The sequence below is a fragment of the Rhagoletis zephyria genome, unplaced genomic scaffold (genome assembly GCF_001687245.7).
Source record: "Rhagoletis zephyria isolate East Lansing unplaced genomic scaffold, Rhagoletis_zephyria_1.1 Rzeph_scaffold_03837, whole genome shotgun sequence".
Lineage (NCBI taxonomy): Eukaryota > Metazoa > Arthropoda > Insecta > Diptera > Tephritidae > Rhagoletis > Rhagoletis zephyria.
In genome coordinates this window covers 1-57577 of record NW_016160920.1, presented here as the reverse complement: position 1 = coordinate 57577, position 57577 = coordinate 1, and the positions used below count along the sequence as shown (strand labels likewise).

Sequence of the window (57577 nt, the reverse complement as noted above, 5' to 3'; positions counted from 1 at the left end):
TGCTTTTGTATGGCGTGTAGCGATGTGCACCGAACAACCGACCGACCAGCCAGCCAACCCACCAACCAACCAACCAACTAACTAATCAAGCAGCCAGTCGTTGCACGGTGCTTCGGCGAATTGAGGAACTAAAACGCGTTGGCGCTGCCACTGCTGCAACGCATATTCTCCACACTGATTGCAAGCCCCCCATTGAATGCGCCTACCGGCTGCTACCGCCTGCTCACTTAGCCGACTGACTGGGGTGGTTGCACAAGCTTGTCTGTAGCGCATTTGCGCACTGCCGCCACCAGCGTCGACTTGGCTCGATTAAACTTATTCCACCAGCAAGCAACAAATGCTCCCACGTTTTTCAGTGCCATTACAGACGTGGATGTACGTACCTATGTACGTATGTATGTATGGATGTGCCTTTGCCGCATACTTATGTACATATATATTTATGTACAACTTGCACATTCGACACTTGCAACAATCGACTTCCGCGCCATGGCAAATTTATTTTTCACTACTTTTTCAGTTTTATACACATTTCAGTTATGGTTTCAATTTGAAAAAGGATATTTTGCGGAACCAATCGCTGTGCTATTTAGTCTAGTATATTGTGGGGAACTACGTAGGTAAAATACGACACTTTGTTGGTTGGGAAAGCTAGATGAGCTTTCTTTTGCTGAATATACATACATACATACACATACACAACATTGCAAAATTACAATTTTTTGTTTATTTAATTTAAATTACTTGTTATAAAAGTATAAGAAAAACGTATATATTTAAGTTTACAGCTTTTTTGCAGTATTTAAAAAAATTCAACAGACTTACGTAAAAATTTCAACTTTTTATTAAAATTTTGGTATTTTTTATTAAATTTTTGTAGCTAAAAAAATGTTTGATTTTTAATAATTTTTTTGCTGACAATGTTGTGCATTTCTTCCATATAAAAATTCGTTGCTACATACAATTCTGTTTAACAAACTTTTTTGTAATTTGCCCTAGTCGTATCTGTGCAAATTTGCCAAACGAACAGCCAGTCCTTAATTATTTTCATACTCCCTGTAAATTTCTACGTAGCACGAGATCCAGCCGCTTTGTTATGCAGGGGAGTGTATTTGGTTTGCGGCAGGCGTAACGCCCTCAGCTTTGATGTTAAATACATTTATTTTTATATGCATAGATATGTATGTACATTAGGGTACATCATTTTATCATGTTCATAAGTACCTAATCTTAGTTGCGATCCCGTACGAGTCGGGACTAGTCAGAAATAGTCAGATTTTACTGGAAATCGATCCCGTACTCGGTTCTCCGAATATTCAGAGGACAAAAAATAGAGTAAAAGAGGTCCTCTCTCTGTCAGAAGTTACCAGTTTCAGTCCGAAGATTTTTTGCTGGCAAGTTCTGGTAAATGTGTCAAACGATCAGCTGTAGTGTGTTTGGCAACCAAATTGTAAAGTGCACTCTGCTAATGCATGTTGAAAATTATTTAATTACTTGCTTAAGTGGTTTCTAATCAATTTGAAAGTATTTTTGGTTATTTATATGTGTGAGCTGAGTGTGTTTACACGTATAAAATAAGGAAAAATTTACGACCAAAATTTGGAGGTTATGTTGAAGTTGACAGAAGTTAAAATTTTTTACTAGAAAGTGATCCCGTACTTTCCAATGTTACTTTCTCGCTCTGAGCGAATTTCTATTTTTTGACAATTTCACTAGTTTTAGTCCGAGGAATACGGGATTGCAACTCTTAATGAACCATATTGTGACGAATGCTGCGAAAGCGCGAGTGAGGAGTTTGAATGCGAAGTGATGTTAGTTAGTTGCATCGTAATCGAAGTTTCGATGTGTAGAGATTTCTATAAAAAACCCTCTAGTATCGCACACTAGTGAGACACTATTGAATTTACTCGCTATCGGTAACCACAACCAGCTACCCGCCAGATTAGCAGCAATGCAATTCACCAATAAATTTAACTTGGTGATGCCATTAGCTGTAACCATTCACCAGTTATTGCACTAGCTGCCATTAGCTTCCATTCAGAAGTTGTAATAAAACGGCTGTTACCTACATAGGTAAAGCCGCGAACGTTCAATACGACGCATCAGTGAAGAACTAGTGAATGAACTAGACTAACCAGAGAGCGCGTAATGCAGTTCATTACCTTTCATGAGTGTCTAGAATACGTCCGGCTAGTGCATTCACCAGTTGCCTTTCTCGAGTTCAAAGAGTGTGCCCTAAATTCCAGGACGAAACAGTTATACATATATAAAATACTATAATAATAATAGTAGAACAGTAATAACTCAGTTATGCATACTTTGCACTGCTATGCCATTTTTACGTAGAAACCAAAAACCAACAGACGTCTACATACTAGGCTTGGGAAGCTTTTGGACTAAAGAGCGAAAGAGGCAGCTCTTTTTATTGAACTAGTTCATTATATCGTTAATTAAAGTGAACTTAAATTTTCTGTGGCAATACTCCAATAAATATGGAAATGTAATTTTAACACATATGCCATCTCGTTTTTCCTTGTAAGGGCATAAAGAAATAACTGATCGGAATTCGCGCTAAATAGTAATTTTATTTTATTGAATTTCCAATATTTTACATCGTTCAGTGCAATTTGTGTAAAAAAGTAAATCTTTGAGTTAAGTTTTTGGGATTTGTTGTTTACCAAAACACTTTCGTTTTAGGATGCCAAAACATAGAGCAATTTGGTCACATTTGGAAAGCAATATTGAAGAAAGGTGTTTAAGCCTGTAGATTAAAGTAAAATGCAGGCACTGTCGAATTTCCATAAGCATTGTTGGTGGCTCTCTTTGGAAATTTAAATCGCCATATGAAAGCCAAATATACTGTCGTGATTACGAAGAAAGACGAATGAGCGAATGAAGGCGACAGAACTGTAATTGAAGAATTAAGGAAATTGTCGAGTAGACAAAAAAAAACAACGTAAAAATATTCTCCACTAAAAGTTTAATTTTTATTGGTTTAATTTTTATTTTTTTATCGAATTTTATTTTTTTGATCAAAACTTTTTTTGGAAATTATCTGTTATTATAGACTATTCATAATAAATACTTGCGTTCTTATAAACAAAAAATACGAGAAAAATTATAAAATAAGAAAAAACAATAATACTTGATCGAAAAAATAAAAATCATACAATAACAATAAAAAGTAATGAAAATATACGACTTCAGTTAAAGATTTTTATTAGAAGTATTATAATCATTTGCAGTCATGCATTTTCCAACATCGAGTTGTGATCAAAAATTTATTTACGCTTCTACCGATGTTCTCGTTAATGACAGATCTTTAGAAATTGAATTCCCGTGCAAATATGTATCACCCTAGTTTAAATACATGCGCACATACATATTCAAGCAACATGGGCTTGGGCGTGCTTTTGATGCAGACAGCAGCGAACTACCAAAGGTAATCGATTTTCGTTTTGCTGCAATTGCAACAGGAACGGACGGCAAACAAGCAAAAAAATTTTAAAACAAAACCAAAATAAAGAAACAAAAAACTGCATGAAACTTATTGTTGAACACAATGCTAATGGTGGCGGTGGAGGTGGACGATCTACCCATAAAGCAGCAGTGAGACACACTTTTGATTGTACCCCTTGTATTCCGTTGTTGTTAATTTGGTATTCTATGTTTATGTACATGGCTCAACCCTCAGCATTTATGTATGCACATAAACCAAATGCTATTACAAAAAAAAAGAAAGTTCGTGACGTGAAATTTTGGTATTTGTTGTATGTTGTCGATAAGGAAAATTATGAAATCTTTAAATATTCAACAACATTCGAAATTTTTCATTTGTAGTACATATCGCTCGTTTGTTGGCAGAACGTCGTATTAAAAAAAAAGAAAAAGCGAACAAATCTATTAAAACAAGATTTTTTCCTCAAAAAAAAAATAGCTATAAGTAAAAAACCATACTCCGCAAATGCATTTTTTTCAAAACATTTTTAGTGCCATTTCTGCGAACTTCAGAAAAAAAACTTCTTTCCAAGCTTTCTAATTGACTGTTCGGTAAGCCACAATTTATATCTAATAATAATTCTAAATTTATTTAAAATTTACTTAAAATTTATTTAAATTTCAATTCCCAAAAGTACTCCAATCATAGCAGCCTCTATTTTGTCTAATGTTGGATTTTCACTGGACATTGAATATCAAAAATTTTAATGATACAGTGAACATTAATAATATTCGTACCATTGCGTTCATAAAAATAGTCAATAAGATTTTTTCCACATACATAGCGTTTTTTAAATGGCAATTTATTTTTATAGTTTTATTACCTAGTGGAAACTCGATATGAGGTTTTAACGCTTTGACTACTTTGCTAAACTCGATGCTGTCTGGGGTGGTGAAGTATCGTAAAGAAATACTCGAGGCCTACTGGTGCGGTTGTTGCAAATCGTCCAGCTAACACATCAGCAGCATCTCCAATATATCCACCAATGCCTTTGTAGCTCAAATATTGCCTTACTAATTTAATAAATCTGTCATGCCTGATTTGATTGAAAATGTAACCTAAAAATAAATAATGTCAAAACACACAATTGTAAGTAGCTTCGAGCAAATTACTGTAATTACGAAAATGCACATAAATACAATCAGCAGAGGCTTGTACTAGTGTACAACAAAGTTATAAATGACATCTATCGTAATGATAGCACCATAACCGGCAAGTATGTATGTATATACATACATTCCCCTACAAGACATTGCTGAGCACTTTAGGCAAAAATTCTCACACATTTACACTTTTGTTTTTGTAGTACGGCATAAATGAGTAGTTTGACTATTAGTACTGAGGACTTTCTGATGACAACATTGAGGGGAAAGTACTCAATTTTTTCCCATGGCCTGAACGAAAATGAGGACTTTGATAAGCACTTTTGAGATTAGGGGTAATGATAATATGAGTACTCATATGATACTCAGCTGTCTTGTAGGGTCATAATGCATTTATACAAACTACATTGGAGCATACATACATATGTACATACATACATACGTGTACACATAAAGGCACAATGACATGATTTTCAAATAATAAATTGATTATTTATGCACTGTCGATTTCACCTAAGATGCTTACACACTGCAAGTTGATAGAGACATTTGTATGTACATACATACTCTATTCTCTACGGATTGAGAGCAGAAGTTTAAGTCGGTCGTCGACTTCCTGCTACAAACAAAAAATAATAACTTCACAGATGTTGTTGATTTTTAATGATCATATTTTATTGCTGCTCGTTACACTGCACATTTTTGTAGTTTCACATAAATGTTCATAACGTGTTTACACTAAATATAATACACTAAATATAGAAGTTTAGGAGAAATTGGTTAAGCAATTTCTGAGATATGCCTAGCCGCGCCCATTTTTTAAAATTTAAACAAAATCAAATTTTTGGACAAAACCATATAAAACCTAAATATAAAGTTTAGGTGATTTTGCCTCGTGATTTACGGAGTCATCGAAATTTTTGTATTTTTCAAAAATAACCCTATATGGGAGGTGGGCGTAGTTATTTTCCGATTTTACCCATTTTCAATACCACCCTACCTTGTGGAAAGAATGATCCTCAAACCAAATTTCATTGAGCTTTCCCAGTTTTTTATGATATACTATGCCATTTGTTGAAATTGTCTCCGCTCCAAATAGCAAAATAACTTAAAATAACGAAAAATTCACAAACAAAAAATATGAAGATCATTTTCTCTTAGATTTTATGCGGATTGACTGATTTCGATGATTTTTTTTTTTTGAAGTTAAACCCTTTTAGTGGCGGTTGTGAATTGAAAAATCAACATGGCGAATGCGATGGAAATGATGAATGGTTGTAGGCGGAAATGTCTCGTATGTGTATGCTTTAATTTTGATACTGAGGCAATGATTTAAGAATAATATTTAAATTGAGAATTAAAGTTCTGGTAAACGATGAGAATAATTCTCATGAGAATAGGAATTCACGTTCATGAGAATGGATTTACTCAAGTGTTGTCGTTTTCACTTCAATCGCAGTGTTTCGCTTTGTTTATTTTAGGATTATTTTCATCGTTTACCAGGACCCTAATACATATAAAGATGATGGTAAAAGTGAATACGTAGATTAAGAAAAGGATAAAAATAAAGAAACGTAAAGATATAGACGAAGATGAAGATGAAGGTAAATGTAAATAGATACTTCACATAAGGACAAAGTCGATGATGACTATGTAGAAGGAGAAAATAATGAAGATAAAAAAATGGCCCCAGCGCACCTCACTTCAACCCACCTCACTCCAACTGAACTCACCTAAAATCACCTAGAATACTGCTACGACATTTATGCCGCTAAAAAAAGTACTTAAAGTTGTGTGCATTTTCTTAGCACTTAAAATCAAGTTTTGTGGCATATTTTCAAGATTATTAAAAATCACAATAGTGATATGCTGAGTTTTGTGACTTTGTGGTTAACTTATATATGTATCTATATACTTAAACTTACCTTAACTAACCTCACTGCAGCTCCCTGATAACTGATGGTGAGAAAACGTATGACTTTATTTCGCACACCTTCTCAAAAAAATTTAGGTCGATTTTTTTTGATAAATCAGTTTGTAGGATTTATGTGCAATTAATGCAAATCCTTTTTTCTTTATGATTTTGTTCTCTAACGGTATTAATTGCTATATGCAGCTTAAAATTAATGCGTAACCGATAATATTTTCTCCGAGATTCCGTATTTGTTGCAATAATGTTTTTTATTAACTAGAACCAGTCACCGATGCCTTAAAATATTTCCCATTCGCAATTTTTTTGAACCTCTATTAAAAATCATATCATTAAATTTCTTTTCATTTTCAGGTAAAATGTATAAGTGAATCTTCTGCTTTGCCTTAGCGCAACGCCCACCAGCCATAAACAGAACAAAATGTCCGCCATATTATATACTCAGGACTCTGAACAGGAACATCATAAGACACATGAGCTCCAACTGGATAAAGACACAGTTGAGGGTGATTCCTGTAACGGCATTAGCGATGAGCAATTAAGTGGCCGCAATGATGGATCTGCAATCAGCCTAGAACTGGCGTCAAGTATACCAAGCACACCTAGCACTGAGAGACATCTTAATGATTCCTTAAAAATAACTCATCCCATGTCTACACAATTTGAGAGTGATTGCGATGCGCTGTTGGAAAGCAAAATGGCAGCGTTAGACTTGCATGAAGAAGGTGGCAGCAGCCATTGTGATGGCGGAAGTGATAGTGGCCTGGACACAGCGACCACAAAGTCTGCAATGACTGGCGTTGTAGGCGGCGACAGCAACAGCAACAGCAACAGCAACAGCAACAGCAACGACAGCAGCAGTGCCACTAAGAACATTTCACTGCAACGTGCGTTGAGCAGCAATAGCGGTGGTTATGCGAGCAGCTCGGGCGGGCTGGATGAAGTCATCCATCAGACGACAGCGTTGACAATGACAAGCACTGCTGTCGTTCAAGGACTAAATCTATCTGGCAACTCTAGCTTGCTCAGTTGCGGCTCGGACGCGGTAAGCGCTGAGTTGGCCACAAGTATTGCCACTTATGGCGCTGTGTCTTCTGCCACGCAGAGCTTTGAGTGTTATAGTGAAAATGGCAGTGAGAGTTCGTCGATGTTGGGTGGGGCCACTGTTGCAACAACGCCTGTGCGACGCTCGAACAGTGTTAAGACCAAAGTGCGTGTATTTGAATCCAGCCGCGGTGGTTTTGCCACGCCAATGTCGCGAAGCATGCGCGAGCGTGGTAAATATTTTGAAAGCTACATAATTTTATTAATGAACTGTTAATAAATAATTTTATTTGTTATTTTTGCAGATTGCAGCAGCACGCCGATATCCACAAACTCGACTTCTAGCAGCGCTTATTTACACACTGGCAGTGCGACCACACCGCGTGCCCGCCCGGTGGGTGTAAAACGCACATCATCTTTGTCGCGCCACGTACCTGCAACAGCTGCGACATCAGCACAACGTCAAACAGACAAGCAACAGTTGACCACTAGTGGAACCAGCAACTACAACAGTAAGACTTTAATGGCAGCGCCGACTTCTACGTTGCGCTCCAGTACGGCGCGCACCACAAAACCGCAAAAGCCGGATTCCTTGCCGAACACACTCAGCCGTACACAATCCATGAGCATGCAGCGGTTGGTGCAGCGTACACCATCGTTAAGTCGAGCGCGCACACCATGTACGCCTTCAGAGGATGGCCGTTGGCCTGGCAATACTACGCGCACCTCCAGTGTTGGCGTAGGTGCAGCCAAGCGCGGTGTATCTGTGACGCCTGATTTGATGTCACTAAAAATGCGTTCCTCAAATATGATGGCATCGATGGAGGTGAAGTCGTCGACCAGCTCGAACGCCAACTCAAATCCTTATAGCACGCTACCGCGTCGACGCAAACAAAAATCTGTGGAAGACTTAACAGCGCCACATGAGTCGCGCAGTAGTTCAATAACACGCGATGCGCGCATGACTACGTCCTTAATGGCAGGCACGCGCAGGAATCTAGTCAGCGCGTTTGGCGCATCGACACCACAAAGCAACCAAGCGCGATCACTTATACACACGCGCAAAACACCTGCGCAACCGCCTAAAACGCGCATATACCATGAGACCAGTGTACAAACAGCGCTCACCGGCGAAGATTTGGAAAATGTGTTTGCGGGACGCGAGGCAGCAACGCGCGCCATAGATGCTGTCGATCAACAGGAGCAGACCACACAGACTGATATGCGCGACGCTGAATTGGAGCGATTGCGAGATGAAGTGCGACAATTAGCGCAGCGTGAACACGAACTCAGCGTGAAGCTGCAACATGAACGTGAAGAGAAACTAGCAACACAGCGTGAGCTGCACTTGAATACGGAACGTGTGATGAGCATGCTGGAAATGGCGCGAATTGCGGGCCGTAGATGTGGTCGCCCTGGCGGTAGCGTCAGCGGCATAAGTCTGGATGGTGACGCTACTACGCCAACGTCGGATGAAGGTAGTGGAAGTGGACACGATAGTTTGCTTATGCTGGAGTCACAGATACAAATTAGTGGCCATGAGTTGATCGAGCGTCAACACGAGATCGGACAGTTGCGTCAGCTATGCCGGACGCTACAATTAGAAATGGAACGCTCGTTGGCGGCACAAGAATGTCTATTGCAAGAGAAGGCTGCTATCGAGCAGGAGTCGAGCGAATTGCAAGACTTTCTACAACACGAAAAAACAACATTGCATGATGCACTAAAAGAACTCGAGCATGAGCATCAAGCCTGTAAGCAACAGCTGGCGGGGCGCGAAGAAGAGGTGAAAGTTTTGCGCGATGAATGTCGGCATCTAGTGCGGCTTAATGAGCAGCGAAGGTGAGAGCAACGCGCAAATTATGTTGAACTTGGTTAATTAAATAAAATGGTTATTTTTTTTGTCTCCTAATTCAGACAAGAGAATCGCATGCTACAATCCAAATATGCAGCGCTAGAAAATAAATCCAAGGAAATGATGATGCAGCAAAATTATTCGGTTTCAGGCGCCTCTGCTGCGCTGTCGGGCTTGCATTCGCGTTTGGACAGTTTAGTTGAACAATTGGTCTCTACCTACAACATAACTGAGCATGACCTAGAGGTAAGCATTCGTGCATCGTGTGCAATGTGAGTATGTATTCAAATTGAATGTTTATAAATAGAATTATATTTAATAACATTTTGGGTTTTTGGTGGTTAAACTTAGTCGAAACTCTCAAATGTGGAATGGATAAGCTAAATATATTTAGTATGGTTTTTTGCAAAGAAAAATTAGTTCTGCATAGGCGGCCTTGAAATTTCATATGTATATCTTCTTCTTTTATCTGGAACTATACCCACCATATGCCTGCAGCATGAAGCCTTTGCTATATATAATACCGCTGCGACTCAGATGTGCAGCTCCGATTACGCTTTCCAACATCAAACATAAGAAGTCCCAATTTCACAAATTTGAAGATTTCACTCTACATAGCTGTAGAGGGTCCCAAATTTAAGCATGGCATCGTAGAGCAGTATCTCTTTGCGCTGTCAAACGCGACTTTAAAATCGACAAAACAGTAGTCGGCCGATTAACTTAATTATAATAACAGATTGCCGTTTACGAAATAGGTTACTGTTTGGCCAAGCTACTCCAACTATTGGTGTCATGTTGTCACACAAATGGGATGGAACGACAGTTTTACGCCGATTCCCTTGCACCGCCTGAGAATCTATTTTTCGTGGCAGAAATACAGTCGGAGGTTTGCCATTGCCTGGCGAGGGGCAACCGCTATTAGAAAATCTTTTCTATGATGTGTCGAACTCCCGCCATGCCTTGACAAATTTCCTTCCAACCCGACGACCCGAGACCGTGAGAATTATGCACTTTACCCAATGTGTCGCCCGCTTCATCGGCTTCATGTTACCATATCAGAGAATGAAGAGAACACAACATGACTAGATAAATGCAAGGTTAAGCACTTCTTCTGCAACAACAACAATATTTCTGAATTTGTTCGATGATACACATTTTGATGTGATCCTTTCATCTGCGTATTGCAGAAATATTTATTAAAACTGGCTCCATGCAGTTTACTTATACACTATTGTATATGTATATCGGAGCTCATTAAAAAAGTGGGATCGGGGACAAAGCTCTTTAAATTACCGGCCATTACAGTAAGCATTTAGCTTTAGTACAACTTAAGATTTAAGTTATAAATCAGCGTACACTGTTCTCCGAGCTCTAATGCATATTTTTAACTTATTGATCACTTACGTAAGATAGCATTCTCAACAAAAGTGTTTTATAGAAAGAAATGTTTTTCTTTAATAACTGGTTGGACATAACATGTTGCTCTAAAAGCCAAAAATAAATCTCCCCAGGGTTGGAGAATTTTTTGTTGATGCTTGCGAACTTTCTATATATTCTCTATATTTTTCTATAACTGCTGAAGATATTTTTGTTGTTGTTGTTGTAGCGACTAATTAGCCTAGATAAGATAGTCGACTGGAAAGTCATTGTCGTCACAGGAAGCGTGCTGTTTCGACGAGGTCGGACCAAATTATTGAGAGATAGATGTTAGTTGAGTAGGTTTAAGCTGACAGGTGCAGAGGTCGTTCTTCCTGGTGGGGGCTCCTTCACATACGGGACATAGTACGTTAGGTATGTGGGGCTTGAAACTGAGTAAGTAGGAGTTTAGCCGGTTACAGTATTCAGACCGTAAATGGACCAGAACAACGCGAGCTGTACCTCTTGGTAGAAAGCCAATGACGGCTTTCACAGAGCGAGAATTTGGTAAAGATGCTGATGGTCGGTCCGACAGTGTCGCTTAACATTTTTGTTTGCCCTTTTTGTTATATAAATTTTGCAAACGAATATCCATAATAAAAGTGAATTTTAACCATCGTGCACGAGAATTATTTTCTTCCTAAAAACAAAAGTGGGTTCCCTCATATTTATTGCTCATCCGCACTTAAAATGAACTCTTCGTGTATAAGGATTCACATGTTTTCGCACTAATAGTATTTGAGCTTTGCTATTCTTCACTGAGTAGTTTTCTAGACTTCTTGCTCTTTGAAATACTCATAGATAGTATGTATGTATAAGAATTCCTAAAAATGTAATGTTCAGCTTATGTACTCGTATTTCTGTTTGTTTTTAAATGCTTACTTCTTGAAAAAGGAGAAGATGGTCAGCGATGTTCCAAGCGATGACAAATGACAATTAATTGACGGGGTGGGTGGTGCTTGACATGCCAATATTGCTTTAGCTGTAGATTGTTTAAGGGTGGCATTACCACTTGCGAAGCGAATGAATTTGGCGAAGCGAACTTTTTGGCGGAGCGAATGAATTTGGCGAAGCTAACGGTTTAACGGACGCGAATTAAGAGGAAGAGAAGGCACTAAGTGTTCGCAATACAAAGCACTTGTACAAGCGAACACTCTTAATTCATATTTTAGTTGCGTTCGCCAAACCATTCGCTTCGCCAAATTCATTCGCTTCACAAGTGATAATGCCACCCTAACGCCGTCGAGGTAGCATTAGTTGCAGTTAAAGTATGTACATATGAACATCATCCATAGGAATTTGGCTGCATGTTCATTTTTTAGAAGTTCTGCTTACTTAAATACATACATATATATGTATGTAACTGGAATAGAATAGTTGCGCAGCATTTAAATATGTATATTCTAGAAAAGTATATAAGTTCGTTCATACCTACATAAACACTTACACGCAGAAGGACATAATGTATACATGAGCAAATCTTACGAGTTGTTTTTTTAGTGTCACTTCCTTCTCTCACCAGACAAAAAAACGCTAAAGCATTCTTATTGCATTTATTTATTTCAATCAATCAAGTATTTGAAAAATTTTAACCTTAAAACATTTATTTAGACGAAAAGAGTACAGAAATTACTAATTTTTTCATTGTAATTCGAAAAAATCATAATTGTTTTTTTTTTTTTTTTGTAAATAACTTTGGGAAGTTTTCAAATAGAATGTTCATATTAGAGGCAATGAACGTTGGCATCAAATAAAATATATCAGTGAAGTTTCATGAGTGTGCCACCAAATTAAAAAAAGAAAATGGCAGCGTGCAGAATATCTGTCGCAGCTATTTGGTAATTTTTAAAACTTTACGTTTTTTTTATTATTAAATACGTTACAACTACGAGTATATGAGCATGAGTTGTTGTTTTACTTTTTTAGCATATCTTTTTTAAGTTTTAATTTAAATTAAATTTCGCGATGGAATCTTGCTCTTTACGCAAAACAGAAGATAATGCATTATCCAAGATAAGTGTGCCACTATTTTCGACCAAAAACATGTTTTTGAGGAAAAATGTAAATACTCGTGTGATTTGCTCACATATGCCTGCTGAAGTGGGAGCATAAACTCATAAAACTCAGGGGCTTTGTTTCGTGTTCGGCTTGTTTTTATCAAAAAATCTACCCTTATTAATATGTATACGAGTCGATTTTGATTCCACTTCACTTGCTCGCAGTTAAACTTCGATTCAGATTAATAATTCTTAATATACATATTTTCGTACCTTCAACAGGATATCGGCTTCCAGCCTGAGATACAACAAAATCAAAGCAACGCATTGGAAATGCGCTCATCACAAAATATAGACGAATGTCATGGCCGTTTACAATCGCACGCCAATACAAATGGTTTGGAGTTATGTACGCATTCCCAACAATTCCTGCCACAGTCGAGTGATGGCTCTTTGTCGCCACAAAGAAATCAATCATTCATTGCTGCCGTCATTAGTGCCATACGTAATGCAACAACACCCTCTAGTAAAAAATTGTTGACGCGGAATGGAAAACGTATTAGTAGTATTGATAACGCTGTTGGTGGTGGTGGTGGTGGTGGTGGCGGTGGTGGTGGAGATCCGCATCCACAGGGTACAAACAAAAGTAACAACAATGCCAATTACAACAACTATAATGGCGATACGCAAAATGGAGCCGGTGGTGAGTGTACAACAACGATTGAAAATAAATAAAATAAATAAAATACAATTATTTTTTTTAATAAAATTAAATAACTCATTCGACCTCTTAGATGACTCAGATTCCACTGAAATGCTCGATTCGGAAACAGAACCCTGTCTAATGATGGATAATGTGCTCGAAGATGTGACAATGCCCGACTCTCATTCACATAATATGGTCTCATCGTGTAATGGCATTATTTCCCAATTGGAAATACCAACGGAGCTTGTTAATCCTGCTTCTGGCGATGAGTCCTTACATAACTTATCGCAGGCTATAGTTAATCGACAACAGATGGAATTACAGATCAGCGCTATGCAAAGTGTACAAAAGGCCGCATTGCAGTTGAAGTGAGTTAGATTATAGATACATATAAGCAAAGGGCTATGCGGATTTAATCACGCTACATTCCGCACTTTTACGTTTTACTTTCCAGTCAATGTGAGCTTGAAAATTCTGATGAAGCGAGCTGTCACGATTCAGTGGCTGAAATGCCTTCGCTAATGGAGTACTGCACAGCACAAGCCGTTGTTGATCAGGTGATAGAAGTCGATAGTTTGGTGACTAAGTTGCTGAAAGTCCTGCGGCTCATTCAAATGGATAACGACAGTTGCATACAGCAACTTATTGTTGATAAGTGAGTACATACATATATTGCACAGTGGTCTAAAACGGGAATTTGCTGTTCTGAATAGTGCGGAGCCTTAATTTTTCAATAGATTTGATAAACCCTTTTTAAATGAAAGCTAATAAAATTTTGAAGAGGCCTGTTGAGCCCGATTTAAAATTATTTGTTTGTTTATATCAGTTTATATAAAATTTTTGAGTGAAAAGTGCAGAGAAATTTTGAAGAAAATCGAATCGAAAACAATTGTAGCGTTGCCCACAAGTTCAAAGAAATTTCACACGAAAATCTTAAAACTAATATTTCTTCTTGTTTAATTTTTATAAACAAATTAAATTTTACGATCATAATGTGTACGTTTCCAGTGGCTAAGAATTCGCGTTGAATTTTTTGCCGAAATTACCAGCATACTTTATTCATATGGAAGAAAATGCTGTCAGCAAAACTTCAGCAAGAACTGCATACCTAAATTTTTTTGAAAAAATTTAAAATTTTGTTGATTTTTTTTTTTAATTTATACTTTTACATTTGAAATTTTTTTTTTAGCTTTTATTTAAAAAACAAGTAATTTTTAAGCAAAAAACAAAACCGAATTCAATCGCCCCATAAAAATTTAAGATATATTGTTAATATCTTCAAGATCCAATGATCGGATCTAAACCAAATTAGTATGGGACCATCTTTGAGGTAACACCTTTCCATTAGATTCCAGTTTTGGCCTACTGTGCATTGTGGGACACGAGTATTAAAAAAATCGTATTTTTTTTAACGGTTATTTATTTTGTTTCTCTAGGAATAAGTTACAAGAAAATAAAGAGGATATGTTGGAGAAACTAAAAGATCTGCAGGATGTCAACATCAAGCTGCAGGACGAGCTTATGGATGCCACACAGGAATTACTGTTGAAAAATAACGATTTGTCGAACACTAAAGCAGAAATGCAGCGACATCGCAACGAAATCGATGTAAGATTTTAAAGAAAAGTTAAAGTTCACTATCATCGATTGATAAATAATGATTTTTTTTGTTTTTGCATTAGAATTGAGTTACTTTTGCACAAGCATTTATTTATTTGGTTGTAGAACTCACCGAAACTTGGAGACTTCTTTCTAATAACACATTCATACACATATACATACATACATGCATAGGAAATTAGTTGCATGTGAGCAACTACATAGTTTACGCACTGTTTTTTTATTTTCTATATATGTATGTATAGTACATACTTACATACTTTGGTCTCAATATAAATTTTATGATATGAGTATTATTTTTTCTAAACGATAACCGCTAATGAAACGACGACGAAATTCAAAACGAATCCGACAAAATTATTACAGTATAGTACAGCGAGTTACCTTTTTGCATATATATTTTCGTAATTAATGGTAGCAGAAACATTTTCATCTGACTACTCTACGCATTGGCATTAAAAAAGTATATTTAGTTATTATGTGTATTTTTATATGTATGTCAGACCGTTTTAGATTTTAAGTAAATGCGAAAAGAGAATTTGTGCATTTCCTTATTGTTTAAACTACATAATCGAAGTTGTACCTTCACCTTTTGGATTTATGTATTACTGTATCTAATATTTAATATTATTTTTGTTTCAAATTTGTTTTTTTTTTTAAATTTATGTATTCAAATTTTTCGTACAATTATGTATATTTTATTTAAAATGTAAAACCGTAATAAAACCATTGTTAGTAGACACAACTTAAAGTTACGTTAATTTTTTCGTTTAGTTTTACAAAATATTCAAATTTGCACATACTATATCTTTTTCATCACTACAACTATCGCTTAAGGACATCCCAAAAGATAATTTCTAGAGCTAAAGGCCTTCTCTCGTTTTCCAATATCGATGCTATACATATCCTGGGTATATCACTGACTTTTTGAACACGCCCGTATGTTGCAAAATGCTGTGCGACATTTTCATATTTTTTTTTCTGGGGAATTGATGAAACCAAGTTTTTCTGAAAGTCTGGATTATATGTAGTATATAGAAAAGTTCCAGTTCAGTTTTCCCTTATTTGTATAGCATTTGAAACAATTAAAAGTAATTTAAATGCAAATATTTATACCATCAAAAGGCCTTTCCAGGGGTTTTGGAGTCCGAGGAATCTGAATTTGTAATTTATTTTTGCCAAAAACGGTCGTTGGGTGCGCTCTGATGCAAAAAAACATGAAGGAAAAGTGTCAGCAATGTTTCTCAACAATATTTCTCAACAAAGTTTCTAAACAATGTTTCTCAAAAACGACCGCTGGGTGCGCTTTGATGCAAAAAAAAAACATGAGTAAAAATAAATTGCAGATTCAGATTCCTCGTACACAAAAACCACCAGAAAGACCTTTTGATGGTATAAATATTTGCATTCAAATAAATTTAAATTGTTTTAAAAGCTGCTCTGCGACCACAGACTTCGATAAAAAAAAACGTTTAAAATCGCCAACCTGGGCTTTCAGAATTTCAGAAAAACTTAGTTTGCTCAATACCCCATCCGACTGCCGAACAGTGTAATTATATGTAGTGAAACCATATCTATTCCCTCCGTAAACGACCGACCTTAGCTGAATAAAAAAAGCTCATTCCAGCGGAGTTAAAATGCTTTTGTATCATTTCTAATATCAGAGTATCCAGTCAATCCGGTGTGATGAAATATGTTTAAGTTAGATTAGAGTGGGTGGCGGTGATAATACCGGTATAAACTCCAGCAGATCCTCCTTCTCGACAGTGCGAAATATTCACAGTTGTAAAAATCGGTATTGAGAATCTTTTGACGTATCTTCCTATACTGTAATTAATTCTTAATTTTCGTTTTTAGAGTGTTCTAGCTTAGCTCCTCCTGAAATTTTTTTTTTTTGCCAAACTCACTTATGTAAAACAATTTCCTTCAAGTTCAAGTGGTTGTTTCCAAAAGTAAAACTGCCTACAAAAGGCGAGAATATTCCTGTAGTTCTTAACTCAATTTCAGAAGAACTTCACAGATTAAATAGTAAATTCAAGGCCGTTTTAGCAGCTATAGAGGGTTTTAAAAAAAATATAAACTTTAATATTTTCTAAAACACATTCGGGTTTTGCTCATATTTTATTTTAATTTGGAGTTACATAATTTGTTCCACTACGTAGAGCTTGATTTCCCTTTATTTAAATAAGATAAGCTTCAAATCACACACCTCATATTTTGCCACATTCTATTAGATTCGCAAATCATTTCATAAAGATCTTTAATGTGATTTTATTTTTTTCAATTATTCCATGACATGATGTCACATCTCACACCCCATCAACAAACGCCAATGTGAATACATATTTTACGTTTCCCACCTTAATAACGGTTTTCGAATTTATCTTGTAAATGCTAAAAGCGAAAAATGTCGAAATTTTTTTAATATCACACATACTACATAACATACACACATACATACATACATAAATACATTCATAAATATATATTTGAAAACCAACCGCACTTTTGAATTGGCTAATTGCAAATTCGAATTGAATTCCCTCAAAACATTTAATGATGGCCAACCGACAGCGTCTAACGCAGGACATTTGTAATTTGAGTACACTATGCAGCAATTATAAGAAACTCTCACCGACAGTTGAGTTTTCACCTTTGCAACAGCAACTACTCTGCCCCAACACCGCACCAAGCCCAACACCAATGAATAACGGCACCACAGCTGAAGAAGGAAATGTAGCCGAAAACGATGCGGATGACATTTTGAGTTTGCTAAAAATGTGGCAAACTGAAGGACAATTCAAGCAACTCAAAATACGAAACTTTCTTCTAAGTGCAGTTATTAAAAATCCCGAGGTAAGAAATTGAAATTTGAAATATGCAAATTTATATGTTACACAAATGCCGTTCACTTACATACACACACACACATACAGTACATGACGACGGAGCAAAGACAGGAGGACAACAGCAACAATGAGCGTTTGCGTGTGTACGCCAACCAATTGGAGAATGTATTATCCGTGCTACAGGCATGCGAGGCAACTACGCTTAACTATGGGGATTTGCAAAAGTTACGCTGCGACATTGAGATAGTCAAAGCGAATGCTAACTGGACTAATATAATTGTTGATCGAACGGAAGTGAATAGTAATAGTGTTCAGCTATTAGCAACTGACAACAGCAGTGGTGAGGCGGCGGATGTGAATGCCAATGCAGCAGTGGCAGAGATGGGAGTCAATTAATTTAGTATATCGTAATTTAGTGTCCATGAATGTTTAACTAAAACACGGTTAATCAAGTTGTCAACCAGTTGCGTCAACAGACATAAAAGAACTCGCGCACGCCATCCAAAGTAAATTGTCCATTTACCTTTATTAACTACAGATACATATTTACTTAGTAGCATTACATTAATAATTGCAAATTACAATAGAAATTAAGTTGAAGAGTCCAGAAGATTTAGCTGTGTAAGCCAATAGTTTTGCTATTTAGCTTAAATTGATATTGCCGTCGATAATTGTTTTGTTTGGCTTTATTGTGAAGATCCTAATGCGTTGTATACAAGCGAATATGTATACAGGCACATACATATGTATATCTGTGGGCATTTGAAAACACAACTCGCGTGATTTTAGCTGTATTGATTCTGTAGTGAGAAATAGTTATGTAGCTTGTTAGTTATAGTTGCGATCCCGTACGAGTCCGGACTAGTCAGAAATAGTCAGAATCAGTCAGATTTTACTGGAAATCGATCCCGTACTCGGTTCTCTGACTATTGAGAGGACAAAAAAGAGAGTAAATACGGTTCTCTCTCTGTCAGAAGTTACCAGTTTTAGTCCGAGAATTTTTTGCTGGTAAATTCTGGTAAATGTGTCAAACGATCAGCTGTAGTGTGTTTGGCAACCAAATTGTAAACAAAAGAAAAGTGCACTCTGCTAATTCATGTTGAAAAGTATTTAATTACTTGTTTAAGTGGATTCTAATCAATTTCAAAGTATTTTTGGTTATTTATATGTGTGAGCTGAGTGTGTTTACGTATAAAATAAGCAAAAATTTACAACCAAAATTTGGACGTTATGTTGAAGTTGACAGAAGTTAAAATTTTTTACTAGAAAGTGATCCCGTACTTTCCAATGTTACTCTCTCGCTCTGAGCGAATTTTTATTTTTTGACAATTTTACTAGTTTTAGGCCGAGGAATACGGGAATTGCACCTTATGTAATTTATTGGGTACAAGAGAAATAATTGAAACTGTGGCCTAGGAGATCTTTGTAGAGCTTCGATAAGTTCCTAACACTGGCGGCCCAAGATACTATCAGCCTCCCTAATAAATGCTTGCAATAAATTGGTAGACGAACTCCTGATACTAAGGGATTCGACTGCGGAAAAACTAAAGTATTACAATGTTGGTCCGGCCAATACCGGACAACCAGACATAATATGCTCTGACGTTTCCTCTTCTTCAAGACAAAGGCAAAGGAAGAGTGTCAAAGCGCCCCTTGACGATCCCGGAGATGATTATCTTTTTTGATAAAGCCATCAGGTCGACTCTAGTAGAGGTTGAGAGTGCTAAGACCTCGATCAGAAAGATTGTGGGCCAAATGCTCATTACAGCGGAGAGTTTGGTGCCAGTACCATAGACAGCCGCACCTATTCTGCCCTCCATTTTCGATTTGTCTGTATACTAGCCTGCATTTCTGAGATCGATTTGAGGTGATCCAATTGACCAGGCCTCACGGTCTGAAATGGCATTCTAAAGCACATTTCTTTTAGCATCTAGTCTGAAGTCATCTTTACACATATACGTATCTCCAATGCGTGTGGAACTATTGCTCAAGCACGACGTTATATTACGCTCACGAAGCATGGCGTCGATCCACCCGACAATAGAGATCTATACCTCTTTGGACCAAAGCCCTGAGATAAATCCGTAGCCAGTATATATTATCAAAAGTATCCTCGATGTCTACGAAGGGACATAGAGCAACCTCCTTGAAATCGAGGACTTTTTCGATCTTATCTACTAATAAGACTCTATAGAGCGGAATGCGTTAATTTCCGTTTGACGGAGTGTATTGTGTAAAAAAAAACTGCCCTAAGGTTGGGTTCGATCTCAACAATAGCTGTTCGGCCTTTCTATAGTAGGAAGCACCGATTTAATGGTTTAAGCGGGAAGTGGCATAACTTGACTTGAGTTGTTCTTCCAAGTGTCCATAGATACGTAATATATTCTATGTGTATTTACTCGTATATGCGAATTTTCAGTGAACTGAAAGATAGTGAGTGACTCAAACAAAAGACCATCCAGATTTTTGGCCATTTAAAAAAACCAATAATTTTTAAGCAAACAAAAAAAAAACAACAACCGATTTCAATGCTCATATGTATAAAATTTTGGATTACCATTACTTTCTTCATGATCTAATGTTTAAATAAAAAAAAACAGTTATTAAAAACGGTTCATGGAGTCCGGCATAAAAAATTATTCCGACGAATTGATAACTCCTTTTTTGTAGCCAGTTAAAAATTGTATTATTTATAAAGTATTATACATACATAGTAAGGATATATTTTGGTGATTCTCAAAGAGTCATAATAGTCTAATGTATATAATTTTTAGCACCTAAAAATATGTATTTATTTTTCAAAATTTTTGACATTAGGCAATCTGCATCACTATGACGCCTTGTGAGTCTCCTCAAAATGCAGGCTATACGAGAAGTGTTGTAAAATTACTCCCATATTTTCCAGATTTATGCTTTAAAATGTTTTAAGAATAAATTCTTTAGGTTCGTGTTAGTTTTAATTCAGCAAAGGTAGAGCAAACTCTCACAAGTATGTTGTACAAATGTAGTGTAATGTAATATATTTAGGTATACCACGAACAAGGTAAAAAAAATTCCAAAATTGCCTAAGCTCAGTTCCCCAATGTGATCATTTATGATCACTAACTAATGAGCATTCTAAAAATTCCTTATAGCGCTTATGAGAAAAATATATATTTTTCCAAGTTATATTTTTATGTATGTATGTATGTATGCATTTGAAGGGATATAAGTTTTATGTTCTAGAAATCGTTAGGCTGATTTAGGTTAGGTAAAGTAGCCTGGCATAATTCCGTTTGTATAAGTACTACTTACGTACTTAAACTATGCTAGTATTTTTGCAATGGGACGGTATCTAGCTTAGCGTGCATTTTTTGAGAGAAGGGTTTCTTAGAATACGAAACTGAGAAGCCTGAAGAAATCGTATTTGAAGCCTCATCGACTTCTAGGTTGTGAGTGGATTAAATTATTGAAAAAATGCTACAATGGTCAGATACTCTATAAAATTCCTGCAGCGCGAATTTCTGGTAGTCGCCGCTACCTCTGAAACTAATGTCCTATACATGTATCTGATCTTCAGTCGCTGCTGTCCGATATCGGTAATTTATAGGTACTCACAATATTTTTATTAAATCTTTATTTCGTTCAAAATAATGCCATGTCCTTTGCCCGCGAAGCGCATTCTTTCAGAGGAATTGAATTTAATCACAAATAAGAACGTTTTTCCTTTTAAACTCAAATTATAAATTCATTGCTAGCGTAAGTATAGAATGATTTGGATTCAATTAAAAAAAAAAAAAAACTCCATTAGTATACATATTTTAACGGATCAGATTTACGTTACGCTATACAAAGTATGTATTCCTGTAGTTTTAAAATAAAATCTTGAAAAAATGTGCCAATTTTAAGTTTGCGCATAAATTAGCGTTGTTTTTAATTTTATCTATAACATTTTTAAATTATTTAAGCTACGGCTGATGTATGTATGTGGAAGAATTTATTCTCAATTATTTTAAGGTGCAAGACGTAACGGCTTAGTATTACTCTGCCAATTTACTTTGTTTTAAAATTAAATATGCTTAGCTCTAAAAGTGTATTCATAATAATATTATATTTAATAAATTGCCAAACATTTCCTAATTGCAAAATTGTTGATATTGAATTATTATTCGAAAAAAAATAATAATAATAATTAAGATACGTAGTTGTATATGTTACAGTGTTAAATGTTGATCAAATTCGAATTTAGTAAAAAAAAAATAAATAAATAATAAATAAATAATCGAAAATTTGTATTTTCATATAGGATTATAATGNCTGCTTTCATAACTTTTACTTGTTGATTTATTTTATTTTACTGTTTACACGGTTCACCCAAATTTGGACGAGTTTGATTTCGAAAGCCGGACCAACACTTCTTATATTTTTTAATGCTATTTTTTTAGAGATAACTGTTGAGGTGTCGAAAAATACCAAATATTGCCAATTTCAAATATTAAAAAAAAAATTATCTTGGACCTAGTTTTTCCGGAAAACTGCGTTTTAATGGAAATGCAATTCGTCTAATACAATCTATATCACGTTGATGAGTTCAGCAGAAATTTGCGAAAAAAAATCCCGCGAAATTCAATTCTTCATAGCAGGTTTTTTTTACCGATGTGAAAAATATCCTACTTCGATTTTTCATTTCATTCCCATTCCTTCTGATACTAGGCAGGCAAGTTTAATTGAAATTTCACATTGTCAGCATTTTGATTAGAGAAAATTTTTGTTTCTAAGTTTTGAAATTGAAAATGTTTGCTCTTTTTCGAAATTCAACAGTTCTTTTATCTAAAACAAGAAGCACCAACAAGTATTTAAGATGGGGTCTTTAAGAAGGGGAGATGCCGTTTTCTAGATCAAGCTCGCCCAAATTGTGGAGAACCTTGTTAAAAATAGGAACTAAAATCTTTTTTTTCTATTTAATTCTCCTTTCTGAATTTTTTAATGAAAATAGAACTTCCTAAAGCTGATTTTGGAGAAACAACTACTATTTCGTCTTACTTAAAAAATCTTATATTAACTTAATTTTACTATATACAGGGTGTCCCTTGAATGGAGGGAAATGTTTTTCCTTTTTGGTTATGTTTTTCATTGAAAACGAAAAAATATGGCTTACCATATCGAGCAAGCTCTACATTTCGGTGGTATTATCGACTTGCGGTTTGGACCGAAAGTGGATTAAACTGACCGGAAGTTGATTATTTTTTTTCAATAGATATGCATGCTTTTACTACAGATTCGGTTATTGAGGATTAAAATTCGTAACATTTGTCATTTGTTTGAAATTTTTTTTCGGAAGTGCCTTTTTCAACCTCTAAATGACCTTCGAACTTCAACTCGTTCTGGACTTCTTAAATGAGTGAAAATGTGTTTTAGTGTTTGAGTGTTTTATTGGAAAACGAAAAAATATGTTTTACCAAGTCGAGGGTACTCTATCTTTTGGTCGTATAACCGACTTCCGTTTTCGACCGTAAATTGGTTAAACTGGCCAGAACTCTATTTTTTAAATACATATGTACATGTTTTTACCATAGATCATAGATTCGGATTCTGCGGACCATGATTCATAACTTTTTTTGGCAACCGTTTTCTGGAATGGTCTTCCAGTTACGAGAATGGAATTCCGGTCTGTTTAACCTTATTCCGGCCGAAACCGGAGGTCGGTAATGGTACCAAACGATAGAGTTATCCCCGATTTGGAGATTAATATTTTTTTGGTTTTCATTAAAAACTTTTTCTCCGTTTTGGAAGTCCAGGACTAGTTGAAGTTCGAAGGTCATTTAGTGGTTGAAGAAGGCACTTCCGAGTTTCAAACAAAAGTTACGTATTTTTATCCTCAGAATCCGAATCTGTCGTAAAAACATGTATATCTGATTTAAAAAAAATTTACTTCTGGTCAGTTTAAACAACTTCCGGGTGAAACCGGTTGAAACCGGTCGATAATTCCTCCGAAAGATAGAGCATTCTCGATTCCGTAGGGGTTTCAATAAAAAACATTTCCCTCCATTTTAGAGGGGGTGAAGGGGTGCTATATGCAAATATACATATAAGTACTATGCATTTATCAGTATTCATGCCCATTCAAGAATGCTGTGAGCCATAAGGGTGAATGAATTCATAAAAACTTTCTTTGAAAAACATTGTTAATATCAAGGCACATTAAACAGGTAGTATCAGTAGAGCAAAAACAACATNGTATATTGAGTTTTATTGAAATAAATTACACCCAAATTAGCATGCAGAAATTTCATATCACTCAGCGAAGCGGGCGAGGGCAATCTAGTTTTGTATAAAATTAAAAACTTTCAGTTTGAAAAACATTGTGAATATTAAAAAAAATCACCGTGTGAACGCTTGTTCGAGCCACTATATGTATGTAAGTATGTAACATGCAAGAGGTTTTTTCTAAAATTTCTTACCTTATAATATTTGGAAGGCGCTGTAGTTTCTGTGCTAATTAGAAGCGATGTAGCAGCTACAAGTCCAATTCCAAAGAATAGCAAAACAATTATGAGCTTAGCATATCCAAATAGCAGAGTCGGCAGCAATAATAAATTCAAGCACAACAAGTANGTTAATATTAAAAAATCACACGGTTGTTCGAGCCACTATATGTATGTAAGTATGTAACATGCAAGAGGTTTTTTCTAAAATTTCTTACCTTATAATATTTGGAAGGCGCTGTAGTTTCTGTGCTAATTAGAAGCGATGTAGCAGCTACAAGTCCAATTCCAAAGAATAGCAAAACAATTATGAGCTTAGCATATCCAAATAGCAGAGTCGGCAGCAATAATAAATTCAAGCACAACAAGTATTTTTGCCAACCATTAAAGGGACGCTCTTCGCCTACAACTGGAAGTAGAAGTGTTGAGGTAATCCAAATAGGTGCCTGTAATTGCAAATAGATATGCAGTTTAAAGGAGCATTGTGCTAAATTCTTGTTTTGCTTAAGAAAATAACGTTCAAACCAATGCAATACCTGCCGAAAATTTCTCCATAGAAGGCGCGCAAATGCGCTTTGCATACGGACGCATCTTCAATAATCGCCGATTGAGTATTCACCTCTTTCAAGACACCCTCCAGCACATTTGTGTTCCGTTTAGATTCCGGCTGATTTGCGACAAATGAATCTGATGGACTGTACACTGATTGACGTGACGTTAAACCTTGCTTGAGCGTAGCCGCCTTAAACGGGTCGTACAGATGAGCGAAAAGGTAAATTAAATAGACGACAATACGGAATTTCGCATGCCATCCGAACTTGAAATCAACTTGTTCCTCATTCGGTAGCAAATCATTCTTAATTTTAAAATGTATCAAAGTAGTCACGTAAATATGTCCTGACAAGATCATTATCAAATTTGCAATAAACGGACAAGGTGGCATAGGAAAATTATTATTGATTCCGATCAGCGCCAAGCCAAAGCCATACATCGTAAAAGTCTTACGGGCCAAGTCAGTAAAGTAAAGCGAAAAGCTCTATTTCGGTTTGTTGCAAGCTATTGAACTTTTAAATAAATTCGGTAGGACAATCAGTGTGGATATATAGTGATTAACCCATATTGATAACCGTTGATTGAGCACCAGTTGTATAGGGTTAGCAGATTTGGCAAAATACTATAAAACGAAATTGCCCATTACACAACTTCATTCGCAAAATTTAGCCCGCAAAAGTAGCGATAAATACTCACAACCACCTGGTCATTACGAAAAATGTGAACACAACAAATAGTAGTAAACACATTATGCACAAACTCAAACTGAAAGAAAATAATTATTTAGAAAAGTAAAAAACCAAAAAAACAGCAAACCGAAAACTCCCTTAAGAAGGTTGCCAGCATGTATTGGTAGGCTCGAGAACCCTGCAAACCAAAGTTCCCGAAATCTTAACGAAATCTTTAGGAGTATGTATCTCATTTCTGTAACGATTTTTCTACGAAAAATAAAGAAAATTCTGCAAGAAATTCTTCACATAGCAGCATTATTTTCATTACTTTACCGATTTTCTTCCGAAGTTTTGTAAAAGAACCGAAGTGTGCACAGTTTATTTCATTTTAGAACATGCAGCACTAAATCGGATGAGATCTTTACGAATTCCTTCGAATTTCTTTCTCTACCATTCAGAATATGGTTTGCAGGGAAGGCACTTTTAGAAAAGTTGAGGCGTTACTCGGGAAGTTTATCCGTAGAGGCTTGTGCTAACATCCCAAAATTAAATAGTTCTGGCTTATCCTCCAATTTCAAGTGAGCGGTTTGATCTTGGTAACAGCACTGTTACTAGCGGCTCTGAGAATCCTAAAAACCTCCGACATGAAAATCGGAAACATTAAGGGTCTCGTGAAGCTTCTAATGAAATTCGCTAATGGCTATATCGCAAATGCGCGATGCACTGGGTACCACATCGGACACTGTTCCCTTCGCTATCAACTCAGTAAAATTCATATTTCAGAAACAAACGTCTGTCGCTTTTGCGAGCTGCATAAATAAATGCCAGGACACATTCTCTGCGAATGTGACTGTCTTGCTAGACGCAGACCTAGCTCACTTGGGTGGTGCTACACTTAAGCCATTTGAAATTTGGAAGAAAACGCTCTTGGAACTGCTAGGCTGCACTAACACTAAAATACTGAACTTAAAAACATACTATTTTTAGTACTACCTGATTCCGCTGCAGGTGTAACTAGCGGCCACAGGTTTCATGTAAACTAAAATTGGTCAATTCTGTAACAGATTTTTCCACGTTCATGCCACTCTTACACAACGTCTTCAGCTACGACACACAGTGGAATAGCCCCATATAAAATATGGCAAAAAGTACCAATTGTGTTCCAAATTTATTGTCATTTGTTATCTGTGGTATTTTTGTTTAGGAATAAAGATATATATGTGAAAAAAAAGATATATGTATATGTGTTATGTTATGTACAGTTATGAAACCCCTTTCGGTAGCAACTCTTGAATTTTATTAAACTTGTCAGTAAAGATGAAAACAAATCCATCAAAACCCCATCATTCAATTACCAGTGTTGAGTTTGTGAAATGCCTGTTTTAACTTTTAAAAATACGATTCATACAACACCGAAATCAAGTGTTCTCTCATTACTTATCTTCTTCTTTATTGGCGGTGTAACCGACTAAGCGATTTTGCCGAGTCCAAAATAGCACGCCAGTCGTATCTCTTCTGTGCCACCTGACGAAAATTGGGAATTTCAAGTGAAGCCAAGTCCTTCTCCACCTGGTCTTTCCAGCGCAGAGGAGGCCTTCCTCTTCCACTGCTACCAGCATCGCGACCCGCGTTGAATACTTTCAAAGCTGGAGCCGATGAATTTTAATTCGCTGCACTATGTCTATATCGTTGTAAAGCTCATACAGCTCATTGTTAAATCGTCTGCGGTATTCGCCGTCGCCATCGCGTATATCTTTCGCAGAACCACTTAGTTGACTATTTCGAGACATTTGGAAACTTGGACTTTCTACCACTCACAGACCACTGTGCCAAGCTTACTAAGAAAATAGTAAAATTTGCTCATGGTCAGTATTGCAGGGTTAAAAGACATCCTATATAGTGTGGAGAGGTACAATAGATCACTTTAGGAGTTGCGGTGCTTATGGAGAGATGAACAGCAAATTTGCGCAAAATTCATTTCCTGAACGAGTTTGAACAAATTAGTTTTATGTAGATGTCCACCGCTGTATATGCATTCATGTTTACTATGCTTCTATAGGCCAAGATGAAAGTAATGCAAACTCAATGGTTACCAAACTACATGGCTGGTGCATGCTTTGTTGGTGTTTTCCCAATTCTATAATCAAACTGATTTGCTTTCACGCTTCTACCAAAAAAAAATGAAATAAAATAAAATAAAAAGGTATTGCAGTTAGACATAAAATTGCTCATTCATACCTGCATACGTCAGACTCATTCCAGCAGCCTCTTTCATTGACCAGGTACCTGCGTGTGCCCGCTAAAGGCAGACGAAGAAATCAGAAATCACGGCACTGGCAATAGGCAGAGAGAAACGAAGACATGCCTGAAGAGTTAGCCAAACAGTGGGTTACTTCATATTTAGCCATAGAGAGAAGTCAAAGAAGAGCGAGAGTAAGAGTTGTACATGAAATTAATGGAAACAAATGGTATTTCTCTGGCTTCTTACTATCTGGCCAATGTGCCCCATTTGTATGTGTGCACAGATCCACTGAGCAGGCAGTCTGCTTTAAGTCGTCGTTGAGCTGTGCTCTGATCGCGCGTACGGACAGCGAATGTGTGGGGAAAGAATTATTTAAAATTGAATTTAATTAAGTAGAAGATATGCAATTCTTTGTTATAAGCTTACTTGTAATATGAATACAATTTCATAAGTTTATTTACACAATTTCTTGCAATTGAGGAATTTTTGCGTGTTTGCGCCATTGCACCTGGTCGATTTGTGTGGAAATTATTTTGCAAAAAGACCAGCGATCGTAATATTGCTACTACATACTGGTGCGTGCCTATTTCGTCACGCAGCCTTTGTTGCGTGCTGGGAACACGTTCAACTGCCAGTTAAATAAATTGTTGTTCAGTTTTAATGAAAGGGTCAAACCGGTTTAATGCCACAGTGGAAGCGAGCAAACAGCCGTGTGGGAGCGTGCTAGCAGCAAAGCGATGTAAGATCAACAAACGTCTTAGAATTGGTTCATTTAGTGCAGGATTCTTTTGAAAGTGTCCACATATACATAGTACTCACATACATATGTACATAAGTATGTAATAGTATGTTTGTATGTGTATGTAAAAAGTGTATAATTTAACATTTGCAACTAAGACCTCTGCCTAGTTAAAATAAGTAAATATTTATTGTGCAACGTCCCTTTTAGTTTCAACAATGGATTCAACACAGCAGCCTCCATCGCTTGCAGGCTACGATAACCAAAGGCAGGCGCGTTGCGACGACAACATGTCCGTTTCGAATAACTTTAACATGAATACAGCGCTCCAGCAGCAACGGGCTGTCGATGAATTTGATTTGGAGTTGCGGCAGCATACCGCCGCCACGCATCCTTACCACTCGAACTTTGCCTCAGCGTCCAATTTGCACATGTCCACANGTAGTATGTATGTATGTGTATGTAAAAAGTGTATAATTTAACATTTGCAACTAAGAGCTCTGCCTAGTTAAAATAAGTAAATATTGTGCAACGTCCCTTTTAGTTTCAACAATGGATTCAACACAGCAGCCTCCACCGCTTGCAGGCTACGATAACCAAAGGCAGGCGCGCTGCGACGACAACATATCCGTTTCGAATAACTTTAATATGAATAAAGCGATCCAGCAGCAACGGCCTGTCGATGAATTTGATTTGGAGTTGCGGCAGCATACCGCCGCCACGCATCCTTACCACTCGAACTTTGCCTCAGCGTCCAATTTGCACATGTCCACAGCCAGTTTGGCAGAGCATAGCGCATCCTCGTTGGGTACGCAACAGCATCAGTATCATTACATACAATATCCGCCATACTACTACCATATTGGCCTGCATGCGCAAAGGCAACAACAGCAGCAACAGCAGGGATCGCTTTTGGGAATACCGGAAGTCGCTTGCCATTGTCATTGCTCGTGTGGTGCACAACAACAACAACAGCAGCAGCAACAACAACTGCTGAATCAACGTTATTACCAGCAAAGAAACTTTTCCGCCTCCAGCACAGCCATTGGACAAACGCCGCGCATTGAGGGGGGGGACTCGAGCAAAATTGTGGTGCAAGTACATTGTCAATCGAATAGTGAAACAGATTGCGAGCGTGAACGCGAACCAGCGCCCACTAAAGCGCAATCAGAACAATCACTACTGAATCACTCCTACCAAACGCTGCAGCTGCAATCGGCAACGGAGGAGAAACCATTAAATGTCTTATGCAATTCCAAGTTGAATATCAGCTGCGATTGTGACTTGGAATGCACTTGTGGGGGGGCCGAAAGATTGCGCAGTGCTGCCGTCGAGTCAGCAGCTATGCATACTACGAGCAGTAAGGCAGCTGCCAGCAGCGATGTTGATTTGAATGCAGATATTTTGGACACACCATCACCGTTGAAAAATCAGAAGCAATGCCAAATTGAAGCCATGTTGGGTGCTGATGAGATCACAGTCAGCGAATCGGACAATAATAGTACGATGATTAAGAAGAAGAAGAAAACTAGTGGTAGTGGTAGTAGTTGTACGCATACCAACAATGAAATGTAAGTTCAGAGTTGTGCTTTCTTTTATACGTATGTGTGTGTATGTGTGACTTTCAGGAATTCGTGGTGTCATCTGCAAGACCGAAATTCGCCATTGGCAGCCGACAAAAACTGCGATTGTCATTATAATTCCAGCCATATTGAAATCTACAGCGATGGCGATAGTAAAGGAGGTCACGATTCCATTGATGATCAGCGGCCACCCTTGCCGCCGCGTCCACCACCGCCACCCAGGTTGCGAAATGCCACTATAACGGGAAATGGTAAGTGTAAGAAGTAGTTGGTGATAGACGTGCGTACGTAATGTGTTTAAGGGATCAGAAAATTCGGTAAAGTGTGGAATTAGAGTTGAAAAAAGGGTGTGCCAGTAGTAGTCTTAACATCCTTATAAATCGAGTTCATTAATTCATTGCTCGCTACTACATTTGTATGCACATTTTTCTAACACTTTACTTCACTACTTTGGATCGCATCGCTTTCTTCCTCCAACCCAGACTTTTCAACATTTATACCCGCTCCTTAGAACAAGTGTAGGTCGGTAATGCTTCTCTAATGCAATTCCTGTAGACAACGTGCATTACTCTGTATATTTACTTAAGCACATACTTCCATACATATGTATGTATGTACGTAAGTAAAATACAATTGTATAGCCTACACGATTATAATTAGCGCATGCGCTTATCAATTCAAACTTGTCTATACGCGCCATGTAGGAAAAACTAACTAAAATATAAGANAAAGAAAACAAGTGGTAGTGGTTGTGTGCATACCAACAATGAAATGTAAGTCCTGAGTTGTACTTTCTTTTATACGTATGTGTGTGTATGTGTGACTTTCAGGAATTCGTGGTGTCATCTGCAAGATCAAAATTCGCCATTGGCAGCCGACAAAAACTGCGATTGTCATTATAATTCCAGCCATATTGAAATCTACAGCGATGGCGATAGCAAAGGAGGTCACGATTCCATTGATGATCAGCGACCACCCTTGCCGCCGCGTCCACCACCGCCACCCAGGTTGCGAAATGCCACTATAACGGGAAATGGTAAGTGTAAGAAGTAGGTGGTGATAGATGTGCATACGTAATGTGTTTAAGGGATCAGAAAATTCGGTAAAGTGTGAGATTACAGTTGAAAAATGTGTGTGCCAGTAGGAGGCATAGCATCCTTATAAATCGAGTTCATTAATTCATTGCTCGCTACTACATTTGTATGTACATTTGTCTAACCCTCTACCTCACTACTTTGGATCACATCGCTTTCTTCGTCCAACCCAGACTTTTCAACATTTATACCTGCTCCTTAGAACAAGTGTAGGTCGGTAATGCTTCTCTAATGCAATTCCTATAGACAACGTGCATTACTCTGCATATTTACTTAAGCACATACTTGCATACATATGTATATATGTACGTAAATAAAATACAAATGTATAGCCTACACGATTATTATTAGCGCATGCGCTTATCAACTCAAACTTGTCTATACGCGCCATGTAGGAAAAACTAACTAAAATATAAGAGTAGTGTTTTTCTCACACGTCACACGAATAGAAACCGAATATTTTACTAAACTCATTTGTGTAAAAGTCGACTAATCGTAAGACTGTAAGATGTTAAAATACCTTAAATTAGCTTGGCTGATCTATGAGATCGAACATAGACTATTAGTAAGTTTTTAGAGTTGTTAAGAGAATAGAGACCTAGGCTTAAACCTTTGTCATCATGCAGTTTTTATCGAATTTTAAACATTCGCTGGCTGTTTGGTGTGTAATTTCTTTCAGTAAGAAGAATAAGTAGAGCCAAGTTAGCTGATCCGCGACAGTGTCATATGGAAGATGTGCTGCTGTGTACAGTAAGTGTTACTTTGGGCACATGGCATCTCCTTTTCACGCTGTTTTAGCTCTAACTTGAAAGCATGAGAGGATATAAGACACTGTACCCTTGGAGGTGCACCAATAAATTTTTTGGAAACCAACCTTGGAAGTGTTAGAATATCGTTAGTGCAATTGGCGGTCCTGCAAAATGTTAACGTTTCCCACAGGGAATTGCTTTCGATGTCATTGCCATGTCTACTTACTTACAGTGACATTTGAGAGAGTGTTAGATGTCTGACGTGTTTTCCAATNTTGAAGGCATGAGATGATGTGAGACACTGTCCCTTTGTAGGTGCACCAATAAGTATCTTGGAATCCAACCTTGGAAGTGTTAGAATATCGTTAGTGCAATTGGCGGTCCTGCAAAATGTTAACTTTTCCCACAGGTAATTGCTTTCAATGTCATTGCCATGTCTACTCACTTACAGTGACATTTGAGAGAGTGTTAGATGTCTGACGTGTTTTCCAATAGTACGTTTACCCGGTTTTGGCTAGCAAATCAGTTCGCTCATTCCCTCCAATTGAGTCCCAGACTCAGTAAATAAAAACCATTCGATTAACCTAGAGCTCGTCTATCCAACTCCAGAATTGTCAAAACACAGTGAGTTTGTCATTATAGCCATTACTACTCGTACCTTAATGGCTCCCTAGTTGTTAATGAAAATATACCCCAGTTTGTTTTGAAAAACGGGGGAGCTTATATGGCGGTTCTAGCCCAAAGCTCCGACCAAAATACAGCAGCTCTCACGGCCTTTTTCATTTTAAGTCAGTGTGGGACTTTAACTCGAACTACTGTCGTAAGTATCAATACCTCCGGTACTGCGGTCAGTTATCTCCCGTATTTACAGCAGTCAAAGTCGAGCAACCTGTTTATATTGTCTGGCTGCAGTAGGTCATCAGTAAACGATGATAATATCTTGCGAGCCTCTGTAGCCACGTTTTTATTTTTTTATTTCTTGATGCACAGGTTCCAAGTGACCTGGAGCTACAGTTTGGCGCATAAAGGGAGGCCAGCCAATTTCGGACTTTTGCGAGAATTAGTGAGTTAATCTATATCTGAGTCTAATTGAGTACTGTATGACCATGCTCACTAAAACTCGGAGAACCTCTAATACGATAGAAAAAATTATTACTCGTGACTGTACTTCCTCGCGAGGCAAAGACAAACCTATGGACGGATATTTTACATTGACCATTGGAAATCTAAGGCGACTTGAATTGAACGACGAACAAGCTTACCATAAAAAGCCTCATCTAATTGACAACATTTCAAGAATCACACTAGAAATTTAAAGAGAAACTTTATCAAACACTAGAAAAAGGTTAGATTGCATCTGATTCATTGCTGCGAACTAACTTTCCTATAGGGCAACTGCCAAAAGGCAAATACGAGTGCTTTACACATACATACACACGCACTAAGTACTTGTTTGCGGACATTATCGAAGGCGTTAAAAGAAAATTCCTCAAGTGTAAATATGTAAGAAGGAAGGATATAACGCGCAGCGTTTAAAGCACAGGACACAACGAACAAGTGTTTGACGGAGGAAAGCTTTTTTTCGCATAGAAGAAAGCTTTGGCTTTGTTAGCACCAATGCGCCTACAATCCTGCTAGGCATTCAGTATGTGGGTAGAACGTTAAAAGCAAAGAATGGCAGCGGAAAGTTGAAAGTGCGAAAGGATTTTCGCCTCGTCACTCATTATAATTGTGTATAGATACTGAAATTTGGAGCCAAAGAAAATTTACATAAAAACACCTTACTCTGCTGTTAAAAATGCTCAAAATAACTATTTTAGTTAATTTAACTAAACAAAATTTGTCGAAAACATTTTAAAATGTGCCAAAAAAGTTGAAGTTTCGCCACTGTCCAATCCGAAATGTAATTCATATGCCACAGTAAAAAATAAGGAAATAAAAGAAATCTGAATAGTCATAGGCGCTTCCTGCTGCATACACACTCCTTTTCTCATGGTCGCGATATTCACAGCACAAATGTGATTTTAGTTTGAAGTCGACTAAAGAGAATTTGTAGAAAGGCGAAAGTTCCATAAGTTTCAACGTGTACTGCTAACATTCCACAACATTAGACAATTGCAAAATGCATGGTTATCCTGTAATGCAATTCGTGCAGTATAGTGTGCCGCCACCGCATTGTGGCTGGATTCCACAAGCCGATCCACTTCGCAATGTCGGCCCTCCTCCAACGCTGGGTTAGACGAATTTTTTTTTAAATTTTTATTCTTCCGTCTGATTTTATTTTTGAATTTGCGTACTAACTTTTTGGAATTCTTATTTTTTTTTTGTGTTTCAGGTGTTCATCGTCATGGTGCTGGCATAAAAAAGTACGTTGTGTGGTGCCTCATCTGCGGTGGCTTCTCCTGTCTGCTGGGTATACTTTTTCTGGGTGTTTACTTTCTTTTGCATTCATATACGATTACTGTTGGAAATTTTGAAACGGTGCCCACATTTGTGCCTGCTACATTGGTGAGTACTTTTTAATGGCGAACATTTTTCTTCTTTTATATCCTGTAACTCATATTTATTAATATATCCTTTTCTACTTGTTTTAGTTGATACTGACTGGAATATGCATAATTAGTTTGGCGCGGCGACGAAATCGTTACAGCTATCTGGTAAGACGTTAATAATCTCATCGCTTGTTAAAGTTTTGAAATATCTAAGTTAAATGAAAGTTCCGATTTCGGAGCAAAATGTGTTACTATTTCTAATCAATTGAGGTCAACACCAAGAGTTTTGAAATATAGTGGAGGCAACTACCTAAATAATACTAGTCACTTCTCGTAGTTTATGGATCACTGAATTTCAATCCGAACTCTGAATTGCTCTATCAGATTATTGGTTTTTTTAATATTCTAACCTAAAAGTAAGAAACACCCGATTTTGGCCTGTTTCTTCACAAATTTATTTATTTTACATAATGTTCTGTTACGAGATATAAGGATTTACAGTGGCGGTCGAAAATGGATGAATGGTGTCTCGTTTTTAATATTTACAATTTTTCAAGCTAAAATTTTTTTGATATCTTTTTATAAAAACATGACTCATACTTAAAAAAAAAAAACTTCAAAGTTTATACAGAACTTAGGAAAATTTGTATTTAAATTTCGAGTTTTTTAACCCGAATTTTTAGAAATATTTTGGGTATGCAGTTAACAAGCTTATAAAATTTTAGTAAGATAAGTGCCAGCTTTGAGCGGCTAAATAATCGCATTGATTTTTAATAATTTTTTATAGTTGACAGCTTGCTGCACTTTTTTCCATATAAACATGAATTTCAGATGGAAGAATATGCGCAAAACCGTTTGCAAAAAAAGTTAACGCCAGTTTTCCTAAATTTCGCTATTTGTATGAAAAATCCGTAAACTTGTTTTACTAGAATTTTATAAACTTGTTAACTGCATAACTAAAAAATTTCTAAAAATTCTTGTTTAAAAGCTCGAAATTTCGATAAAAAGTTATGGAATTTTTCTAAATTCTGTATAAAGCTTGAAAGTGTGATTTGTATAGTTTTTTGTTAAAGCATGAACCATATTTTTATAAAAAATATCAAAAGAATTTTAGCTTGAAAAATATTGTAAATACTAAAAACGAAACACCATTCATCCATTTTTGACCGCCACTGTATATGGAAGGGCCACGAGAAAATTTCTCAAATTCAGATACATATCTGTTTCAAATCAAGCCATATACATACGGTGACCATATTTATGATTTATAATTGTTCAAATTTGTTCCACAACAGCTACAGATCTTTTTCAATGATCCTAGATGTATTAGCCCTGAATTGGTATCCTTATAGTAACATAACAAATCTGTAGGATAATTTTCTCGAGATTTTTGCCCCGTAAAATTTGTTACATTTTAGTATAATAAAGTGCAATTTTAAGTCGCTAAGGCTTACCATTAATTTTTGGAATTTTTTTTTCGTTCGACCATTTTTTAAAACAGAAGCAAATGAGCAGCACTTTCCACTCGCACTTGCACTTTATAATACGCAATTTTAATAAATTACAAAAGTGCAAACCGAATTTTTTTCTAAAGATTCTAAATATAAAGATTGAAATTTTAGTGAAACCTTGCAGAACTAATTTTTATAGTTTTTGCACAAAGTTGAAAATTTGTATTATATGGTAAAATAAATAATAAACATTTAATAAACCAAGGAAATATAGCCAAAACTTACTAAAATGTCGGGTCCTAATTCCTGTTTTGGTCACTGTATGTATGCCTGAATTCGAATCACAGGCATTCAAATTAGAAAATAATAACTTAAAACTGGTTCAAGGCATGGAAATACTGAAAACGGGACAAGTACAGGGCATTAAAAGAAATACAGAACATTTGGCGTCCCGTATAAAATAAGTAAACTAACAGGACAATGGGTCAAAAAAGAGGACTGTCCCGTATAATACAGGACGGATTGTCACCGTACATATACAGTACCCTTCGGTAATCGCGACAACCATTGATTTTAATCTGTCGCGAGTTTTTTTTATCATAAAATTAAAGAGAAAAATAATAAAATTGTAGTCATAAATTTTATACTCATGCCTTTATTTCATATGTGTACATACATATGTATGTATGTATAAAAGTTAATTTTTGACATTCATTGTAATATATCGAGCCCTAACCGCCAAAATAACATAAGCGACATTTTTTTCAAAATTTTCTTTTTGATGCAGAAATATTCCTAGAGCATCTAGATGCATTTCTGCATCAAAAAGAACATTTTGAAAAAAATGTCGCTTACGTTATTTCGGCGGTTAGGGCTCGATATACTTTGTTATAACGTGACAAAGAAGTAGCAGTGATTGAGTGAGGGTATTATTGGGTATTTATGAGCGCAAATAAAAATTGATTAGCTCTACTTTCAAATAGCGCCTGGCCGTTTTTTTGGAAAAAAATTACATGTACATGTAAATATGTTTTTCAAACATTCAGGGGTAGGCAAACTTGTATAGTTATTTCTCTTTTTTGCCCTTTTTATTTTATGTGCCGAAAATTGAAATGGATGACCTCTAACCGCATATGAAATTTATATTTTACAGATAAAACTGTCTGGCGTGTGTGGTCTTATCTCAGCACTGACATGCGCGCTCGTCACTGTTACCACAACCGTTCTCCATATGAGCCGCTTGCAGGCGTTACGCGAGTGCGAATATGCGCAAAAGACACGAACATGCACTTGTTACTCGGACATGATCGAATCCCAAGTAGATCGAGTGGACAAAGGTAAAGTCCCAAAGGTAATAGTCACCTACCAGTATTTTGCTAATAAAATTTTTTATTAGAAGGTGTTCGCCTCGTCTTCGACTCATTATCCGACTGTGGTGTTGTGCATGGCTCACTCTACTCCTGTCTACGCGCAATATTTGGACTTTCCGTGGCAGGTGTCTTGGTCGCAGTTTTCAGTTGTATGCTGGTTTATCAGTTACTCAGGTGAGAAGAAACTTCATTGGTTTTATTAACCACTGGTTAAATAACCCTTCTCATTATATGTATGTATGTGTGCAGTCACGAACGCAAGAAAATGTACTGGGAGCAGCTGGAGTTGCGTTGTCGTTCACTGTACACCAGTCAACAGGGTCCACCACCAAATATGGCCGCTATGGCTGGCGGTCGTGGTCCGATTTGTCGCTGCTGTGAACAGTGCCACCTGCATCGTCAAGTGCCTCTTCAGGCTACCGCCTACCCATGGGATGATAGCGGCGAGCCACGTTTCTGGACCGGCCAACCACCGGGGAACTTCTATTCCCCCAATCCAGGTGGCGATGATCTGCATATGGCTAATGCAGGCACGGCTTGCCGTGGGCATGGCGGCGCATCCGGTGCGCGAAGTCGCATGACAGGCTGGAGCTGGCCGCGTATGCCCTGGCAACGGAATTCGCCCGTGCCGAACGCACGGCAATTTCGTCAAACACCCTCAAGTCCAGACTCACAGTATGGTTTCACAAATAATGCACCGGCTGCGGTGGATAATATGATGACTGCTGACTCGGAGACCGCACCGACTGTTGGGCATGGCTCAGCGGCGCCTCCTTTTAATGTCGTTGGCGGCGCGCTGCCCTACGGTGTTTGGGGACCACCGCCGCCCTACAGCGATCCCAACAGTCCAGCACGACGTGGCTACTATCAATATATACAACCAAATCCATGCGGTAATATTAATGCTGCTAACAACAACATCAATCACAGCGCTGGCAACATGCCGAATGAAAGTAATATTAGCGTAGCGGCTGAGCAGCGTATGCCTTGCCTTAATCATCGTTCGGTTTTCTTAGAACAACAGCCGCATCAACTCAATGGCAATGGTGGAAATTGTTGTCCAACCGCAAGTATGCGGCGCAACTTGGCAAAGCGTCGCACGACCGGCGGTAACGGAGGCGGTGGTAGCGGCGGCGAAGATGCCATGAAGTCGAAGACTGGTGGTGGCGACTATGAGAACACACCCTCGGAGAGTGATGGCTGTAACATGCGAGACCGTTTTTCCAACACTTTACCTACACGAAAAGTGAAGAAACGCAACGAGACAAATGTACAGGCCAATATTATAGGGAGCACAAATCCTCAACCAGCTCCACGCCTTTCCATGCAACAGGTGAATGCCAATACCGATGCGAGTTGCACAAACGAACACGACGCTGATGCCACGCTTAATGATGACGATTGTATGGATCAGTGCACTGAAGGTATGTGCGATGAAGATAAAAACTTGGGAGGCAGCGCTTCCTCACGTATTGCCGCCAGGGCAACATTGCGTCGTAAGCGCGGCAATGAGAATAGTGGTTTCCCGGCGAATTGCGAAGTTGGTGTCGCTAACAAAACCATGACGGAAGGTGAGTCTGATGCTGTGGTGATAGCAGCAGACATGCACAGCGCTGGCGATCCCGCCGAGTCAGAAGTCTACTTTGCCGATGTCAGCAGTTGTTGTAATATGTCGCTCAAAAACGATAACTACTACGATGAGGCCCATCAGATTCAGCACCATGTGCCGGCCCATCACCATCACCAGCATCAGAATAGCAATTGCAGCCAGAATAGCAGCAGCAATAATGAGGATTACTTAGCGCAGCGTTTCGGTCCGCGCGAGAATTCAATACGTAGTCGTCTTCCATTTCCACAGGCACGCACCAACGACTACGAGGAAAACTTGAATACGTCGCATCAGAAAGAAATCGGCGGCAGTATTACACCAGTCAACCAAATGCAGAAGGAAATTTCACGCCAAAGTATGTGCTCTGTGGAATCAGAAGCACAAACTGATTGCACCGATTTGTCGCCGGCTACTCCGTGCAGCAATAAATTTGCGCAGACTAATTTTGAGGGAAAAATAACAACAACAACAACCAACGATGGTAATGACGTTTCAGTGCCGCAACGTGTCACTGGAGCGCCGCTACCAAATTTCATCGCCAAGTTTCCATATTCATCAGAGTCACAAAGCTTGGAAGCACACCGGCGCTCAACGAAGGATATTCACGATCTAATACTCTCATCGGAAGCACACTACGAAGTGATCAACGATAATCCACAACCAACACCGCCGCCTTGCCAATTTACGGCACAACAACCAACAACAACGCGTATCAACAAACCTCAACCACAGCGTCCGACAAATCTTTCGACCAGCAAATCCAAAGCGAAACAGGGCGTGAAAACGCGAGATCGCATAGAGGCTAATGTACTGCAGAGCGAACGAGATTGGCCGATCCCAAGTGGAGTTGGTAATGTTAATAAGGGAGTAGTAGTAGGTGTGGGCGGCGGTGGTCTATGCAACAACAACGAACGGAAATGCTTGTGAGAAGAAGTTTTCGTATAAAATTCGAAATTGATCCAGTGAAATGAGAGTGAAGCTTTGGGATGGCTTTAGTAAAAAATAAGCAAAAGTAAGATTGATAATGAACGGTACGAGAACTTAGGGTGCTTAAGGTGCAAGTTTGAAAAATTTTTGTTTTTGATTTGAAAGCGTAGAAGGGTTGTGGTCAGTATGTGTTGCCAGTGTTGTCTCCTTTAGTCTCAACAAATGTAATTTACATACTTCCAAAAACCATAATTTTTTTAATACATGCATAGACGAAAAATTAAAATTCTAATATGTATGTATATATATATTAGGGTGGTATTTAAAAATATAAACATCATAGGCCACCCCTTAATTCTTTTCTACATAAAAAATAAAGACATCTACAAAAATTCCAAATTTTAAAAAATAGAGGTCGCTACCAGGCTTTGAAAAAATGTATTTTTTTTTAATAACAATAAATTAAAAACTTTTGGCGCTTACAATTTTGCTATTTAAGTGCCTGGCCAAGTTGATGTTGGATACATTTTTTTTTGTAAATCGATAAATCGCTAATTTGACAAATTTTGACTTTGAACAGTTATAACTCAACGAATTTATGCTTTTATATGAATAATATGTATTTAAAGTTTATCAGATTTCAAGTCAAATTTTTTTTCAGATTTTACGATTTATTTAATTAAGCTTTTTCTAACCGTGCTAATTTGCATAAAATTTAGAAAATTTCGTGTATGTCTTTATTTTGATATTTTTAATTGAGCCTTAAAGCTCAGCTGTCAGATTGAGTACAAATCAGGGACAAAAAGTAACTATTATCCCAAATTAACAAATATAAAACGTAGCCCGGATTCTGAAATTTATCGAAAACGTTGCTTCATAACGGTTATTAGTTGAAAAATATTTTTTATTTCGCCAGTAAGAGTTATAACCCAAGGTTTATTTTTTACGTTGTCTTATAAATGTTGTAAGATAAGAATATTGACGAAAACGGAGATGTAGAAGAAGATAAAGATGATGAAAGTAAAAGAGGAGGAGTGAAATAACTGTTAGCAGACAACGTAAAAATAAACGTTGGGAAATAACTGCTATCAAGCGACGTAAAAAATAAACGTCGGGAAATAACTGTTATCAAACAACGTAAAAAATAACCTCTTATTGGCGACAGAAAACATATTTCTCCTGCATAACAGTAAAAAGTAAACGTTGAGATATAACTCTTACTGGCGAAATAAATATTTCTCATCTAATAAATGTTATGGAACAACATTTTTTCCGCTAAAACTTATAACTGTTATGTCCCTGGTATAAATTGTTTTCAGACTTCCAGATCCTGTGCTTATGCATACATAAAGTTTAACCAAAAGTTAGTGTGACTGATGAATAATGATCTCACATACACATACATACCACTTACCAATCCCTAGAGTTTGAAATGTGTAGAGTTATAGATTTCAAAACTGCCCTTACCAGACGCGACTACCCGAAACTCCAATATATTGAATGCATTTTTCTCGAAACCTACACATGTTCACCTACATACATACATACATATATACTACGTATACAAGATTCATATATTTCATTATAGAAACGATTTCCTTTGTTGTTGGCGTCCATTTCATATTTAATCACTTCAGCCGTCCATCAGCTCCCAACGTTTCGAAACATAGTAAACTTGCCATATACATAAATACATATAATTCTTTAAAGGTCTCAAATGCTCATATCTACCGTTATAAACATGCATAAACTTATATAATTACATACATACATATAAGTAAGTGTATAAATAATTAGAACTAAAAAAGTGTGTGCAGACTTTATTTTTAATTTTAATAGCATACTGTTTTACTTCTATTTTAAAAGTAAACATTTTTTTTTTGTATTTATAATTACTTAAAGCTTCTTAACTTAAAATTTCTACACATAGATACTTATATGCGTGCTTATGTGCGTTACTATGCTAGTAAGATGGCATCTATGCTCATATTTACCATAAAAATAAGTTGTGTATATTTATCAATGCTAAACTATGTATTAGGGTGTTCCTTAAAAATAGCAACATCTAATTTTTGTACGTGCAAAATAAATACATCCGCGCGCGCAAATTTTAAAATTAAAAAAAAAATGTTTAGGAGTCACTACCAGAGTTTGAAAAAATTAGTTTTTCTTAATTGCAAGATTTCTAAGAAATTTTTACTTCGATTTTTTTTAACAATGAACTACTTAGAACTTAGCAATTGCTGCTTCTTAAAATTTCAGACCTATACTTAAATTTATTTTTATAAATCGAGTAAAAGGTTTGACATTTGAAGAAAGAGCAGATATGTCAAACACTTGCCCAAAGAAAAAATTAAAAAAAAAAAATACGTTTTGAGCACAGGAAGTCCATAATAACTCTTCCATATATATATAAGTACATGAGTTTCTTGATATTTTTTTTAAAATAGTTATTTGCAAACCAGTATACAAACCTAAAAAAAAAAATGGAAAAATACTGCACTTATTCCAAAAAAAATGTTAACAAAAGACAGTCTTTGGCAGTGACTATGAATTGTTTTCATATATTTCAAACCCTGGTAGCGTTCCCTAAATTTAATTGAAAATTTTGAAATTTTAGTGGGTGCATTTTTGCTCGTACAAGATTTATAGTTATGTTGATATTTTAAGAATCAGCCTACTATGCATATGTTCCAAAATCTATCTTTGGTGTCTATAAAAACATATATGTATTTAAAATTACAGAACTGATTTTATGCATATACCTAGCATACATACATATACTCACAAAACATATACATACAAACATACATAAGTATGCGTTTATGCATTAGTTAATTAGCATTAAATGTACGTATATCGAAATTGTTCGGTAAATAGTTATTTGCATAGTATTATTCATAGACAATACATAAAGAAAATTATACGCATTCGTTGTGTAAACCAAAAGTTTTAATGATGGGCCATTCCATTGTGACTGGTGGGATATATATTTTGACATAGAACTATAACTAAATAATGTTATAAAATTGCTTTAAAAAAAAAATACCAAACGATTTACCAGTTTTATTCTCATTTTCGTTGTTGTCTTAGTTCTATTTAACTATCATTTGAGTGAATCTGACTGGTGGGACACTGAAAAGAACTCTATTTTACCTTAGTTTCCATAGACAAAAATTATAACTGCTTTTTATTTTTTTATTTTTTTAAAAAGAGGTTACTACCGAAATATAGATAATTAGGACATTTAAAATTTTTTTTCGTTTTCCCCTTTTACATGGAATGACCCTGATTTAGAAAATCTACATACATACATACATACTTACATATATGCATACGTAAATAATATTTTAAAATTTTATTAGTAAAATGCCAATCAAAGTATTTAGCATAACTTAAGGGCAGACATTTTAAATTTATAAGGGTGTTGGGTTTGGTTTTCTGTAATGGCATATAAATACACAGATACATAAATATGTATGTACATATGCGCTTCCTTAAAAAATTGTAAAATTTTAGGTTTATTTTTAAAGTTTATAGAATCATTTTTTGTGGTGCTCTATAAGTTTTACTTAAAAAATGATAGTTATAATGAATAATAAAAGTAATAACTATGTTCCATACACAACTGATGTATGTATGTGTATATATGTATATACATACATAACTATTGTATAATTATTTCACATATTCATACATAAATGTATGAAAACGTGCTTTTAATTTTTTATTAATATATATATAATCTATAGTTAAGTACATATATTAAAATGTATGTGTACATACTTATGTAGACTGTTAGTTTTGTGAATTTGTTATATAAAAATCTATTGTAGCTAAAGTGAAATATTCTATTGAAATTATGTTTAATAAAAAGTGCATAAAAAGAAATAAATCGAAATATATAGAAATCAAAATAAATGGTAGTAGTTTTGTATTTGAAAAATTAGGATTTTTTTTTTTAATAAAGGAGACTCATGAAGGGCTCAGAACTCGTACGTAATTATTTTATTTATTTAATTTTAAATAAATTATTGGTTCATACAAAGTTTCCCTGAATTTTTTGGTACATTTTTGCAAAAAAAAAAAATAAAAATTTATACCAAAAAAATTTTAATCAAGCACATATGTATGTATATAATGCCCATAATTATCTATGACCTTTTGCCATTTTCAGGTAGTTTAATAATTCCATCGGTGTGGGAATTCTGTGGTTTATCGGCAAAAAAATTGGCCCAGTGATTTTCAGCGGTTCTTCGGTCGGCCACTTTTTTACCAAGAAGAAAGTTGTGCAGAGACCAAAACAAACTTTTTTCACGAGCGTCGAAAAAAAATACAGCCACGGATAAGACTTCCGTTTTAATGACGGCCACGGCAAACGGGTAAACGAGTACGATTTGAGGGCATGCACCTTGATGGGTAGGGTGCCTGTTGTTGTTGTAGCCAGGGCTTCGGGCGGAGCGGCGCAAAGGAGCTAAGGAGCGAAGGATTTAGGCTGGAGCGGAGCTGGAGCAAAGAGCTAAAAAAATTCATTTGCTCCTTGGCCCCTTAAAGAAAATTATATATATATTTTTTTTGCCACTAAAAACAATCGTGTTAAATAAATTGTTATTGTGGTTGTTCGCAATTGCCTGATTATCAGGTTATCTGGTTACGTGCTTATATTTCTTATTCAGTTTAAAAAAATAAAATACACTACAGAATAATAATTTTTAACCAGATAACCAGATAACCAGGCAAGTGGGAACAACCACATTCTATTTTTATTTGGTCATACTGTTCATTGCAAAATGCCCAACAGTCAGGGATAATTGCAACGTCAATTTGAACGGCGATGAAAAAACAATCACTTCCCAGCCAGCAGAGATGCATAAATTTTGCCGACAGTGCGGTCTGGTACAATTCTCCGTATCCGGAAACGAAGCGGAAAACTTTCGAAAAAGATCATGTTATTTGAAAGCAATAATTATATTTTATTTGCTTAAGCTGAAAATTTTGAATCGTGTATACGTAGTCGGCAGTGGCAGAGCGTGTAGAGGGGCAAGCTAGTATTCGTTAGCTTTCAGAAGGTGTCGGGTTCGAATGCCGTCAGGCACTTCCTTATAAGGTGCCTCTGCCCTGCTAGTTGATGTCCTCGTAAGGACAAAAGCTGACATACACCCGCCATCCAAGAAATGCGTTGGACGGTGCAAGGCAAAAAATATTCGGAGCTTTTATTTACCTTTCAGCAAAAGCTGGAGCACATTTGGGTTACATTTCGTTGAAAAAACCTAAGGTAAAGTCTCCCTTGCCCATATGCTAAGCATGTGCTAAGAAATAGTTTTTCTCCTTTCTTTTGACAAACGTGTAATTTTGAGTTTTATCACCTCTGAAGGTCGTGTACGAATTGTTCCTTATTATGAGTTATTCGGGTAATATGAATGAATTTCACTTTTGTTGTTTTTTTTTTTTATTAAAATGTATATCATTGTTTAAATAACTACATCTAAGGACTTTTTACATGTACATACATATTTCACAACTACAACTAAATATAAATTTTTACACACATATGTATTTCTTAAGTACTTTGTGGGTTTTATAAGTACACACATTTCAGGTTAATGCTTCTTGTAAAATTTTTCTTCTTTTGAGATGCTAGCAATTTCGATGTGTGTGATGTAACTTGACATTATGAACTTGAACTTTCTTGCCAAAATTAAATAAAGTACAAAGTATTACCTTTTCTTAGTAAGTACAGACACAATTACTCATTTAAAATTCTATGTAAAAAAGACAAAAAAAAACGCATTGAAAGCAAGCAGCCCTGTTTGCAGCAGCACTTCTGCACCGCCATTGCTATTCTTTCGATCCTCTATGTTGCCATGCGGTATCTCATTATCTTCGATACTTTGCTCGATCTCCTCCAATGCCAATGTTGTGGCTTCGTTAATCGTTCGCAGCAGCGGATAGTTTGAATTTATACGTTTTGGCATAATTGCATGGCCATTGCTTTGCAGATATTTGTAATCTGCATAAATGTCATCCTCTGGTTGGCAAACGCCGCGAAAGTCATCAGTGTCTATGGACCATATCATGGTACCAGCAAGTTTTTTCTCAACGGCGTACTTCACCTTATTTGCAATAGAGCGGGCGTTATCGAATGTCACCACTTGTACTAGGCCGCTGAAGACGTCACGCTCGGAGCGCGCTAGCATTTGTGAAGTTTTCGCATCCCAAACGGTGCTCCAACCTGAAGTCCTATTGCTCAGTATGCTGCAGATTTCATTGTAGCCAAGAAAGCCTTCTTCGCGTGTAAAGGGTCCCTGAAAAGCTATGCCGTCGGTAGGATCACCAACGTTGCCATCTCGGGGTGTTCGAAAGGTACGGCCATAAAATGGCAAACCTAAAACAATTTTGTTCGGCGGCGCACCCAATTTCAAGAGGTAATCGATGGTGTATTGCTGAAAGTACAACATATGTATGTATGTAGACATATGTATGTATGTACACTATACTCACCACGCTCAGCGTATCACCTTCGGGAGCCGTGAGTGGTGCATTAAAGCCAACTTGTTTATCCCAGCTGCCATGATAGTCGTAACACATAATGTGTAGGTAGTCTAGATATCGTGAAATTTGACGTACATCGTATGCCTGGTCAATAACATTCTTGGCTGCACCGATTGCCGAGGTCAACAACAAATTATACTTATCAAACTCATCTCTCAGTTCCTTCGTGAATTGCACAAAATTTTCACGATCTTGTGGACGGCCGCCACGTTGTGTGGGATATTCCCAATCGAGATCGAGACCATCGAAATTATAGCGACGTATGAACGTGGTGACCTGTTTGACGAAACGGCCGCGTTGTTCCGCATCGGCCACCAACAAAGAGTAATTTTTGGAGCCTTCATTCCAGCCGCCTATAGCCAAGCTCACTTTGAGGTGTGGGTGTGTGATTTTGAAACCGGTTAGGTGTTCGAAACCGCCTTTGCCGTAATCTTCTTTTAAATCTTGCCAAGGATCTGGAACAAGAATTGCGATTCTAATTAAAACTGATTTCTAACAAGAGTAAAATAGTTTATTATTTTTGCAATGCCTTTCTTACCCAAAGATTTAATGGCCGATTGTGTGATATCCAGACCGGCAAAGGCATAGACTACGTGTGTACACAGATTCGGATCGAAATTATCGATCGCATATGCGCCATTACCAGGCCGATACACAGCCCATGTCGAAATATAACACACCACCACTTTGCCATGTGTAGGTCCTGCAGACGTGGATATGCAAACATTTTTTTATAGGTTTGAAAATGTGTGATAAATTTTAAAATAAGGTACATATTAAATTTCAATTTCAGTTACTTAAGAGTGTGTATATATATGTACATACATATATGCAATGCATACATATTTATATATATATATAACAAAAAAGGTATCCAATTCCAATTCACCTGTCTTTGCCGACGCCCAGTTCACGATTGAAGCTAAGGCTGAAATTGTAAGCACAACCCTCCATCCTGTGGAAGCCATCTGAAAGAGAAAGTTTGAAAAAATACTACTTTAATATTAGTGGACTTTGACTTATGAAAAGGGCAGATATAAGCTGTAAGAGCAAAAAATAAAAAAAAAGCAAATGTGTAACGGAAGGACGCCTTTTTGTTTTGTGGTTTTTGTTTTGCTTAGCCACAGTCTCGGACGAGTAACTTGGTCGAGGGTTAGCAGTTTGTGAAACTTTATCTATTTTTGCAGTTTACCATAAAATCTGCATTGATGGCATTAAATGTTGTTTTTTTATTGGTAATTTTAATTAACTCACTTAACATTAATTCATTTCTTCTCAAATATAGTTTATTACTTCTCTTGCGTCAATCACGCCTTAACTGTNTATTTTTTTTCTCAAATATAGTTTATTACTTCTCTTGCGTCAATCACGCCTTAACTGTTAAGCCTTTCCTGTGAGCGCCTGATTTCTGTATCGGCAAAAATAGAAGGATATCCGCGTTGACGAGAAATCATAAACGTACATATACTTATTTATGTATGTGCATGTATTTATGTATGTGTGTATGTTTTATAACGGCTTACTGTGACCAAGTGTAAACTGGTTTTGAAAATAACAATTAGCACATTGCATTGCATTTCATGCGTGCAAGCTCTTGGGAACATTTTTTTGAAACCAATGTATACACAATTAATAAAATACAAAGAAATGTATACATACGTACCGATACTACATAAATAAATACGCAAGCAAACATATGTAATTTATACATGGACATTAGGGTGGTAAAAAAAAAATACACAGGAGCACCATGTTTTTGGAGAAAAAAATTTCAAGCTTTTTATTCAATTTTTAGAAAATTTTCGAGTATGCAGTTTTGTAGCCAATCCAATTTAAGCATGATAAAGTACAAGTATCAAGTCACTAAAAATTATCGTTGATTTTTTAGATTTTTTTGTCGAGGGTGTTGAGCATTTTCTTCCATGTGAACAAAATCAATTTTTAACCGAGTTCAAAAACAGGCGGAGGTTGAAAATTCGTCGAAATATTCTTTTTTTTTTATGTTCATAACTTTGACTCACGTGAACCGATTTCGATAATTATTTTTTATGGGAAATGTGGCACCTCAAGGGCAGGGTGGTAATTTGGTTTAGATTCGATCATTGCAGCATGAAGAAATTAACGGTACTCCTAAATTTGTATATAAGAATTAAAGTCGGTTGTGTTTTCTGCGTAAAAATCACTTGTAATTTTATTTATTTATTTATTTATATTTTAGTTATGGAATAAATTTGACAAAAAACAATGATTTGGAGCACCCTAATGTGTAATGTACGAGTACTCTTCCGACTGGTTCAATAAACGTTTTGCAATTCACTTGGCTGTTACTAAATTGAAATTAATTACGAGACTCGTTGATAAGTTCTTAAGTTGTGCGAGAATTAAGACCGGCAAGAATGACAACGACAGCTAACTTCGTTAATGTCATACAAATTTTTATACATATATTAATACATGTACATACATATGTATGTATGTGTGTACAATGTGATGAATAATCAAGCGAATAAAAGTGAAAGAGATAATTAAATATGTTAAAAAGAATGTATCATAAGTTCTTCCAAGAATTCTTTTACTTTTATGCTAATGCTTATAAAAAACAAAACTTAAAATACGTTAAAAAATTACAACTACTGGCTACCAAGATCGTGTGATTTAGCCACAATCGGGCCATGCCTTCAAAGCCAATATAACCCAGGTCATCCTTCAAATGCGGCCAGAGTGTACGGCAGAGTGATTGTAAACCGGTCCACTCGGATCCGTGCCATCGTAAGATGCCTTGCATGGCAAACATTCGTGGGCCTTTCCAATAAAGAAGATTTTCGTTATTTTATTCAATTCCATTTCAACATATGTATACCCGCACTTCATGAAATAAAATAAGTAAAAATTTTTAAGTTTTTTTTTTTTAAATTTACTATCTGCGTTGGTTAACGACTTGCTAACTTGTTGGCGGCATCTTTTTTTATCTGGAGTTTCTTAACACTCCTCATCGTACCAGTTGTTCTTTCAGGCTCGCTGAAACCCGACTATTTCTTCGACGACGGTACTTAATGATAGATTTGTTAAAGAGTGCTCTCTGAGGGCCGAGAGTCGGGTAGCGAATTCATTGGCCGTTTGTTGTAATTGCAGCTTTTCGACATTAAGCTTTCCTTGCATTTGCCTTGAGCCCACATTTTTTGCTGCACAGAGGCGGATTCGTATCTTGGCTGCAACAAGATAGTGATCCGATCTGATATCCAGGCTTCCTCCTCCTCCTTCCGCCTATCACAACATGATCGATATGGTTTCTCGTTTTTTTCGATCTGGAGACAGCCGCGTAGCTTGATGGATCTTTTTATGCCTGAACCTAGTGCTGTATACTTATGTATATGTTTCTGGCCCGGCGAAGTTGATCAGCCTCACTCCGTTGTCTGACGTTTGGAGGCTGAATTTTTCGACGGTGGCTTCAAATATCCCTTCTCTTCCCATACTGACATTGAAGAATGTGAGCTCCAAGCCCTCATAGAACATTTCGTCCTTCTCTTCTGCCGGAGTGTGGGCGCAAATCACCGATATGTTGAAGAATCTTGCTTTGATGCGGATTGTGGCGAGACACCGAATTTGCGCTCCTTTACATGGAAGCTGTAGTAGACGTCTCAAGGTCCCAGGTATTGCTTACCTTGCCCCGTCCAACGTATTTCTTGAATGGCGGTGATGTAAGCTTTTTTCCTTACGCGGACATCAGCCAGCCAGGCAGAGGCACCTTCCCTATTAAGGCCCCGGACATTACAGGCGCATATCCATAAAGCGCAGTCAATGTTTCGTGTGGTGGGTCGTCAAAGTTTGGAGGCGAAATTAATCAAGGCTGTTTTCGGGTTTTCATTGAATATGTATTTTTTTAAGTTACGGGTTTTTGTTTTTGTATTTACATTATATCCTGGCTACTCCCTTGGTTAGAGGTGCGAATGACAACTCGGTAGCACCAAGGTTCAATCTCTGATGCGAACAACACAGTGATTTTCAAATTGTAGTTGCTTATTTACTAGTCAAGGCGGAGCTCCGAGTGTGATTCCGTCTTGAAAAAATCACCTCATAAAATGCACATAGGTCCCTTTATAATCAAAATAAGCCGGACACCACAAATTACAGCTTCACCATATAGTACTTAGCAGGAGGTGTAGGCGGCAAATATTTTTTTTTAAATCAGCTTTGTAAAACTGCCAAAAATTTAGATTCTTTCGGGTGAAGTCAAACGACGTAGAAAGCAAAAGATGATACAGCTTTGCCTCTTATTCAGATCAGCTAAAACAAAACTCGCTTGAGCTAATGAAACCGGAATCGTAAGCTTCTTAAGTGATTGGTTACTGCGATGCTGGCAAAAAAAAATAAAAAATACTGAAAACCACAAACAATGGCTGGCTTGAAAAACAAATATTCGTACAAAAGCGAAAAAACTGCGGAAGTTTTTGGTTATAACGAAAACTAAAGTAGAGCAAAACAAATAAGGAAAACACAGTAAAAAAAAGTTAGGGCATAAGTCAAGCAAGAAATTCAATTTTATGACCACCGATCGCTGCTATTTTATTTAGTGAAGCGCTGCGCATGCGCTACAACAGCGCTATCCAGCAGGTGATGGCGTGGCGCATTGGCTAAAATAGTAATCACAGTATGTACGAGTATGTAGTTAGTTACCTCTATGCTAGTACTTACACGCAGCTACATAAATACACCCATACATATACATACATATACACTCTATATACATTTGTTCATACACACAAGTGGTAGGTACAAAATTCACGCACTTTTGTTCCATTTATTATTTTATTTAATTTAGTTATTTTAATATATTTTATATACAGTAGTGCAGCGCGTTTTTTTTTTCTTGTTTAGTTCACCTTAAAATTAAAATATCTAAAAAGAGGTCATGCCAACAAAGGCACATACTTGTGTTTTTTTTTTTGTATACCTTCAGATTTATGTATTATTTTAGGGAGTATTTTTTATTTTTTTTTAACACAAAAACTAAATATTACAAAAGTACCGCAAGAAATGTTAAACTCCGACGGCACGATTGCCACCGCAATTGCCGCTCTCTTATCGAAAACTGAATGTACGACAGACAGGCTGGGCTTTGACTTTGGTGGCGGCTAACCACAAAGCTTCTCGAATCAACTCAGCAATTACTGCAAATACTCTCGTACAATGAAATTGGTTCAAAAGAAAATGAAAAGCCTCACTCTCTAGTCGGAGTCAAAGACAAGACCAGCATATAGTATGTAAGCATACATACATACAATGCAGGTATATACATATATATGTACATTAGGGTGTATCATCAAAAAAAGTTTCGGGTTTTCCACCGCACCCCCAGGGGTCCACGGAAGACTCGACGGGGGTCCACGGTGACGTAAAAAAAAATTTGGGGGTCCATGAATTGTAAATGGGGGTCCACGAAAATTTATCTGGTTTCGATGTAAAGAACCAAAATGGTTGCTTGATAGCCTCTTTATTTAACTTTAATTTTTTCGAATGGTGCATAGCAGGGTTGTTGCGAATATTATTCCCAAATAAAAGTCCTTTCCGGATCATAAACAAACCGCTTATCCAAATTAAACAAGTTTAGTATCAAATGAAAGAGGACTTAACTGAAATGTCTAATCGAGGATAGCCACATATTGAACAAAATTTCAACCAAAAAATATTAATTAAGTACCATAGAACAAACCTTGTGTCAGCTATACGCATTTCTTTAGTATTAAATTATACAAAAAATATAAATAGAGGTCGTTCGTTATTTCTGTTTAAAAGCTATTTCAGTCCTTGGAATAATATTCGCAACAACTTAGTAGTAGTGCTCTTGACGCACTGCTGCACTTACCGTCACTTTGTGTTTTCATACGTGGGAAGCCTTAAAGGCCACCTGCAGACTAAAAAGAATCGGATGCTGGTATGACAATGAGTGGGGCGCGGCGAAAATTGCTGGCGGCAGAGATTAAAGCACTTGTGCCTTTTCAATGCAACAGGATAGTACGCCACCATTACCGTTGTTGAAGAGATTTTATAATGTTGAGTTCCCTGAGACTGAATGCTGGTTTGATTCCATCGCTGAGACCGGACTCACACATTGTCGAATTTTCACTGATGGCTCCAAAAGAGACTCTGGGTCATGATCTGGGGTCTTTTTCGAGGTTAATGGAGATAAGCCCCAATTTTCTGTAGGGGAATATGCTTTGGTCTTCCCGGATGAGGTAATTGCAATACTCAAAGCCATGGACTACGTGATGGAACATAGGTGGAGGCGAAGGAGTTTACGTGACTGCAGTGATAACCAAGCTCCACTTAAGGCATTGACCAGCCCTCTATTTAAGTATGTACTTCCAAACTAGTTCGGTAATGCAAGTCTCGACTAAAATATTCCGAGCGAGAGAGTATTTTGATGTATTTACGAGCTCTATTTTTTAAAACCTACAAGTGTGTAATCACATTATTTTTATAAACAGAACGCAAGAAAATATTTTACTTTTATTTTGACCACTCTGAGTTTAGTTTTTGAATTCACCCGCGATGCAAATTTACATTGTTAGATCTGATTTTCACATAGTATAATTTTTTTACGAGCTTTGGGAATATTTAGAAATGTATCAGCAGGGGGTCCACCGAAACCAGTAAGTTTTTGAAAGGGGTCTACGAGAAAAAAAGTTTGGGAACCTCTGATCTAGGGTGATTTTTTGGAAAAAAAAGATTTATTTATAAAAAACTCGATTTTTAGAGATATTTTCAAATGGGTTCAGCTCACGCACATATTAATATTTTGCCGAAATATTTTGGAAGAAGTCTTAAAATATAATAAATTTTATAATTCCGATGGAAAATAATACTGATTTTTTTTTATGGAGAGTAATGCACCCTAATGTACACCTAAATACGTATTATGTATGTATGCATGTCATGGCATGGATTCATGCGTATGTGTGACTATTCAAGTTGGATAGGGCGAAGATCCAAAAATGTCTCTTTAAATTCAAATTTGAATTATGCTGCATTTACATGAGGCGATCTTCTATGCGATTCAACATTGCTCAAGAAAAATCGCTCGTGTAAATGGTGATTCGAAAATCGCTTGCCTCAAAGTAGACAGTAAGTCAACTTTTTGCGGCGATTATCGCCTGTAAAAAAATCGACTCTTGTAAAGTCGGCTTTATTCTTCTTAAGTCTTCCATTGCTGGCGATCTAACTGCCAAACAGAATTTACGCCCAAATGGTAATAAAGAATGAAGTTGTACCTAGCTGAATTTTAAACATATGTATGTATGTCGACGTCGAGTATAGAAAAGTAAGAGTTAATCCTTCTACACAATCTCAGCCTTAGTTCCATTTTAGTTACTGTTCGGATCTTCTCTACAGTAGCAACCTGGCCAGAAATGCCTTGCTTATACCCTAATACGAAGCATTCGCTATGTTCGTGGTATTCAGCCGACATCAAAAGACATCCCGCTGAGTCTATAATTCGGTGGTCTGACCACGCTATGGCTTTGTCCACTGCGCTCTACTAGTCAGTGGTGGCCAAACTAGCGAAGGATAGTTTAAAGCTGAACTTCTTTGTTGCCAACATAGTTTCTTTGCCAGCTACCGAAGGCAACCCCTAAAAATGTTTGGGTTATTAATTGCCGGCTTTGGTGTGCCGTTTGGTGGTAAGCTGTCGATTTTGTTAATCGGATCGGTGAAACTCCTTTCAGTGGTTGAGAAATTTTCGAGATTTAAGTAGAAGTTAAATACTAATGGGGAAAGACACCACTCGGTGGGACCACCTTGTTCTTCGTTCACACGACAGTCGGGTCTACGTAATCGGCATCATTCCACAAAAACCATTTGGGTAGTTGTATGCTGTTACAACAACAAAAGCTTTATTCATTCTGGCGGTGAAGTTTGAATTCGTTAAAGGCATTCCGTAAAAATGACGAAATTTTTTAAACCGGAAAATTCTCAAATCAAATAAATCAGTAAATAATTTCCGCCCAATTTAATTTAAGACCCAAAAATGGTCGCTTCTCTAAGTTAAAAAAAAAATTTGACCATCATTGCTTTGAAGCTGACGGTTATTTCACAATCCCCCGCGTCCCGATAATCAAGTTTTACATTCACTGCGACCTAATTTACATATCCATGTTGTTGCAGGTTTGGCTTAATGATGTTTAAAATTTTTCTCGCCATAAACTAAGCCATAACGAGAATTGTGAACTATTTGAAAATCCGTGTGCTACTTTTAAATTTCCGCCTTCGACCAAACGTAATTCGAAATTTCAATTATCATGTGTTAAAATATGTCAAAGGCAATTTTCTACATATCAAATTTAAATGCCATGCTAATATTTAAATTACTATTGGTGATATTCATCTAAACCGATAACTTTAGCAAGCAGATCGTTGCATCGTAGTGTGCAAATGTGCTAAGTCCACTTTTTAAATTTTTCAGGAGGGACAAAAAACCGTTTAACTTTTTTTGTTGTTAATATTTTTCTATCCGTAAAAGCAGTTTTCTTCTAAAAGCATAAACGGACGGCAGTGTTGATCCGGAGTTAATCCTGATCAACGCCGCCGTCTGTTTAAGCTTTTAGTTCGTCTTGTTTAAGTACCAGTAATAATAGGCCAATTTCAAATTAAAGCTGTTGCAGATTTTGTTCTTTTAATGTGGACTTAGCACATTTTCTATTAACCAGTTTTTCATAATTTTATTTTTATTTTTAAAAGATTAAGTTGTTTAAATAAATAAATAAATAAATAAATAAATAAATAAATATATTTTATTGTTTTAAAATTAATAAAAACCTAATACAGTCTCTNTTATAAATATATTTTATTGTTTTAAAATTAATAAAAACCTAATACAGTCTCTGGGATTAGTAATGGTAGTGTAGAGCTTTCTCAGTGTATTTGGGTACACCTATATAAGTGTTGCACAACGCAGTAAAAGTTTAAAAATTTATTAAGGTGCTCATTTAAAAGCGCAAAACTCTCACAAACTGGCCAAACTGTGCAATTTGCAACCCTCGAAAATGAAATGTCAAAATTTGTATGGAAAGGAAAGTCATTTGCACAAAAAGGGCAACTTTGTCGCACAAATTTGTGCAGTGTGCTGTGCGAACCTAAATCAACTATTTTATTTACTTCCATTTTGATTTGGGCTCAATGCTTTTTCGCAAGACTTAAATATTTACTTACATTTTAGTTTCAATTGTTCAACTTTTTTTTTGTCAAATAATTAAATGTCAGAAATTGGACAAAATATAAAATTGCCCTCATGAAACACACTGCGCAAAGGTGCCCAACTGCCCAAATATGAAACTTGCGCGGTTAGATGAGTACCCTTATTGTCTTTTGAAAGGTTTCTAGAGATTGGCCCTAACTGCAAATACTATCAGTCACTGAAAGTGGTTCCTAAAAATTTCAAACATACTTGATAATTTAAATTTACTTAAATTTATTGTTTTAGTTATACGGTGTTCGCATGAGGCGATTTTCCAGGCAATTTTAGAGGCGATTAGTTTAATTAAAAGTTTGCGGCACCTCAACTTCATTGGAAGCGATTAGTTGAAAGGCTGCTCACACCAGGCGATTGTTGCTTTCAACTAAAAGTTGCCTGTAAAATCGTCACATGCGAACACCGTATTAGTAAATAAATTAAATTTTATGTCGTCGATAGCCGGTAGCCGGCAAAATTAAATTCTGACGCCGGCCAATATGTTCGTCAGCATTGTACTTCAAGAAAAGTTGCGACAAATTTCGTCTCAAGAAACTTAAAACTGTTTTTCTTTGTAAAATTTTGTGTTTTTGGCGTATTAACTGAAGTATCTGCGAGTCCGGAGGATTGGGCAAGCTTAAGCTACAAATTTGTAACTCTAGTTCGTGAAATTTACATATAAAATAAATACTACGCAAGCATTAATTGAATAGAAATTGGACTGAAAAGCNACATGCGAACACCGTATTAGTAAATAAATTAAATTTTATGTCGTCGATAGCCGGTAGCCGGCAAAATTAAATTCTGACGCCGGCCAATATGTTCGTCAGCATTGTACTTCAAGAAAAGTTGCGACAAATTTCGTCTCAAGAAACTTAAAACTGTTTTTCTTTGTAAAATTTTGTGTTTTTGGCGTATTAACTGAAGTATCTGCGAGTCCGGAGGATTGGGCAAGCTTAAGCTACAAATTTGTAACTCTAGTTCGTGAAATTTACATATAAAATAAATACTACGCAAGCATTAATTGAATAGAAATTGGACTGAAAAGCAAAACAAATAACGTACCCGTCCGTACGCACAGCAGTGCCAACGGCAGCAGAATATCTGTATAGTAAGTGAATAAAAAAATAAGTGCAGGGAATAGCTTTTAAAATTACAATTACGAACGACTTTTTAGTTTACCTCAAACATGGACAGCAAGGAACAATCGTCTGGTGGCGAAGGAACGTCAACTAATAAGGGAACATCAGCTGAACACTGCTCAGGCGATGAGGATGATGGCAAAGAAATAGCAATGGAAACGGTGGAGGTGCTGCTAACAGCTGCAATAACAGAAAATGCGGATGATAATCATAGTGAAAGGTTAGCAGGTTTTAGGACTCGTAAGCTAATAGGATTGCTAGTAAAATATGCTCTCAAACATAATAGTAAAAATTAAAAAGTGGGTATGTATTTGCCAATATGAAGAATCTATGTATGATTAATTTATGGGCAGTGGCTATTCACACGCGCCACGATAATTTTTACCGTAGATCGACGAAGAAAATTACAGTGGATCCGAGGCTTTCTATTTTTTTGGGCAAACTTTAATTTAAATAGCTCGCATTTTAGGGGTAAAGAGGATTAGGGGTGATGAGGATTAGGAGTAAAAAGGAAGAGGGTAGGAACTTCTTTCTACGTAGGCGGCCTTCGGCTGCGCTTAGGGATTATAACCTTTAGTACGAAGAAAAATCATAAATAAGTATGTACATATGTGCCTAGAACATACGCAAAAATCGAATATATTTATTCTGCAATTTACAGTGATTCTCGTTCAACTCCATTAAAAAACGATAAGAGT

The 57577-nt window shown here is 36.7% G+C and overlaps 3 protein-coding genes across 11 annotated transcripts; 2 read left to right on the top strand and 1 right to left on the bottom strand.

Annotated features, from left to right (window-relative positions):
• The first annotated feature begins 6893 nt into the window (after positions 1–6893).
• corn (microtubule-binding protein cornetto) lies at positions 6894–21795 on the top strand. Of its 3 annotated transcripts, XM_017624963.1 has the most exons (10): positions 6939–7809; positions 7882–9418; positions 9494–9677; positions 13127–13547; positions 13639–13918; positions 14005–14205; positions 14987–15158; positions 17745–18026; positions 18107–18856; positions 19413–21795. In XM_017624963.1, the coding sequence occupies exons 1-9, from the start codon at positions 6954–6956 to the stop codon at positions 18413–18415; spliced, it is 4242 nt and encodes a 1413-aa protein (XP_017480452.1). In that variant the 5' UTR covers positions 6939–6953; the 3' UTR covers positions 18416–18856; positions 19413–21795. The 3 variants fall into 3 exon arrangements, with proteins under 3 accessions (XP_017480453.1, XP_017480454.1, XP_017480452.1); XM_017624964.1 differs by lacking the exons at positions 17745–18026; positions 18107–18856; positions 19413–21795 and adding an exon at positions 17572–17718 and having other exon boundaries at positions 6894–7809; XM_017624965.1 differs by lacking the exons at positions 17745–18026; positions 18107–18856; positions 19413–21795 and adding an exon at positions 15233–15795 and having other exon boundaries at positions 6894–7809.
• Positions 21796–25194: 3399 nt separating this feature from the next.
• LOC108369778 (uncharacterized) lies at positions 25195–40555 on the top strand. 3 transcript variants are annotated; one of them, XM_017624968.1, is made up of 8 exons: positions 25195–25255; positions 29232–30258; positions 31101–31306; positions 34449–34621; positions 34708–34770; positions 37210–37393; positions 37453–37600; positions 37676–40555. In XM_017624968.1, the coding sequence occupies exons 2-8, from the start codon at positions 29240–29242 to the stop codon at positions 39960–39962; spliced, it is 4080 nt and encodes a 1359-aa protein (XP_017480457.1). In that variant the 5' UTR covers positions 25195–25255; positions 29232–29239; the 3' UTR covers positions 39963–40555. The 3 variants fall into 3 exon arrangements, with proteins under 3 accessions (XP_017480457.1, XP_017480456.1, XP_017480455.1); XM_017624967.1 differs by lacking the exon at positions 25195–25255 and adding an exon at positions 28204–28687 and having other exon boundaries at positions 37456–37600; XM_017624966.1 differs by lacking the exon at positions 25195–25255 and adding an exon at positions 28204–28687.
• Positions 40556–45589: 5034 nt separating this feature from the next.
• Positions 45590–51651, bottom strand: Cht2 (Chitinase 2). 5 transcript variants are annotated; one of them, XM_017624961.1, is made up of 5 exons: positions 51541–51651; positions 47404–47482; positions 47053–47217; positions 46464–46969; positions 45590–46405 (listed from the first exon to the last, which is right to left on the bottom strand). In XM_017624961.1, the coding sequence occupies exons 2-5, from the start codon at positions 47480–47482 to the stop codon at positions 45725–45727; spliced, it is 1431 nt and encodes a 476-aa protein (XP_017480450.1). In that variant the 5' UTR covers positions 51541–51651; the 3' UTR covers positions 45590–45724. The 5 variants fall into 5 exon arrangements, with proteins under 5 accessions (XP_017480450.1, XP_017480448.1, XP_017480447.1 ...); XM_017624959.1 differs by having other exon boundaries at positions 51444–51646; XM_017624958.1 differs by having other exon boundaries at positions 51466–51646.
• Between the last annotated feature and the right edge of the window lie 5926 nt (positions 51652–57577).

Coding starts and splice junctions, on each gene's coding strand:
- corn (XM_017624963.1), top strand. CDS start 6,954: ATGTCCGCCATATTATATACTCAGGACTCTGAACAGGAACATCATAAG. Junction 9,678..13,126: donor TAACTGAGCATGACCTAGAG/GTAAGCATTCGT, acceptor TACCTTCAACAG/GATATCGGCTTCCAGCCTGA. Junction 13,548..13,638: donor TACGCAAAATGGAGCCGGTG/GTGAGTGTACAA, acceptor TCGACCTCTTAG/ATGACTCAGATTCCACTGAA.
- Cht2 (XM_017624957.1), bottom strand. CDS start 47,775: ATGTTAAGTGAGTTAATTAAAATTACCAATAAAAAAACAACATTTAAT. Junction 47,218..47,403: donor CTGGGCGTCGGCAAAGACAG/GTGAATTGGAAT, acceptor CCACGTCTGCAG/GACCTACACATGGCAAAGTG. Junction 46,970..47,052: donor ATCGGCCATTAAATCTTTGG/GTAAGAAAGGCA, acceptor TTCTTGTTCCAG/ATCCTTGGCAAGATTTAAAA.
- LOC108369778 (XM_017624966.1), top strand. CDS start 28,609: ATGAAAGGGTCAAACCGGTTTAATGCCACAGTGGAAGCGAGCAAACAG. Junction 34,622..34,707: donor CATTTGTGCCTGCTACATTG/GTGAGTACTTTT, acceptor TACTTGTTTTAG/TTGATACTGACTGGAATATG. Junction 37,601..37,675: donor CTGGTTTATCAGTTACTCAG/GTGAGAAGAAAC, acceptor GTATGTGTGCAG/TCACGAACGCAAGAAAATGT.